Source organism: Sceloporus occidentalis, unplaced genomic scaffold, assembly GCF_023333645.1.
Source record: "Sceloporus occidentalis isolate IW3139 unplaced genomic scaffold, rSceOcc1.0.p SCAF_1, whole genome shotgun sequence".
Classification (NCBI taxonomy): Eukaryota; Metazoa; Chordata; class Lepidosauria; order Squamata; family Phrynosomatidae; genus Sceloporus; species Sceloporus occidentalis.
The window spans coordinates 115,173,360-115,245,448 of NW_028316981.1; the positions used below are offsets into that span (position 1 = coordinate 115,173,360).

A 72,089-nucleotide genomic window follows, 5' to 3' on the forward strand; every position below is an offset into this window, starting at 1 on the left:
GGGAGGACATCAATGGCTGCGGGGCGGGGGGGACCATAAATTAGTGCACTACTTGACATCAACCCTAGTGATGCCACTGGGTTAGAAAATTGGGCCCCAAACCAAATTAAGATGCTGAGTGATCTATTACATGAAGGAGTCAGTAGGAGATTTTATCCATTCCAGAAGCTGTAAAGAGACAGCCATTAGAGGGAAGTCATGGGACAGCCATTTTCTGTACTCATACATTCCAAATGTTTGTGGACCTGTCATGGCCAGCCAAGAGCAGGACTCAGAGGATGAGAAGGAGGCCGTGGCTCCTCAAGTGCAAGAGGAGATGGAGGCTATACCAGGTCCTAATCCTGCCTTGCCAGACCTCAGCCCTGATCTCCCAGCCCCAGGGGTTGAAGCTCAGCCAGGTCCTAGCTCTGTTGGGATCCCTCCTGAGGCTCAGCAGACTAGTGGTGACTCTAGGGAAGAACCAAGCCTGGAGGTCCCTTCTTTTAGGCAGAGAAGAGCTGAGAATTCTTGTGTGTGTCAATCCAGGAGGCTTGCAGAGAGACAAGCTGCTGATAAGCCACAGCTGGCACAAGGGACGGTGTCTCTCATTTAAGCAGCTGGGGAACACCAACCCTTTGCCAGCAATTATTGCAGAATTGTCCTTGGTGATTGCTGTAAGCACTGGTTTCTTGTTTCCTGAACCTTTGTTTGTCTTGGACCTACGACTTTGGAACGAACTGGACTCTTGCTACCTTCTGGTTGCCCTGACCTTGGACCGAACTGACTTCCGTGAACTCTGATATCCTGACTTTGGCTTTGTTTGTGGCTTGCTTCTCTCGCACTAACAGGAAGGTCTGTAGACTGTCTCCCAGCTCCTTTCTTGCTGAGCCATCACTATAAGCATTAGTTTGTGTGTGTGCTGGCCGCAGTCCAGGACAGGACCTTACATATGCTGTAGAATGGAATTATATAACCCTGGGATAGTAGAATGGACTACTTCAGGCAATAGAATAGGATGTAATTTTTGAAACCTCTCCTGCTTTTTATTTAAATTCAGATAGAAAAAAGGTATGACAGAAAATTGGATTAGAACACTTACAGCTACTTTTCTCCTCACAATGAAGGTGATTTTTTAATTTAACATGAGGAATTCCCACAATCAGCATATAGCGGTCCACTCTGTGCCTTACAGTTCTATATTATTCTGTAGTCTCCAACATGGATTCAGGAGAGTACAGGGAACAATTTCATGGAGGTTTCTTTACTATTATTCTTATTTCATGAGGTTTCTTTCATGCCTCCAATACACTGTAAGACATATCTCTTTTAGTAACGAATAACTAGATATTAGCCCAGTCCAACTAGGTATGCCTCTTTGTCACTTCTATAATCTGATAATATTTTTGCCAGCCAGGGATGATCAGGTGATATAGCAAGAAAAATCAGCAAATCTTATGATTTCTGCCTCTCCCTGAATTTGATTGTCTTGTATCTATTTTTGTTGCAACTAAGGCAGATGAGTGTATACTTCTTTCTTTCAATAACATTGAAAGTAATCATTTCTCAACATTGTGGTTTGGAATGATCCATAAAGGAAAGGAAAGGATCAAACCTTTTCTGTGACCCACCTCGGTTGAGTGTTCAAGATTTTTGACAGAGCTTTTCCAGTGCAATTGCCAATCCAATTATAATGTAGCACCTTTGTTTCACTACACTTTATCTGACTGAATAGATATGACTTGTTTGCAAGACAGTCCATTTTTACCAACAGTTTTCACAGTTTAAAACAGAACTGGCAAGGTTACCTTTAAAACAAAACAAAAATATCTCTACCTCCAATCTGTTTTTTTAAAGTCAAGCTATTATTTATGAAGGCCTTCTCCTTGTTTAAGGTCAGCTCACATCTCCTCACCCATTTGGGGTTAAAAATAATAATATTAAATCTTTATTTAATTCCTGGTGTTCTTTGTTTCTACTTTTATAATCAAAACCCACATTTCAGGATACAAATCCTTCTAAGGAGACTCATAACACAAAATATAATCTGTATTAGACCTTGAAATATAAAGATAACATCAAGTTAAAATGCATAAAACATGCAGAAATTATGCATAAAATTTCATGCAAAAATGGGGGGAGGAGTTTTGAATACTCTTTTGAAAATAAAAGAGGAGGGACAGTACAACACTGAATGGAGCTCTGTGACCATGACTATGCTATGACTGAGGAAAGAAATACATCCTGAGTATTGCCAAGATCCTGTTGTTAGTACCAACTAGAATAATAATTAAATAAATGGAATTTACCTGCTGTATATACTCATGTATAAGTATAGAAATTATAGTCAAAAATTGACCCTCAAAATCTGTGTTGACTTATCCATGGGTCAGTGTAAGTACTGTACTTTAACACTTATTTTAAAAAGGAGCCATCCCCTGGTGAAAGGTAAGAGCACAATGTATCCTGGAAGCACTGACACCCCCCCCCCCACACACACACACTATTTTCTCATCCATCCAGCCTTTAGTATGAGCATCTGCTGGAATTTTTTATGTTCTATGACGTTATTTTCCTTTGCTTCATCCTTTACATCCTTTGTTACATGCCTCTAAGTTTTGCTCTCGACTTATCCATGGGTCATATCAAAATCCCTAATTTAGGCTCACAAACCTGCCCTCAATTTATACATGAGGTCGACTTATAGTTGAGTATATACGGTATATGTTGACTCCCCATTCAACAATTGATTTAGTGGGTTAAAAATGGGTCTACTCTAGTTGGGACTAACCAACAGCATTTTTGCCTACAGTGATGTAACCTCAACTGGACTGACCCAAACTCAAATCAGACTCAAGTGACTTGACTTGAGACTTGATGCACATCTTGCATATTTGTAATGACTGACTTGTTGGACCAAATTCAACCAAAAATGTTATGGCACTGAAAACTGTTTCTCTTTTTTGAACCCTTCCATCTCATTGCTGTTTGCCTACTGATCATATGACAGAAATGATACTTGATATTTGACAGAGCTCATGTTTGCTGCCCCACTTCCATTGCTTAACATGTTTGCTGTTCTCCTCCAAAAAACATAGCCTGTGCTATGGGGCTAAGTCTTGCCTGCTCCTCCTAGGAAAAGATTAAGAAGGCTCTTCTGATGTGCAGGAGTGACAGGCTCCTGAGAAGACCTCATGTTTCTAAAATACAATCTTGATAAATGGCCTATGATAATTTAAATTTGTTAACCTTACTATATGCACATCTTTTTGATTTCCTGGTATTGAAACTCCACCCTATCAAACACACACACTCCACCACCACCTCATTTTTTTCTGTTAAAGTTGGCTCCCCGACTTGATACTTGACTTGATACTTGAGACTAGACTTGAGACTATGGCCCAAAGCAGCTGGGTCAAAAAGTGGGGCTTCTGGCCACTTTGGGGGCAGGGCGTGCAGACGCCGCACACCCCTGGAGTGGCTAGGAGCTGCTCTGAGGCCACCGGAAAAAGAAGTCCTGTAAAAGTGCTCATTGGTGGTGGCCCATTTGGGACTGTGGGACTGAGAGTGGGCCCTGCAGTCACTATGGTCCCAGGCCGCTCAAGACATTTTAGATAAATAAGATGCAACCTAAAAATCATTTTATTAGACCACTGAGGAAAACTGATCTAAGTAGAAATACATTTCTTTGTCATTTTATGCTTCTTTGATTAAGAATTGCTATGAAGGTGCTTGCATTTCCTTTGGGTTTTATAAAATGTATGTCAATTTTTATCTGTGGAATTTATTTGTCCCTGCACATCCTCCCAACTACATCCTGAAATCCTCTTCAGATACCCTTCTCCAGGTACCTCCAACCAGTGAAAGGAGGTGGGGCTGTTAGGGAGAGACCTTTTGGTGGTGGCACCTTCCCTGTGTGATGCCATTCCTGCAGATACTCCTTTGCAACCTTCATTGTGGAGATTTGAATGTCAAGCAACATATTCTGTCTGGACATTTAAAAATGTGGATTTCATTCCACCAGATGCCATCCCATTGGATAGCCACCCCTCTGATTGGCCACACAGTTGCACATGTGATGTGCCCTGTTCAGGGCATTGTTGCATCAGTGTGTGAGCAATACATTGGCAAAAATTGTGGAGGCTCCCCCTATGCCCCCTTCATATACTGCTTTGTATATATTATAATTACATCCATTGGAGTTGGTGCACATTCATTTCTTTGCTTTGCTACAGCCCCATGCTTGCATCAGGCCATTAATATGCAGGGTGAAAATGCACGTCTTCTATGCTAAGCCAAACAATCCTGGGTTCTGTTTGCTCTAGTTTTTAGCCCTGGAGCATGGCTTCAGTCCAGTTTCGACCCACTTTGGAGGCATGTGGCATCTAAATGTCCTACCTTCAAAGCTGTTGCAAAGAGCTTTATTTGGCCCGAGATTTGTGTAACAGTTTCTTCCTTTCTACATAATTTTTGTTTAAAAAGTGCACCAAAATGGCATTATTTTTAGCATTTTTCAGACAAACAAATGTATGTATGCATTTGCATTTTTATACTGTGGTTTCTTTTCCTTTCCTTCCTTCTATCCTTTCTTTGTTTCTTTCTTTTTTATAACCAAGAAATATATCAAAAAATTCAGAAAAGTAAGCAGTACAGTACTTGGACTATGGGTTATTCCAAGACATTGGAATTAATCACAAAACCAAAAAAACAAACGAAAAATAAAATCCTAGGACATCTCTATTTTTAATTCACTGCTTTGCTTATATCTTCAGGTTGAATATCCATCTATGATGTTATGATTCACATAAAAGTCACTGGATTTATTAAGATATATACAGCAAGGTTATTACAACGTAGTTGTACAATCATGATGTATTTCTACAAAGCATTTAATAACCAAAATAAGTCTTCTTTTATTACTATGAAAACAAACATTTAAAATTCTTTCCCTTACTTGAGAAGATCCAAGGCATCCATGCAGAAACTGGACCATCAGTAAAGGGCTAACAGTGCATGAGCCATTAAATAATGCCATGTGTAAAATGTATTTTGGATGTAGGCCATCACTGTTACATGATAAAGCAGATCAACTGTAGTGCTGTAATACAGGCTTGTTCACAAAAGTGAAGAGGTCTAACTTTATATTTTAAGTACATTCCAAAATAAGATTTACCATTTTTCTGTTCAGTCTTATAGTACTGCTGCATCTTTCAATATTCTTCTACTTTGTTATCATCACACCAAAATAATACAGAAATAAATAGTTCAAATACATTCAAACTCGTATAGCAGGGGCTTTTCCCTGCCCCAAAAGATTAATACTTTCAACGTTATATTTTATTGTAACAAGCTATATCAAGTGATGTTAAAACTATGTTTGCATAATTACAAATGTACATGTAAAATATGTTATTTATTTAAAGAAAAAATGTAATTGCACATAGCCATTAACTAATCCAACTCTTTTTTCTCTGGACTAATTAATTTCTAAAGGAGTAAAATCAAAATATAAGGGGTTATTCCACTACCACCCCACTTCCCCAGTAAGGTACATTAGTGCAACATGTATACCTCCTCACAGAGAGATGCTTGAAATACTTTCTTTTTCTGAAACCCAATACATCTCCCTGTAAGGGAGATAAGAGAGATCCCAAAGCCTTTGCAGCTGGTGCTGTGAACAGAGGGAGTAAGAGTTATAGGAATTCTTCTTCTCCTGTTTCCTGAATTGTATCAAGGAAGCTTCAGCCACCCAGTGCTTTGAGTAGAATGCTCAGTACATTGTGTGTCCCTTTCGTGCTACAGACTCCCAATCCAGTATTCACTAGAAGGAAAATGGGTTGAGGAACAAAGTGCACTCTCATTACATCCATGCTCAGATAGCCTAAGTTCATTTTTTTAAAAAAAGTACAGCAAAAATATGTGCCATAAAAATGTAGAACTGAACAGAACGCCTCCAGAAGAGATCTGAAACCAAAGAGCTGCTGAATTTGTTGGCAATATTTCCCACAAGGATATTCTATAAAGGTACATAAGAAATAAAAGAGGAACTGATCAGAGAATGCCAACAGTTAATCTTTCAACTTCCTTTAAGCAATTTGCATATCTCAATTCTAGGATTTTTTTTTAAGAAGTAGATTGAAATGCACTGTATTTTTCCTTTTTAGTATTTCAGATGCTATGCTGAAAATTAGCTTAGCATTACAAGAATGAGTGTAGCCTCTCCTTGATATGCCCTCCTCACTGAGTCCTCCTCTGCAAATATAAGGAAGAGATTGGAAGCTTCCATTTCCATATGCTTTCCTATATCACCAGAGAAACTGTGATTAATTATATCTATGGTTTATTTTAAATGAATCAACTTCATGGATTATAAAAGTGGTTTGTTTAAAAGAATAACAGTTGAGATCAACTCCAATTCAGTACATGGAAGATCTGATGGCTGCTGTGAACAGGATTTTTTCCCACTTCTGGCCTGTACACCAGTTCCACCTAGGGTTGCCATAATTCTCTACTAAAAACCAGAACAAAATGTAGGACAAAGTTTAGACCAAAATATAGGAGAATTGTAGGATAAACTTTAGCCCAAAATGTAGGACATTTAAGAAAAATGGAGGGCCTTAAATGTCCTACATTTTGGGCTAAATTTTATCCTACAATTGTCCTATATTTTGGTCTAAATTTTGTCCCAGTTTTTAGTAGAGAATTATGGCAACCCTAGTTCCACCTCATTTCTGGAGAACGCAGAACTAGCCACCATCCTAGGTCCACTGCAATGTCCCTCTCTATGGTATTGCACTGAAGAGTGTTTGGAAGCTACCCAGAGCAAAACATGCAGTGACAAGATTGCTCTCTCGCATTATGTTTTGTTGATTATATCACACTACTCTTCCATCATCTCCTGTGGCTTATTTGTTTCTTGATGCAGTGCAAAGTGTTGTTTTTGAAAGACCAGAATACTTTGTCCGGGGGGGAGGGGGCAGGCATGATATCTTATATCTTCTGCTTTTGTGAATCTGCCCATAGAATCAGCCGGGGGTCAGCTAGTGAATCCACTGCCACAAAGGCACTGAATCTACCCCCAGTTTTACACTAGTTCTCCTGCAACTGCTCCATGATATTGCTTCAGAAGCTACCCAGGTGCTGGACTCCTGACAGAGGTTGAGAAGAATACAACCTCCTATACAACCTGCAATATCTATAGCAGGAACAACTACAAAGTCAAGAGTGGAGTCACCTCCCTGCACAGGCTGTCCCTGGAATCAGCAACTACAGGAGGTATCCTTTGCTAGTACTATTTGTTAGTACTATATTCTTGCTGTCCTAACAAATTTCAAGATCAGGACCATGGTTCTGCCTATTTAATTTCTAGTTCTGCCTGAAGTTGCATATCAACAGGCAGTTACTTCAGAACAGGACAGAGAACATTGTGGTATGTGGTACCCCAAGGCTCTTTCTGTGGTCCTCAAAGCAACAACAGAAAAGATCTACCCCACCCCCCTGTCCAAATTTGTTAGGGCTTCTTGCCCCCTCATAAACCAAGGGAATGACACCTCTAAGGGGAGTGAAGATAAGGGTTTTCACTTTGACATGTTGTCAGGTTGTGTCCAACTGTAGGGTGTAGTGCTCATCTCCGTTTCTAAACCAAGGGAGCCAGCGTTATCAAAGATGACTGTGTGATTATGTTGCCAGCATGATTGCATGGAATGCAGTTACTTTCCCACCAAAGTGGTATCTATTTATCTACTTGCAAATTTATATGCTTTCAAATGGCTTGGTTGGCAGAAGCTGGGAATAGTGATGGGAGCTCACTCCAGCAAGTGGTACTTGGGCCTTGAACTGCCAACCTGCAGATCTTGCAGTAGTCAGAGTCAGTGTCTTAACTGCAGAGCCACCACATCCCCTAAGTAATAGGGCTACTACATCTCTACTCCTCTAAGAGGCAGATATCACTACTCTTTAGAGGAGGACCATTCTAGATTAGCCCATCTCCAAAACAGTGATACTCATGGTCTCTGAGCCATTGGTTGTGGGCCCCTGAAATGTTTTCAAGAAAGTTAAAAAAAAGAAAAGAATGGTAGCCAGGCACATTGGGGGGGGGGGGACTGCCCGTCCTCCACATCAGACAGCTTGTGAGGCACTGCTATAAAGCATGGCACCCCCCCCCCCAAAAAAAAACATGTTTTAGCAGTAACAAGAAGATCCCATTAAAATCATTTGGAGGTGGCTCGAGAGGACTGAAGTTTAAACACAATGATGCCTGAATATCGCCGACTCCTCCTTTAGAATAGTATTACAGTATTCAATTATTGGAGTTCTAAACACATGACCATCATCCAGATCTAATGTCTTAAACTGATACTCCTCATTTCTCTGTTCAGGACACAGTTCTATACCTACTTAGCAGGTAGTAAAAGCCCTGCTAAATATACTGGAACTTATTTTGTAGTATGTATGCACAAGAATATACTGTTAGTAACCAGTGTGGAGTAGCTTCCTAGTTATGCATGAAATAAAGCTAGGGCAAGGCCACACTTTTCCCACCTTAATTGTGAGTAAGTTTGGGTGGGTGAAAGATGTTAAGGGGTTATGAAGAGTCTGTTTTACTGGATAAAGGCTTCATTACAAAGTGCACTAGTCCCTAGAATATTTCCATACAACGCTCACTCTACAAAAAGTTGCCTTTGTCCTACCTAGATTAATGAGACCAAGGCTGCAGTCCCATACAGAATAACCAAGGAGTAAGCCCCAATGAATTCACTAGATTTGCCTCTGAGTAAGAATTCATAAAATCAAGTTGCATATCACTTAAATGCAGGTGTCCTGGTAATGTAAAGTGTATAAGTAGCAGGCTTTAATCCTGATGCTGGTGCGTAATACTTGTGCTACAAAACTGTGCAATTTGCTAAGGGAAATTATTTTGTAGAGAACATTTCTACCATTTAAAAAAAACCCTGAACAATTATCCTGAAGCCTTAGCCCTGAGCTATTTAGTGAAGTGGCCAGAACAAGAGGTGAATCAACAGAAGAACTTGTTCTTACAGTCACTTTCCATAGATGCATACATTGTGTCTTTCACTGCCAAACCTTATGTCCTCAGGTAGCATCTTCAAAACACTGAAGCATTTTACATTCAGTGTGACTAGAGTTTCATAATTGTCCTTTGACCTTGCCACTTAATTCAGCAAGTCTTTCAGTTCTGTGTCAAACCTGAGTTGGTACTCATCAGTTGGCTTGATGGTCATTTCGAAGATGCATTGCCGTAGGTTCAAAAAACTGGAAAGAAAATTCAAAAGAAAATTTAGTAAAGTACTCCCTAAAGGGCAGTCAATCAGCAACACAGCTACTATTGATTTTCATTTGTCTCAGAAAGTCTAAATCAGCAAGATATTGTATGGGGAAATCATAGCTGGCTTGACTCCATAAGGCCCAATAGTAAGTGTGCACGGCAGACTTTCTCTCTTTCTGTGACTGTTTCTTTTATAGACATTCCCCTTCTTCAGCAACAGAAATGCACGTTGATAAGGATTCATAGTCTCTCGTGCTGATTAATTAAAAGTAATTCACATTAGAAGTGATGCAATGTTAACTTTCAAAATAATAAAACAGTTTTTATTAATAACTTTTCTCTTTTTCGTAACCAAAGCAATAATACTAATATATTCCATTTTCAATAAAAATTGAAAGCATTCAGAAAATCAGAGGATATATTATATGAAGCTGCAAGTGACAAAATCATAATCAAGAAATCCCCATTATACTTACTCTTACAGTTGTGATAAAGCACAATTCTTCAAATCCCCTTAAAGAGGCCACGCTGAGTGTAATTTCTAATTGGTTTATTATTTATTCATTTAATTTATATACTGCTCAATTGGAAAATGCCCTCAGACAATCATAAAAGCACAAAAAAACCAATAAAGTAAGTGTGAATGGTCTTCCATTATCAAGAAGTCTAAAAGTGTAATGAGTATTATAAGCAATGGGTTACTTATAACAGTGGGTTATACATAATGTGTTACCAATTTCATTATTAACATACTAGATAATAATATTACTATAACTGTTTACAAAATAAGCATTTCAAACACTCTGGCCTTGAGTATGATCTCCCTTTTAAACTGAAATCTTCATAATTAAGATAAAGAAGCTGTATTTCCAAAAGAACCTCTAGGATCCTTTGATTTGAGAAGAGACATCCTCACCACCACCAGTTTTTGTCAAACCACAAAAGTAATTGCGTGCCTAAATTGATTCCATTTTACTGTAATCACAGTGTTTCCAGCCTACAGTTGTTAAACTTAAATTACACACTTCAGCAGCTGACCTGTCTACAGTTTTCTCTAGCCTCTTGTTTGTGCTTCATATCTTGCCAATTCAACTGGATTTGATGGAAACATGGGCCCAGGCAGATATAATGCCATCACTTCTTGGGCTATTGCCAGTACCACAGTGCCTTAGAAAAATGATACTCCATGTGGAAGTGTGCCTCCCCTATTTTTATGAACTATTCAGAAACATCAGATGTTTGGCTCTAGCACAGAGCACAGTTATAAATATATAGTTATATATATATAGTTACTCGTAATAATTCCTCTCCACCATAAGATTACTGTGCCGCAACTATAACTTCATGAGGGATAACTGTATGCCTTTTGCAATGTAACTCTACCATTTAGTTATTTTTACACAAACTAAAAGTAACTTCTGTACATATAAAGTTGTAAAAGTAACCAAAAGTTACAGATATGCCACAAAAAGCACAATATTTTGTAAACCTGAGGACAGGGAACAATTAAATTATGTAGCAGTCTGTGAACCACTCTGGGAGCCTTTGTGGCTGAACAGCAAATATAAATAATTAGAGTCTAAATAATAAACAAACAAACTTTTGGTTACTTTTTAAAGTTCACATTTACTTACTTAAAGGCAGTGAGTTCTCACTCATTAAGTTATATTCATAATACATTGATACCTTATTAAATGGGGAATTTAAAGGCTGAATGAATAATGCACTTATACATAGTTGCACTCACTCTCCCCTACCTAACATACTAAAGTCCCCATTATGGCAAGTCTGACAATTGCTCCACAGCCCCCATAAGTGCTTGTGAAATTGTGTGTCTCTCAGTGTTCCTAATGGGTGAGAGAGCAGGTGCCCACTGCCAAACAGCAAGCAAAGCAGAGTAAAAAAAGAAAAGAAAAATAAGATTGAAGGCTCACTGTGTGTTTGTGTGTGTGAAAGAGAGAGAGAGGAGCGACAGACAGACAGACAGAGGTGGCACAAATGGATCAGACATGGTCAGGATTGCCCTACCATGAACTGAACTATTCTCTCATGTTTAGGGGAACCGTTCAGTTTCCTTACCCCCAGTCCCCAAGCCAATTGGGAGAATTCACTGCACCATTAGAAGTGACACAATGTTTACTGCTATTTCCTCCAATGCTGTCTTTGAACAAATTAGGGCCCACAGAGAGGACACCTTCAGAAGTGCACATCATCATCATACAAAAATGTTATGATATTTAGTATGGATAGTGTTCATCCTCACAGCAGCTATTTCCATGTACTGCTCAGACTACCATGACACTGAGAAACAGTCCTGCACTACATTTCCTATGTGTTGGCATACATGTGTTAACCCGAAACAGGTATTGCTGCACATATGCTCCAATTTGTAAAAATTTACAGCAACATAGGAAGCTTCCTTATGCTAAGTCAAGCCTTAGATCCACCTAGCCCAGTACTGTCAACTGGTTGGTCTCTGGGAATTCAAGTAGGATTCTCCAAGAAGCCCTACCTGGAGATCCTTCAATTCCTGGTGATCTCACATTTGATTACTAATCAAGTTTAATCTTGCATAATTTCCAACATCGGAGGAGATCACATATGCTTAGAATGCTGTACTAGTATCCAATACAGGGAGAGGCAGGATACAAATAAATATTATTATTAGTAGTAGTACACACAGCTTTCATGTTGTCAATATGAATAAGGATAATGTATGCCTATTAAAGAGAGCCAGTATTGTGTAGTGTATATCACAAACAATCCACATTCCTAGACTGTGGAATGACCTGCTGGAAGAGATTCAACAGCCAAATATGCTGTCCACATTTAAAACAGCATTAATGACCAGTTTCTTCCAGCAGGCTTAATCAGATTATTTTTAAATTGTGATTTTTAAATGATGAATTTTAAATATGGACTGTTTTAATATGTGTACATCTTGTTTGTACTTTTAAACTGATGTGTGTTTTAACTTATGTCTTTCTAATTGATATTGTTTTCTGTTAATTGTTGTTGTTCCCCACCTCAATCTGTGTGGAAAGGCAGGTAATAATAATAATAATAATAATAATAATAATAATAATAATTAGTGGTGGTGGTTTGAATGTTGGACTATGACTCCGGAGACCAGGGTACAATTACCCACTCAGCCATGAAACCCACTGAATGATCTTGGGCAAGTCATACTCTTTCAACCTCAGAGAAAGGCCATGGCAAACCTCCTCTGAACAGATCCTGCCAAGAAAACCTTATGATGGGGTCACCTTAGGGTCATCATAGGTTGGAAACTACTTGAAGGCACACAATAACAGCTGATGGTAAGCTGCATTATTCAACTGAGACATGGATGATTTAAGTTACGCCAGGATGCAGATGTCAAGTTTATGCTTGCCTGAGGATTAAGATCTGCTGAGAGGTCCTCCTCTGTTTCCCACCGACGAGGTTGATACACTGTGTTGGGACAGTAGAGGGCCTTCTCAGCTGTGGCACCTCAACTGTGTAATACCCTCTCTTCGAGGTTCAGTTCACACAAACACTCATTTCATTTAGGTTCCAAGTTAAAAGTTGGCTGTTCATCAAGAATCTTGGATATAGGATGGGGCATAAATATTTTGAGAGCCAGCTTGGTGTAGTGGTTTGAGTGTTTGACTAGGACTCTGGAGACCGGGGTTCAAATTCCCATTTAGTCATGGGAACTCTTGGGCAAGTCTCACTCCCTCAACCCCAGAGGATGGCAATGGCAAACCCTCTCTGAAGACATTTGCCAACAACCTTGTGATAGGGTGGCCATAAGTAAAAAATGGCTTGAAGGCACACAACAACAACAACAACAACAATTTGAATGAATAAAATAAATAAACTTACAGGAGGTGGAGACAGTCAGAAGACATGATTCCTCCAAAGTTAAGCACATTTAAATCCTACTAATTTTAATGGGCAAATTAAAGATATCCTTTTATATCCTACAATCAAATGTGTATAATCCTCATTGGTTTATGTACACTAATGCAATATTTTGGACATCTTTCCACTTTTTTGGGGGGGTTGAATTCTTGTCTAATTTTTACAATCATATTCTTAAATTATATTGCATCAACCATCAAGTTCAGGATCAGTCATAATATCACATGTTAAATCACACTCTTTGTGAAGTAAATTTGATTTTAAAAGATATACTTTTTAGTAGAAATTGCTATCTAATTGTTCCCTACAGACATTCTGTTAAATAATCTCACTCTATGTTGCCCAATCTGAATAAGAAACTATTTGATTAAGGGCCCAAAGGTATTTTAAAGACAAAGGTAGAATATTATTTGTCACTATTTTAATCCAAATTGAATTTAGGGGCAGTTATAATTGAGTGCACAATGAGGGACAGTTAAAGTCCCCTATGTTCCCAATCAGACTCACCATTCTTGCCATTCTGGAAGGGTGAGAAACATGTGTCCCTCCAGATGTTGTTGGACCTCAATTGCCAGCCTTTTTCACCATGAGCTATGGTGGTTTGGGATGCTAGAGGTTGCAGTCCAACAAAATCTGGAAAGCTGCAAGATCTTTGGCAACTGAAGAAGACAGAAGTTGAAAGGCTTTGCTTTTGCTATATAATGTTCTGTTTGTTAATTGCTTATCTCTCTCAATGTAATACACACATCCAGTAAACAATTTATGGTAGAAAATCTACTTGAAGGAGAATCCGTTTGTTTTGTTACCAGAATTAATGTTCTTTTGTCCTTAACTCTGTATTCACAGATGCAATTTCTTTAAAAGAAAGGAAAGGAGGGGGATTTCCTTTCTCCATCCATCTCTGTCTGCCTTGTGTCTGTCTGTGCTAATTTGCAAAGTGGTAAATCCCACTGTGATTATCAGAAGAGTGTGTTTGTGTTAGATAAAATATGAAATATGTGGCATTGGTCCAGTTTTATGTACGCATGATAGTGAGGCCACACACTGATATATTCCATCTAAATTAATTACAAATTGATCTTATGTGGAAGAGGATGTCCGTTCTCTCACAACAATGATTTTAATACTTTGATTTTGCAATTTATAAATATCACTATGCATGCTTCTCCAATTAAACATCTGTCAGCTTTTTAGTAACAGACCCACATTCCCCAGGATTCATCACATGACCAACACTGCCAGAAATTACTGTGTTCAAATATGACAATGGCTGAATCTGCACTGCACAAATAATGCAATTTGGCACCGCTTTAACTGCCATGGCTCAATGCTATGGAATCCTGGGCTTTGTAGTTTGTTGTGGCATCAGAGGTTTCTGACAGAGAAGACTAAATATTTAACAAAAGTACAAATCCCAGAATTCAACAGCATTGAGCTATAGCAATTGAGTTTCTGCAAGGCAGGAGGTTGGACTAGATGGCCCTTGAGCTCTCTTCCAACACTATGATTCTATGATTCAATTAAAATGGTGCCAAGCTGCATTTTTTCTGCAGTACAGATATAACCTATGTAGTATTTCACAGCAGACAACATATTTTGAACCTGTACCTATGCCCAGATAAATTATACCACAGGTAAAATGTAAATGGAATTCTCAGTAATGCAGCAATCTAGCAAACCCCAAATACAATTCTGCTACTGTATCTGAAGAACCAAGCTACCACCATACCATTAGGAAGTATCCCATTTTTCAGAAGTCGGCCTTCCTATTTGGTGACAGGCCCCACAGAAGCCTCTTATAGGGATTTAATATAAATACCTTTACTAAATCCAATATTTTACCAATGCTACCATGCCAGCATGATGGAATGTTTCTTCCTCCCCTCCATGCTGCAGCCCTCAGTGTCATCTGAAAATGGGTTCAGGAGAGTTTCTCAGCCTGAAGAGTCAGGTTTTTCTTGTTTGTAGGACTGGGTGCATTGCAATTCCCCCTCCCAATTCGTTCTGTCAGCAAATGGTCCCCATTGGATGCTGCCCACTGAAAGGTGATTTCCAGATTTAAAATTTATATCCCATTTCAGCCACCTATGTAAGAACAATTTTTCATTGCCAGGTTTTTCTGTTTCACATGATTTGAGATACAGTAAAGCCAAGACTAGTACAAAGAAGGAGATGCTTACAAATATATCTGGAATGCTCTGGAATGATAATATTGTCAAATATGGGTTCAGGATTATGCCATACAACACCATACCAACCAAAACATACCTGCTTGTTTCTGATTTTCAAAGCTAAGCAAGGTTAATATTTTGATGGGAAACCCAGGGAACAACCAAGATTTCTACCCAGGGCTAGGAAAGACTCCTCTTTGAAATCCCAGAGAGTCAGAGGATCAGAGTTCACAGGACACAGCTAGTGAACCAAAAGTCAATCTTGGTATCAATAAGACAGCTCCCATCAGCATATCATAGTGATAGAAGTTCACACAAGAGTTCATGACAGTTAACATTCATTCAGTCTCGCAGTCAGCAATCTACATACTGTAGGTGGTGGTATATTTCCCCATAACTTCTCTGCATCCTGATCCTAAACATGCTGGCTTGAATCATAAAGTAAGTTCACATTTAAAAAGGGAAGAGGAGTTTCCCATCCCATCCCTTCACTCCACACTGGAGAAAGCTGTGCACAATGAACAGTGTCCCTGGATAATCAGTGGGTGAGCCATGGCAGTCTGCTGAAATGACAATATTTGACCCAAATTGGGGTAAACCTATGTAAAATCATGCAAGCAAGTTTTCTTGCACTATTCTCCCCATTCAGCCCCCTGCTCTTGCATGAACCCATTTGTCAAATCACTTCAATGCAGGAGGCAGATCATGCACACATGACTTTTCATACATGGTTTCCTTCACTCTCCCCCCCCCCCAAACCAGTAAATCTCATACTGTAAGTTTGCTTGTTGACACCAACTGTATATTTTCATTAAAAAGGTTTCTCAACAATTTCTCTATCAGCAAATTATATACCAGATTAAACAAATGTAGGGTGCTGCCAGACAAATCCCAATTATGGCATCTTTCGTTTGTAACCCTCCTGTATCCTCCCATCAACTCTTCAATCTGCTTTCTTCCCACAGAAAGATAAAATAATTGGACAAGACATTCTGACTGGCAGTGCTAAGAGCTGTCCATCTGGAAGCACCCTCAGATGTCATCTTGCCACGGAATATTGTTACTCACTTCCATAGTGTCTTTCGAAAGGTAAACCACCCAGTATACTAGGTTGAATCCTGCAAACGCCACTGGAAAGAGGATCCTGGAGTACTGATCTATTTTACTTGTGCCTCCAATTGGTGGCACTGAAGATGGCAGTGGTGGTGAAGGAATAGATGCTGGTTGACCTTGAGATGCACTATTGGATAATATACTTGTTTCAGGGGACTGATCTGTTTGAGATGTCATTGAGTTCATTCGCTTCTTCAGATTGCAGTTGGAATCAGAGTGCTGCGAAGAAGAACATAATATTACTGCACAATTTCCTGGAAATGTGGTTCTGAGATTTTATTCCCTGTTGTGTCAGAATATTTTCATTTTCCTGTCCTTCCACTTTCTTATAATTTTTCTCACTTATCATCTGCAGCACAGTCTAAAATGTACATGAAACAAACAAGCCCAGAATGACTCATTCACTCTCATCAAATGTATGTATGCATGCATTATGTCATTCTGATCTTCATTGGGTTGTTTTTTTTTTGGTTTTTTTTTTTTTTTACAGTTGTATTTGGTGGAATGCCTTGACATGAACTGATATGAGAACTCACAATTTATTTAAGAAGGAAAAGCACATATATATATATTTTTCTTTAAAAGTCAGATTGAAAAACAAAGTGAGCCAGTAGACAAAAATGAAGCAGTGTCACACGGCAAATAGATAATATCTTCAATTTTGTCTTCCTTAGCGTTCTTCATTTTCCTCTAATAAACTATAATTTTCCAGGACAAATACTAACCTTGGATATTTCAAAGACTTAAAAATGGAACGATGTGAAATTGCTTCCATCTCTTTCCCTCTCCTATTATCTACTAGAAATCTCACCCTTTTGCATCTGAAGAATGCTTTGCTCTTCTCAGTTTCAACCTGTAGTTCATGTAGGCAATCACCCTGTTTATGACTTTGACTTTACTCACATCTAGAAATAGCAGCTAGCCTGCCAGTGTAACAATACATTTACACATAAACATATAAGAAGTATTTTTGATGTGTATTTCCCAGTGGCTGCATGATTATGAATTAATAAATGGAAGTGGTGAATAAAGAAAAAAGATGTGTGAGTAGAACAAATATGGCCAGAATTGCAAGTAAGAATTTAGCCCTCTTCAGGCCTTTTGAAACAGAACACACAGAAAGATGGCAGATGGGAATACATACAATTGGCTGCTCCTCCCTCCAGCATTTCCATATTGACAGGGATCCTCTGTGGCAAAGCTGTGACTACAATGAGTTACATCCATTTATGGTCCTTCGCCAGACTGAAAACCCAGAGTTTACACAGAGGACTGTTACCTGCACCACTCAGTGAAAAGTAAATAAAGATAGGAAAGTATCTCTCTTTTTTTCCCCCTCACCTCTCTCCTCTCTAAGATGGAAGACATCTGAAGGTCAATCTGAATGAACAACCTATTAGACAGTGGAACTTGCTTCTTCCAGCAGGCCTATCCAGTTGATTTTTAACTATGAATTTTAAATAGGGATATTTTAATTTTATGCTGGATGGTTTTAGTGTGCCCTGTATTTATGTGTTTTAAGTAAATGTGTTTAAGTGGTTTTATGTATTTTAATCCATGTTTTATACCCCATCTTGAGCCTTGGGGAGAGGCAGGTAAGAAGCTATTGTTGTTGTTGTTGTTGCTGCTGCTGCTGTTGTTGAGGAATTAATATTCTGATACTAGTTTCAGCTACTTCTCTGATGGTTAAAGAAGTTTGCCACCTAGTGAGTGAAGATGGTACTGAAAGCTACCAAAAGAATTAAATTTACTTAATTAACCCATTTTAACATCAAAATAATTTACAATCTCCCAGGAACTCCTAATTTTCATTATCAGGTTTCAAATGCCTAGATTCCACATTTTGGAGTTATCCAGGAGACAGCCATTTTGTTTTGTTTTGTTTTGGTTAATAATGGTGTCAGGCTTCAAATTATGATACCAGATCAAAACCATGTAAGTGATGGCTCTAATTGCTTTCCATTGACAGAAATGATCATTCAATTAAATGGACTCTACACCATGAACATTTGTTCCATAGTAAATGCCTTCATTTTTAAGGCATTAAAAGTCTGTTACTTTTAGTCAGAATGGAGAAATAGATTAATCTGTAGTCTCATTCATTAACATCTGAATATTAATTCAGATTCTCAGTAAGATTAAAGCATCCAATTTTTATATACTCCATGCACCATAATGCATGTATAGATTTGGATAAAATCAGCGAACCTCTGAAGGGTTTAATAAAAAGTTGCGCTTACATTTTCTATCAGCATGATACCAGAGTTGCTGCCAATTAGGCCTACCAGGGAAGGACATTGCACAGAACAGGGAAAAAATAGCCCAAGTCCTCCTATGGTGCATTGTACCCCTAGAGAAGAGGATTCTTCCTGCAAATGTCAGTCCTCATGCAGTATACACAGGGTGTCAAGATCCCAAGCCATTTAAGGCTTTGAATAACATTGCCAACACCTTAAATTCAGACCAGGAGCATACTGGCAGCCAGTACATCTCCTTTAAGACCAAGATGATATGGTTCCTAAATTATGTTCCAGCAACAAACTAGCTGCCATTTGTACTAACTGCAGTTCCCAAATCAACTTCAAGGGCAGTCTTGCATACAGTGCATTACAGTAGTCTAATTGGGAAGATACTAGTGAATGGGGTTATTTTGGCTAGGGTATTGCTGTCTAGGAAAAGCCATAACTGGATGACTAATCAAAGCTTGCCTCTACACTCTGAGCTATGGACTTCATTTGAGCTGTCAATTGCAGAAATGGATCTAGGGTTACCCAATGCAGAATAGGCTGCTTACCCGAATCCCTGACCTGAGAATCTTCAATCCAGAGCTTCCATTTTACTGGACTTTATTGGTCCCTGGATTCTGACCTACAGGCCTTTGTTTAGCATCTGCACAGCCCATGCTCTCTCTCTCGTGCGCGCTCTCTCTCTCTCACACACACACACAAACACACACACAAACAAACGCATATGCACACCCATCCATCACAGTTTTGAAAATATGAACGGAACTTCTGACTGTTGAGACTAGCCCTTCCCAGTACATGTTCTCTCTGCGCTGAACAGTTCTAAATGTCGCAAGAGTTTTCCCACAGACCACAATTATAAATCACAAGAAAAAGTGGAGGTTTATGAAACTCTAGCAACCAACTAAAATACACACACAACAGTTTGGAAAGTGTTCCTTTTTTCACAGCAACTGGCAGCACCTCTTTCACAGTTAGTCAAAAAGCACTATTATTTAGGTACATAGCCAAGATACCTCTCAGCAGGGTTTTTGTATAAAATTTTCTCTCAAATTTGGTATTTTTTGTAATAAAATGAAGATCTGATGACCTACATTTCCATAGGCCTGACTAACTCATCTGCTCCCCATCCCCGCCTCTCTCTCCATTCTAAAATGTCTGTTTCTTGATTCCTCATCTTACCGACACTCACATTAACCCAAATAACTGACAGGGAAATACTCTGCAGATGGTTTGAAAGGCCCTACATACAGATGATGGGACTCTGCCTATCAGGAACACAGATGTCTGATTTTCTAATTTTCCTCTCACATAGCAAGCTGAAGACAGATTTAAAAGGGAGATCAGCCACAGATGTGTCACAGAAGCAGAAAGAGGGTTATCCATGTCCACTTGCACTAATCATCATAATAATCCTCCTCTATAAACAGACAGTCTTTGAGCCACGGCTTTTGCTCACAGTCATTATCAGATTTTGCTGGGGTGTCTTACTTTTCAAAAGGAATGAAAATGCCATGGCCTGCCTTTAATACTTTAACCATTCTATTGTTAGGATCCTTGCCCCATTCAGGATATTATGAACAGAGTTATCCCGTGTGCAGATCTTTACATTACAGTGTCACCAGAAAGCCCAAGATTCCAACACAGTTTCAGCTTTTTGTGCATTTCCTCTGACACATTTGAGGTTTTTAAAATGGCAAGATCAACAGGGAAGCTTGGGCATCAGTCAAAAACAAATAACATCACTGTTATTGAACAGACATACTGATAATGGGAAGTGTAGTCCAAAATCCATTTAGAAGGACATATGCTCCCCACTTCTGATGTATGACATGTTGAATTCACTTTCTTTCCTTTTAAATGGTGAATAGCTGTTTATCCAAGAAAAGAGTGGCAGCCACATATGCTTTCAAACAAAACAATCCTATGTATGTCGACTCAGAACTAAGATTTATTGAGTTCAATGGGATTTATGGTTAATAACTGTATGAAATACAGTAAATTATATGGTAGTTGTAACCAGATTCCACAGTCTGAGAGTGAAAGAAACACCAAAGCCTGGCCCAAAAAGTTAAATTATTTTACAAATGTATGATATAGAATATTTGAATATGCTTTGAATTTGAACCAATATAGTCATGCTGAAGCCAATGGAAATGGATGTGTTACAATCTATGTTTCAATTCATTTTAATTCATTCCCAGGAAGTAATGCTACAATAAAGATGATAATATTACCTTAAAAATATGAGTGTGTAGAAATCTCTTATTTTGTCATAGGAAATCAGCTAATAGCAACACTTCAAGAAATATTTAGAATGGTGCTAGGGGATTTAGAATAAAAGTTTTGTTATTATATGTCAAAAGGGGCAGGGCAATCAGTTTGAAAATGTATTCCATTGTACTGTATGTTGTATTCATTGGTTTATGAACTGGCTATTAGACCTTAATTTTCTTTCTTTCTTTTTTATTTCATAAAGGTTCATTTGCAAGTAGAGTGTGTGTGTGTGTGTGTGTGCGTGCGCGCGTGCGCGCACATGCGCCCCTTCATGTTGCCTTGTTGACATATGGTGGCCCCATGGATTCTTTAGGGTTTTCTTAGGCAAGGAATATACAGAGGTGGTTTTGCCAGTTCTTTCCTCTGTACAGTACTTAGCAATAGCAAAACCAAGTTTCTATACTACTTATCAATTCACTTAAGCACTGGTTTATAATGTGTAAACTAATATTTGGTATTCCTTGGCAATCTCCTGTTCAAGTACTAACTGGAGCCGACCCTGTTTAGATTCCACGATCAAACAAGATCTGGTGCCTTTAGGGTATTTAGGTTGTACTTGCAAATAAAACTTAATTCAAAATTAAAACTTTTTTTTGTAAATACTGCAAATGATACTTCCCCAAAAAAGTTTCAATTATCAGTTAAATTCATTGGCTTTAATTTGAATTTATTTAAATATTTGGTGAATTAAAAATAATACTTTTAGCCCCATTGTATCACTTCTGAGACTAATAATGGAAAAACTGGATTCAGAAATAAAGCTGGAGGGGAAAATTTTTTAGTTTGAAGACTTCTTGAAATATATCAGTGTAAGATCATATTCAGAAATAAAAAGGACATTAATGTGAATTGTGTTTTTCCCAAATGGTTTCAACTTGTTTCCAGTTCTGATCACATATCACTACATATCTTAAATTTAATCAACAGCAAGAGATATGAAGCAGATTGAAAAGACTAATAGTGAGACATAAAAAATAGGTATTAGTTAAACTCCATAAATTACTTTTTTAAAATATGAAACATTATATGGTAAAGGGAGTACAAAGTATTGGAAAGAATATTCCAGTGGAAAAACAGTGAAGCTTGAAAAGTAAATAATAATTAATAATAATAATTAAACATGTCAAGCAGAGAAGACTATGAGGTAATGTATCAGGAAAGAAGGAATAACATTAATTGCTGCAAATGTCAGAAACAAAAGGGGATTTTATCATTTATAATGGAAATAGCCTTTAATCTTTTCAAAAAATTACTGAAGAATGATTAATGTAACTATAGAAAAAAATTGGGTTATCCAATTGCTTTGCTTCATCTTCTGAATTTTCTGGGGAAATTTGTTAGTCAACAATGTATGGAATTAAAAGCTTATGAATTGGTTGCAGCAAGAATATTGTATGAAAAAGACAGAGAGTGCAAAACAGCACCTTCTATGGATAAATTATATGAAAAAATGGGATTTTACTATTGTGGAAAAATCACAGCAGAACAGCAAGTGGGGAAGCAAAGAGGTGGCAAATATACAGAATTAATATGTTTTATTAATTTCTAAATATGTAAAATAGTACATACAATATTTAATTTTGTTTTTCAGCACCCTAATCTAGCTATTTATAAAATGTATGGATGTATATATAGAAAAGAAAAAAAACAGGATACGGGTAACTGTTTGGGGCTTACATGAAGATAAAAATGCCTTATTCTAGTAAATGTCTCATTCTGTCTGTTTACTTAAATAAATATAGAGAAGTGGCATCTGATTGTTTACTATGCTGCATTGATTAGCTGTATACTGAAATATATATTGCATTTATTTGCATAGCAAGTTGCAGAGGGCCCTTGTTATCTATTGGGGTTTGGTTCCAGGAACCCCCTACCACCATCATGGATTCAAAAATCAATAGATGCTCAAGTCCTATTAAATACAATGCCATAGAAAAATGGTGTGTCTTAAATAAAATGGTAAAATCGATGTTTGGTTTTTGGAATTTATGTATTTTTAAAATATTTGCATGCAGTGGATGGTTGAATCCATGAAAAATAATCTGTGGATATGGAATATCTACTTTCTTTCTTTCTTTCTTTCTTTCTTTGTTTTTTTCAGAAGTGCATTACAACAGTGAAACAGTGTAATAGTGAAAATTAATTGGAAAACATTACTGATGGCAGCAATGAAGCAACTTAATTTCCATTTCCCTTTGGAGACAACAATATATCCACTCATTTCTGTAATTTATTTTCATCAGTGTCAATTAGGATTGTTTTTTAAAGACGGGATGAAGTAGACAGAGGGTTGGGCAGTCAGTATTGCTTTCATCTGTTAACTGTACTCTCTTTTCTATGGATTTTATATTTGTTTTTATATTTTATATTTCTGTGGAATTATATATCTGCATTTATACTTGAGTGCACTATAAATGTAAATAGAGTCCTTGACTTGTAGGAGTGCAATACTGTATGTGCTTGAGCATTTAAAATTCTGCTACTTTTCCTTACTGCACTACATTTTGCTGACATTCATGGCTATTTTATTTTATTTGTATTATTTATTCACACTGTACTTCAAAGAGGCAGTTTATACCTACCATCTTATATTTGCATGGAATATTTTCAAGGAACATCCATATTAAAATATCTCCATATCATCTCGGCTCTGTGCTATATGGATAATGGATTTTGCTAACAGAATGGATTGTAGCAGGCAGTAACACAAAAGTAAATGCTTTTTTAGATTTTTAGATACCATTTAAATGCTGAAATCAACAAATACCTGTATTTATTGTCCCTCCTGCCATTCTTAAGCCCCCTGGAATTATCAACCCTTATGATAAATACAGTTAAGTTTTTAAAGAAAAAAAATCAATTACACTAGCATCAAATTGACATTCTGGGCATGGGCCTTTCTCTCATTTCCTTTGTAATCTGTTCAATTCAGGAAGTGGATGTTTGATGATATAATGCTATTGCTGGGAAAATCAGATTGTTGCCTGAGCTCAATAAGTGTACAAGAAATTAAACAAGCAGAAATATCACTCAATAAGACTTTAGGCATAATTGCCATAGGTTGCCAATAGAGTTCTTATTAGGATTCCTGCTGTGGCTTTTAAAAGAATGATATATTTAAAAACATGATGGGGCTGCCACTTCTTAATCCATTTTGATAATGCAGCAACAGAACCCTTGCCCCCACAGAAGTGAGGAAAAGCTGCCAGCATAGCTACACCCAGCTGGCTAGAGCATACTGATGAAAAGCCAATTCTTCATTTGAAATATAAATTTATTTGCACTTATCACATGCATTTACAGATGACCTGGTCACCCACTACAATTTTGTCACTTAGAATCCTATTTTGCTAGAAGAGAGTGGTAATTTATACTACAGTAGATACAGTAGATACTGATGTTTAACAACAGTGAGAATGGAATGGTGCCCCCTCCTCCATAAAAGAAAGAAAGAAAAGAAAAGAAAAAGACTGCTAAAACATAGAAAATGTAGAAGAAACGCAGAGATGGATTTGTGTGTTCAAGAACCATACGTTCTGTTCTGGTGCAAAAAACAAATTCCTGAGCATATATTGAGAATCACCTTGTCTGGGTCCTCACATACACATATGCATGTATACACATACACAAACGTACAGCTAGCTTTGTATTTGGTGAGCCTCAGGGGGCCAGTGAAATAACAATAACTTGACTTAGCAAGTCTGCTCACCCCTATTATAAATGAAACAATACATTGTATCCTTTGATTTATGTGGCTGTTCAAATCAGTTTCACAATTTTAAAAATGCATCTGCCAGGATGATTGCTTAATGTTAAATGGAGTTCCTGACAGGAAGCCTAAAGTCTCTTTCCATTGTCTTACCTACTGTGTTAGTCAAGCATTGTAACAAAGGAGGCTCACAAGAGAAGGCACAGAAGGGAACATTATTCCGAAATCAGCATGTAATTTTGAAGCACAAATAAAGTGTTATAACTGAATCCAAGGGTGACCAGTTTCCTTGGGTATTCTGTTTCATTTGGAGGCCAGAACCCACTGATAAAGCAGGGTGAGAGGAGGCACAATTCCTTTATTAAAAGGGGGGTATTAATGGGGAAATTGTGACTTGGTTTAAAGCCGAATTATATTTCTGGGAAGCTTCCAAAAACAAGATTATGATTTAAGACAAGGAGTGAGCTCCCAGTGTTCCTTGCTTTTAAAGAGAAAAAACAGATTTTTCTGTCATTGCAATGCTGTCAAAATTTAGTGGCATTACCGTAATCAGTGTAATCAAGTAGAGGAACATGTGCTGCCTATGCATTGCATGTAGCCCAACCTTGATCTGTATCTATTGTGCCTTGCAAGTGTCTTTGGGATTCCAATCAAAATGAACAGCACAGCCAGAGTCAGGAAATTTGAGAGGGGAAGTCTCCTAGACTGTCACCTAATCAGGGTTCTCACAGGCCACCTACCCTCTACCATACGTTCTTGGTTGTCTGCAGCATTTGGTCATAGTTATTCATGGGGGACTCTGTCTCCTGTGGTCATGACCAATAATCATTAAAAGATGATTTTGCATAACATCCTTTTGAAGTGGAGAAGGGCAGAGTGCAGCCCATAAACCACATGCTTGGGACCCTTAAGTGCAGCCCACAGGACCTCCCTAGAAGTCCCTCAAACCCATCATTGCCACCCAGCCCAGAACTTATTTTAAATTTTGGGGCCCCAAACCAACCCAGATCTCCTAAAATCACACTAAATAAAAACACTTTTGCTCTACTACCCACAGACCCTCCAAACCTCCCCAAAACAGAAAAAAATAAAAATGCCCCCAAATCAGCCAAAATGGCAGCTTGCAGACACACTGCTGTGGCCCACTGGATCCAGGAAAGAAAAATAGCCTTGTGTGCACTTGTCTAGCCCTCTTATAAAGTAAGCCATGCCAATGACAATCACAATGTCTTGAGGAAATCCCTCCCCTTTCTGTCTCAAGCACATTGTCTACCAATTGCAATAAATGCCCTGAGTGCTAGTGTTTTGAAGAGAAAGACTATCTTCATAAAGCTAACGTTTAAAAGGAACTTCATGTGTTAAGCCACATGAAAGACTACAAAATCCTGCTTCTGATGGGGAGGGATTCTAAAGCCTCCCAACAGGTAGATCAGCCCCATGATAAATTTCTCTGTCAGCACTAATCCATACCAACAATAAATCAAAATAGCATAAGGAAACTGTTCAATAATTAGGGCCCAGCTACATGGGTAACCATGTTGGAGTGGTTTACCATAGAGAAAAACAGTTCCTAGCATCTGATGACACAAAAGCTACACTTCAGCAAGCAGGTTGTGTCATCCTACACTAGGAATTATTCTTCTGACAGTTTAACTCCTTCAGTGCTAAGTAAAGCAGCCTGATCTGACTTCAACTAATACACTTTGCCTGTTTCATAGGCTGTACAGACTGGTGTTATATGCAGAGTGCAGGCATGACATCCTCCTGACACATGCCCTTATACATGCCCTGATGCTACCGTCACTCCATGTGCCTGACCGCATGGAAGGTGGCATCACAGCATTCCTTTGGCACTGCATCAAGATGACACAGCACCAAAAGGAGCACCAGATGGTGCCGCCGCAGCAGCAAAGGCGCCTTTTCTGCAGCACAAAAAGGAGCTACTTTTTGCAGCTCCTTTTTGTACAGCAGAAATGCCAGATCAGGGCCGCAGCATGTAGTTAGCGTGGCCCTGATTTGGAGCTGAAAGGGGTGGAAGCAGGGCACTGCAAAGGCCCCACAATGGCTAAACTGGTATTTAGACCTGAGAAATTAGTGGCTCTTCCATCAGTGAACAGAAGCCTCATACTGGAGAGAGGCAAATACAGTTCTCAAAGGGAATTGCTTTGTAAACTCAAGTAGGGAAACCATAATTTATTGTTTCTGTTTTACTGACTTTTTAGGGGACGCGGTGGCCCAGCTGTTAAAATGCTGACTCTGACAATTGTAAGATCAGTAGGTCAGCAGTTTGAGGCCCAAGCACTGCATGACCGAGTGAGTTCCCCTCACTAGTCCCAGCTTCTGCCAACCAAGCAGTTCAAAAGTGCAACTAGATAAATAGACACCACTTCTGTGGGAAGGTAACAGTGTTCTGTACAGTCATACTGGCCACATGACCACAGAGTCATCTTTGACAACACTGACTCTTTGGCCTTCATAACAGAGATGAGCACCACCCTCTATAGTCAGACACGACTTGACAACCTTATCAAAGGGGAAAGCTATACCTTTTACCTTTACTGTCTTTGCTCCCACTCTTCCTACAGCCAAGATTGTGGGGAGGTCACTTTTCATCTATACACACTTTCTAAAACATCTGTACATAAAATGCAGCTAACTCCCAACACAACATGGTCACTTTCTTTACTTGGCACACTCTTTTACCATCTCTGCCTGATGAAGAAGTCTGTGAAGTTTCAAAAACTAGTGTGCTTCATTTTGCACCACTGTAGAGGTAATATCACAGAATAATTTTGGCTCTTTTAAAATGGCCAACTTAACTACCCTGCAATGTTTCTCTTCTTTTACCTCTATTCTCCTTCCTTTCTGGAAATGGAGCAGAGCCAATTAATAGGCTGAAGAGGCAGAGTCACTCTTTCACTATTATCAGCTCCTCTCTCCTATTGATCCTTTCACTTCTTTTCCTCTCTGTAAGTACAGATGTTTTCTCCAGCCTCTTTCCTTGTTCAACCCAGCATTATCCTCTTTCAAGAATTTTACAGCAACACTGAATGGACCTTTGAAACCCTGGCTTCCACTCCTCATCTTGAAAATGTATTTCTTCCAAATATCAACAAGCTCATTTGCTAATTCATCCCAACTGCAGGTAGTTTTTAAAAAAAAAAAACAAGGAATTTTGGCTTAATAAACTGATGAACTAGCTAAATGGGAGAAGGTAGAGGCCCTGGCTTTTTTAAAAAAAATTGGTCAACATGAGGTTAACTAAGGCACAGTACATACCACCCCGAAAGGGCAGTCTGGAGGCATTTTAACTCTGGAGGGACTCTGCAGCAGGAAAACCGTGCGACATCGCTCTGAAGTAAAAAGAACACGGAAAAACCAGGTTCTTTTTAAGGCGCCAGGGGCACATCATAGGTACACCAGGGTGAAATAAGCAACACAACTTCTGTACGCTGCACTTCGCTTACATCATCATGGCGGCACCCATGTGGACGGGACACTGCCATGATGCCACCACCATTACATGCTAGTGTTCGGGAACATGCAGTTACTGTGTGCTCCTGAACCCTAATATCGGCAGCAGCACACCACTTTTGGCCCATCTGTCCTGGACCTAAGATAAAGAACTAAACAAAAATAAAAGACTGGAATGTGGATTCTCTTGGTGAGCCACCTTGGGATCTACGTGGGGAGAAAGGCAGCATATGAATTAAACAAATAAGCACTAACTAGTTCACCAAGGAGCTTTTAACTCTGGTGTAGAAAATATATGTCTGCTCTGGGTTTTGCTACAGAAATAGAGGCAATGTTTAATTTTCTTTAAAAGAAAAAAACCTACAAAGGACTCGGCCTTATGGAAAACAATTCCATCTGTTCTATAAGCCATTCTTAATTCTGTGGATTTTTCAGGCAGCTACCTGTGGAATGGAAAGGAAAAGGTACTTTGCATGCATTCAACTGTACTTTTACTAATTTTCCTAGCTAACAGAATTAATTTTAGTTATTAAACCCAGACTTAATTTGTATCCCTGCCATACCTAGCCCCAAGATACCTTTTTCTAATCAGAATTGTAGCTGGATTCTAAATATTAGTATTTCTTTGATTTCCCAGTTATTATGAGATCACACAAAACTTGTCTCACTATATCACATATATCTACTGACAACTAGCTGACAAGATGATTTGACCCACCACACGTTAATTTTGTAAGCTTCCAACACAGTTTAAGTTAAATGTCAGAAAACCCTATGAAAGAAGACATCCTTCTCCATTAGACCATTAGTAACTCAAGTCTTATGAGATACTAACATTTCACTGAGTTGTAAAATAAATTAACCCCCCCTTTTTTAAAAAACTTTTCCCCCATGCCTATTAGAGAACTCTAATATCCACTTTTAATATATTAAACAAAAGCCTTCATTTGTTCTGTTACGTATTATGTGCATCTACATTTAGAAAAGGAAGTATGTGCACTTGGGTCTCTTGGTTCTAGTAATGTCAGAAATGCTAGTAGAAGGAAACATGGATGATATACAGGAACCTGGCAGGTAAAAAGCTTTTCTATGCTTATTTTAAAAATGTATTACCTTTATTTGTCATTGCATTCTATGAAAGTAACATATCTAAAGTTTGCACAGACAATATCCAAACTCATACATCATTTGGCTTAGTTTCCCTATGTTTGTTGCTTACTATTCGATTCAATATCTAGAATCAGATTTTATTTCATTTTAACTCTGATATAAATATAAGCATAGTATATACTGTTTGTGACCAATGTCACTCCAGAATTTGAATTATTATTCTAAAATGACAGATGATATTCTCTCAATGTGATTTATAATCATAGTTGTTCTATCTTAATATAGTCTATATTAAGCACATAGCTACTGTATACCACATAATTTAGAATGAAATCAGATTGTAACTGGAAATACCTATGGCACAATACTGTGCTAATGCCAAAAATTATGGACTTCAGCCCAGAAGTACCAGAGCACATAGGCAATAGTTAGAGATTCTGTATCTACAGTCGGCCCTTCTTATACACGGATTTTTTATACACGGATTCAAGCATACACGGTTTGAAAATGTTCAGAAAAAGTATACATTTACCTTGATTTTCCATTTTTTATAAGGGGCACCATTTTGCTATGTCATTATATTTAATGGGACTTGAGCATACACGGATTTTGTTATACACGGGAGATCTTGGAACCAAACCCCAGCGTATAACAAGGGTCCACTGTACAATCCAGCAACACCTGGGGATGTAACGCTGGACATCAAGGATACTACCCTCTTGCTGGAATAATAAAAGCAATGTGACAGTGGAAGTTTTGATAAACACTATTCAGACTGATGTAATTGCCTAAGGTAGTTAAAGTGGTTTCCTCATGTGTTGGGTGTCACAAAAGGGCAAAAAGCTGTTTGCTATTTACTTTGTTATTATTTTATTTTTACAACCAGGGAAGAAGTGCTGTGTGATTTTCTAAATCATATGCCAGAATAATTTGACATTCCTCAACTGACAACACTATACATCAAAGAGATTGGCATTAGAAAGGCACACTGACAATTGTCACTAGCATATTCATCAGCCAAATCGGCTATATTGAAGGACATGGATTTGAGATTAATTGGTCTCCTTGATTTGAAGACTAAGTCGATTTAACTACAAGTATTATAGCTTAACAGAGTTAAGAACTGGAGTAATGTGATGATAAAATCATTGACTCCTATCAACAATGGCATCATTCTGCCTGTTATTAACATACACATTCCAGCAGTGCAAAGAGAGTACCAGATTAATATAGACATATGCCTTGCTTTTATTTTTGATCTCAGACACCAAAGTTAACAGGCCTAAGACGATTAAGAAGAATGAGGTTCCCCAAATAATTAACTCCCATCTTGCAATGAAAGAGTTTGTGACACTAGATACAGCATAGAGGGGAGGGGAGAGTAAATGCTGTACTGGCTGCAGCTTGAAGGAGTATTATGCAGGCATATGCATTCTGTGGATTCTAACTCTACGATGCCTTGCAGCTCCATAGGATCCTAAAAAAGATCAGACAAGTGAAATATGGACAACCCATGGCCTCCAAGGATAAGTCTTCAAGCTTTACCACATATACACTGTTTTGCTGTTCAAGCAGTGAAGGAATGGAGAGAAAATTCCCTTTACCCAAGATCCAAAGGACAAGCTGAACTACAACATTTTAACTGAAATTAAAGACAATGCTAGTGAAAAACATATTGCCACCTAAGGCAGGAAACAAAACAGCATTGTTAGTCATTCTGCACACAAAGACCAGCTAGACTGATAAATTTATCACACGTGATTTCCAGGCCATTCTGGGCACAGGATGGGATAGACACAGAATGGGTGATAACAGATATTACTGCACAGGAGAATGCCACTGATGCCACCGGAAGTCCCCAAGCTGTTCCCCTTCTATGCTATGACAGCCAATTTTGAAGAAGGGTTCAAAATTGTTCTTCAAAATTGGCTGCCATAGCATGCATGGGGAATGGCTTAGGGACTCCCAGCAGCATCGGCAGCTCCTATGCAGTAACACCCATTCTCACCATTCCATGCCAATCCCATCCCGTGCCCAGAATGGTTTTGAAATGGCATGTAATAAACTTATGACAGATGAGTCTTGTTTGAACATTGGCAGTAGCTGTAACACACCTGAGGGCAGCCTGCAGGGCACCACTTTGTCCTCTGACACTTTGCTACCATGCCCAGATTTGGTAATAGCAGACACCTCATTCCACTTATTAGTAGTGCCAATCTTGATTGAGGGAAAGGACAGGTCTTCTCAAGAACAAGACTGTTTTGGTTCAGAGTTGTGTGTTAGCATTTGTACACCTACCATTGGAGAGTAACTTCTTTTGTTTTTAATGGAATGCAGTTTTAAGCAGATAGGGTTAATTTTGAGTAACTGCCATTAAGAATTAAGGCTACAAGCCAAAATATGTTTACTAAGACCAAGTTCAACATAGGTTGCTAGTTCCAGTGGATTCCATGTTGACTTCTAAGGCTAGACTACATAACTTTGTTACATACAAAAACTGCATTTAAGATTCATTTCATGTTTACACTCAGGTAAGCACATACAGTCCTACTTTCCAAACCTTTCTATTTATCGGTAACTCTTATTGCTTTTATAACCTTATTTTGCTGTAACAACATATAACTAATAGGTAATATGAAATGAACAAATCAATGATATTTCACTTGTCTCTACCAAGCCCTTCTCAAATGTCATGACATTTTTTAAAATCCGTATAACATTTTCTGAACATTAACAAGTATATTATGTGTGCTTAGTCTTAGATGTTTCTATAAAGTGTTGGAAACAAAACAAAAAAATGAATAATAAGGTGCTGCCTCTGCTTCTAGGCATCTTAACAAGCTATAGTGTGAGAGCCAGGTGTAGCCAGGTTTCAGAAAGGTAATAGTCTGGCTCTCTGAAATTATTTCACTGAAAATTGAACTTGGGAATGGACAGTGGGGCAAATGCATTTTTAAAATGTTACCAAGCTTGTCTATAAACATGTCCATAGCTATATTTAAAAAACGATAAAATAATGTATATGCATATGCAATAGCAAAACATCAACTGTATCTATTCTGTGGTCACTTTCAAAGGCAATGTTAGGTGATGACATAAATATCTCCAAAGTTCACTTAAATGGAATGAAATTTTCTCCTCCCTTTTTCTCTTATCCCCCTCCATGTATTTTTCTTAGTGCCTACAAACCTAGTGCACTCCAAATGTATAGTACAGACCAAGAAAAAGTTTTATAACTTGATTCTAATGCATGGCACAAGTCTGACTATGGGAAATGCAGTTGTAAGTGTCGTGGCCACAAATCATACTCAGGTTGCCACTTCTTTTTTTAATGGACAAGTCATGTCTTAGGAAAGGAATCTACATGTTTCCCTTAAGGATGGCAACAGGTCTGGGTAAGCAGTTGCTAGATTTTATATTTGCAGAAATGCGGTACCAGCCATTAGTAGCTTCTTCAACCCAGCAGTCCATGGCAAAACTGCAGCATGAGCAAGCTCAATCCCTATTGGAGCATTAGGTCTCTACACAATCAAAGAAGATGTGGAGAGGAAATGGGGTACCACATGACAGTTCCTGCTCCCCAACAATGTCTTTGTCCCTGCCCCTTTGTTCCCAACATGTATGAGTTTAGCCAGAGGGAAAGGAGATTCTAAGCACAATTAATAGAATGCATGTGCAGTCTTCTCCACAGCCATGCTTTGGAAAGTTATTTCTAAAAAGTATAAGCCATCTGTAACTGAAAGTTAGTAGGGTGATGCTTGGTAATTTATGGATGACGTCTGTATGGCATCAGATTCACTTTCAAAAGTAACTTTCAGAGTTCTATGATTCAGTGCAGAACTGGCCAGAGATATTCTTCCTCCTGAGGCAGAACAGCAAATTGTACTTTCCCCTTCCCCACACACCCAAACTCGTACATTGCCAATCTAAGTACACAGTATAGCCTGGTCAAGTTATTTTGGCACCTGAAGCAAGAATATCTTACAAACAATTTTCCCAAGCAGTAAAAATGCAGCATTAATAAATAAAATAACTAGCAATTTGCTTCCCTTTCATAACATCCAGTATCAGCTGCCTGAGGCAAACACAGAGCCTTTGTCCAATAATAAAAAAAGAAAATAAAAAGAGATTGCAACCTTCAGTGAAAACCTCAAGAACAGAAGGCAAAATCTAAATCTCTTTTCCACAGCAGGCAGATATGACTAAACAACAATATCAGATTTTGTAAAACCTACACAGCTTGATCATCAAACACATGGCTGACCTCCTACACTTCAGCAGCCTATATACTGAGTAATTTGGGCACAGGATGAACAGCAGGAGCAAAAGTATAAATAAAGATGGAAAGAGATTGTGCTGGAGAATATATCCGATTCTGTATACTAAAAAGATTTTTCCCCACACCATCACCCACTAACAATAACTTTAACAAGACCAAACCTGTATATCCTAAACAGAACCAAGGAATTGCAGGGGGTAGGATTTTATTTGCGAGGGAACCATCCTTCACCTAACCTGCTGCTATGCATGTGGATCTCAATCAAAGTTTTTTCTCAGTTCTTGAGCAAACTCAAATGAGATAATATGCTTCATGAAGAGCAATCAGACAACTTGTACTCACTATCAAAACTAACAAGCATCCTCAAAGCACCATGTCCTAGAGTGAGAGTACTGCACATCTGGGTACATCTGGGGGGGGGGGGTGTCACATGCTATCCACACAAAGCATCCAGAATTCAGAGTCATCAAGGCAGACTATGAATATAGAGAAGTGTTTACAGGGAGGGCAAAAATAACTCATTTACACTGAGTACTCTTGCAAGTGTGTCTTAGGAAACACTGACATTGCATAAGATTAGACTGGATGGTAGGTTAATTAGTTATAAAAAGATCACTTCTGCCTTAAAAATCACAAATGTAGAAGGGGATCATTGTAACACCTGCACGTGTGTGTGTGTGTGTGTGCGTGCATGTGCACAAATATTCATGCTTGCACAAGTGTGCACATACACACATATTTATAAGGTGCCAAAACCTGATATATCATGACTCTGTAACTCCAGGTCTCTGCTTAGACCAGGGGGCGGGGGGGGCGCAGAACCTTTCACTTTGCAGATGTTTTGGATTCCAATTCCACCAGTTTGTTACTACTGACCATGCTTATGTGAGTTATAAACCAAGAGATCTCAAAGACCAGAGTTACTCCACCCCAGCTTTAGACTTTCCCAGAAATAATATCCCTTTCAAGCCTGTAATCATGCTTATACATTTCAGCAGTGAATTCCTTAATTTTTTTCTTCAAAAATATTTCTGATTTATCTGTCTTGAAACTGCTAGTGATCTATCTCTTTGAGTGATCGTGAGGAATAACTCTGTTGACATTCTCCAAATTATGTAGATTTTCAGAAACCTCCAACAAGATCTTCTTTAAAACAGATTTTTTTAAAAATTTTAAACTTCAACTTTATTGCCTGCTCACAGGAAGGTTGACACTCTGTTAGTAAACTATGCATGTTTATGTCCCTTTTTGGACAGGGCAACATTTCCCAACTTTGATCCTCCAGGTTGGAACTCCCAAAAGCACTACTCAGTTTAGTCAACAATCAGGAATTCTGAGAGCTGAAGTCCAAAACATCCGAAGGACCAAAGTTTGGGAAACACTGGGATAGGGCATAAAAAGCCATGTACATATGCATACAAAAATACACTATTAGAAAAATAAAATGGCCAAGGGTATAGATATGTTTAATCTGCGGCAGCAACAAAGAGACTTGTGGCACTTTTAATACTAGGTAGTTTTCTTTGTCATGATGTTTTGTGAACTCCAAAACACCCTATCAGATGGATCTAATGAGGTGGGCCAGAATCCATAAAAAATAAGTGTAACCCAAGATGGAACTGGTATGGGACTAGAATGTCAGTGTGGCTCTAAAAAACACAACAAGAACAAAATGACAGATTTTCACATCCCTAGTAGAGAGGAAAATGTGGCACAGAGGGGTTTAATTTAGTGCTGCAGCTGCTAAGCCATTCTTCAATCATATTTCTATTATGAGGGGGGCACACTGTGCTCGGCATCATCTGTGTAGGATCTTTTTTTCTTTCCTGAAATAAAGCACTTCAGTATCTCACACGAGTCAGGCACAGGGAGCTTCCCGTTTCATGCCTTTTGCTGGGCTTCCTCCAACATAGCCAAGCTTATGTGAAGATGCCAAGCCTATGTAAAGTCTAATTTCCTTTCACCGCACCCATGACCCACTTACAGAATGCCTGTTACAAACTGATCCAAAAATGTGTGGCCGGTGCATATCCACTTGAACAGGATCCTGCACTGCTTGCAGGACTATGTCACTGATAGCACAGCTCAGGAATATGCCTGCAAAACTATCTAAGGCAATTTGCAGTGTTCTCTTATGCAGAAGGTGGAGAAACTGTATTGTAATAAAACAGATGCAGAACAAGATCTCTTCCAATTATCTTTTTAGAAAATAATTATATAAACCCCCACGCTTTCACTAAGACAACAACTTATTTGATTCCTGAACTGATGAAGCTCTTTGTATTATGTAAGCTCTCACAGACTAAGATCACTGTAATATTGTTCAATTGTTTGGCATTCACTACTTTGCCTGTCTCTTCCTATATGATGCTTATTATCAGAAATGTGAGCAATTACCGAGACTATCTCATCCTCCGCCGGTACAGTAGCTGCTGAGAGGGCGGCTGCTAGTGCGGCTGCCCTGGCTGCCTTCCTCATTGCTCTCTGAGTCTGAAGATTGGTAAAGTAGTTGACAGCTGCAAACTCGATAAGTGCAGAGAAGACAAAGGCAAAGCACACAGCAATGAACCAATCCATGGCAGTAGCATAAGACACCTTGGGCAAAGAGTGGCGGGCACTGATGCTCAGTGTAGTCATGGTGAGGACAGTAGTGATCCCTGGAAATGAAGAATGGAAAGAAAGAAATGAGGACTCCATGAATATAATATTTTCAAACTTAGTGAATTAAACTCCCTTTGCACTAGTGTCATATGTCATTTCAACCAAATAACCAATTTATAGACCATGGCCCGAAACAGAATGACCAAAAGGGATGCCATCAGGTTGCATTGGGCGCATGTTTAGACGATGCACACCCCGAATGCAGCCAGAAGCTGCCCCAATGCCTCTCTAAATGAAAAGAACCAGCCTGAAAAGGAGTAGGAAATAACCAATTCTTTTTCAGAGGCTGATTTGAAACAGCAGCTGTCAGTCAGATTGGGGCGACGCATGTCGCTGATGCAGCACTGGAATAAGTGGCGCCAGGACACCCTGGATCCACCCTTGGGTGGTCTTTTTCGCCCCTAAGTTGCAAGCCATTTATGATCAGAAGGAAACCCTGTTATTTTTCAATAGGTATCTCTGCAGAAGTATAGGCAGAGCACAAGTTTGCAGAATTCAAACCCACTGGGTACAAGGACATTTCCTATCTGGTGAGTTTCCACAGATCTGCAGGCTTGTGATCTGATGCTAAGCCAGTTTATTTAAAACAACAAGAACAACAAAAAGCCCTGCACTGTGATATTCCTCAGCAAGTAGAAAAGCCGGCTCATGATTAATCAGAAGCCGAGACAGATGAATCTTATCATTTTTTATTTTTCAATTTTTTCCAATCATTGAGAATTCACTGTCTTTTAAGTATATATTAAAACGCATGTTCATTTTTGTGCACAATTCTCCTAAATTTCATTTCTGTATGCAATTTTCCTTAATGCATATAATGTAAGCAAATTGACTGAATACAGTGCATAGTATTCCCCTAATAACTGCATTCTTGTGCCCACTTCTGCTCAATACATATATTTGTGTACACATTTTTAACTGGAGAACACCAATGCAATATTCAGGAAAGGGCAAATTTTGCAGATTATTTTATTCAACATAAAATTTGAAAATTTGAAATTAGATTTGTTTAAACTAAAATGCAAACTGAACAAATTTGCTCCTAGTCTTAGTTAAAAGTACGACTCATTGATTCAATGGGACATATTCGCAGTAAAACATCACTGTCTTAATTCCTTTGTTACTGTCTTTCTAAAGGAAAAGAAAGGATAGGAAAGGAAAACTCTAATCCTAATGCTAACTTCCACCACAGAACAGCATAAGACACAAAACAATGCAAGAACGAACACATTAATGAACGAAGATCATGAGGGTAAAAAAAGCATGAATACCAGCCACAGTTCTTGCTGGAACAGATTCCTTGTTGATCCAAAACACAACTTGAGAGAGGATTACAGTCATAGTGCATGGAATGTATGTCTGAATGAGATAATAGCCTATTTTCCTTTGTAGATGAAAATAGAGCACCTGAAGTGAATATTCACCTAAATGAAACATATAAGCAATGAAAAATGGTTGAAATGGAATGGAACAGAGTGGTTTGGTGCTGAGATCATAACCTTCATACCAAAAACTGTTCTAGCTGGAACAGACTCCTTATTAATCCAGAAAGACACCTGAGAAAGGATGACTGTCATGATGCAGGGAGTATATATCTGTATCATGAAGTAGCCCATCTTCCTTTGTAAGTGGAAATAAACAGTCATTATTACGTATTCACCTGTTAGGAAACAAGTATATCAGCATTACCTTTGTCCATGTATTATCTTGGGACATTTCAAATAAGCAGGCAGGCAGAGCTGATGTACTCAATATTAAAAAAAAAACGTGAATAAGCAGGCTTTACAGACCTGAACTGGATCAGATAAAACAAATAAATTTGCAAATGTTTACCCTTTTGACATCCCCCCCTGCATAGTTCATTCTAGTTTTTCTAGTCCTTAGGGAGGAACAATGAGCTACAGAGTACACTAACCTTGCAAGTAAGTGAAAAAATAACCTTGCAAGTAAGCGTCTTTATTCAATTGGTTTTCTAGGCAATCTTAGAGAAAAATTTAGAGGCAAAAGTTGGGCTCATTGTGCCCATGACACATAGTCTCTTGATTCTGCATCCTATCTCTGCTTAAAGTTGCCTGCTGTGTGACAGGAAAGAAAGTGTTGCCTGGCATTGTGGGGAGCAATCCTGGCAACAATCTTACCATTTTCACTTGGTAACTGGAGCACTGTCAGAAGGACAGGACATGCTATGGACATGTTAAAGCACCATGTTGAACATAAGTCTCTGAGAGGAAGTCAGTAGACTTTCCAACCAATTGAGCCAATTTCACTAAATATGCTCAGAAACTAAACAAGCTTGCTAATGTTGCCACTCCACATGGAATCATGAGCTTACCTGTATTAGACTTTATTGTTTCACTAGAGACTGTTTGCCCTATCAGATCATACTGGAGAAGACTGGAGGATTCTTGTGGTATTTCCACTGAATATAATGGTCCTTTTTTCCAAGTATAAATAATCTCACTTTTAGGATAGGCATCTGAGTCAAGAAGGGAGAAAGAAGAAAAACTATGATATCCATAAACTTTCAATATCAAAATATGCAGGAAAATCTGTATTCTGCTAAATTCTGTGGCCTCCATGGAGTGTACGATCTGTGCTCTGTGTACTGTTCCACTCACAAATTTCCTGCTCCATTTGCTGTGGTTCTGAATGGTTGCTGAACTCCAGTTCCCATCAGCCCTAGCTACCCTCACCAGTAAGGAGGCATGGCAGAGCCAGTTCTTCGCCAGCACCAGATGTTTCCCCACCTCTGGTCAGAACATATGGGAAAATGAACAATTCATATCAAGCTGAATGAATAAAACCTTGCCAATGCATTTTCCCTTTGTGAAGTTAAATACATACACAGACACGCACACACAGACACGCACACACGCACACGCACACACACACAGAATATGTTCAAAAGGATCAGCTGATTGATAAAAATAAAATGAACAACTCATCTAAATGCAGAAGGTAACACATCATATTTTCCAATTACGCACATTTTACAAAAATGTGCAGAAGAAGCAATGAAATGAGCAAAATCTCTCCAACAACATGCAACAAATCTTGCCATGTCACGGGGAGAAGGAACAAAATTGCAATTTCTCTTTTAGTGCACAATGATGGATAAATCTGGGATTTACATTCATACCTGTATTCCAATTTGCTAAAGTGAAAACTAATGATGCTAACATTTTGCTTTTCTCTAGCATAAACCTGAAACATGAATTTACACTGAATGTACGATTTGTATGTAATTTTAAAACTGGTGGAAAATGTAGGCAAATATCTATAATATGAAAAAGATACAATCAGGATGGCTTTCCCAAAAGTCAAAACTCCCTATGTGGAAAGGAAATCTGTGGGACTTAAAGATACTTAATCATGATGTAGGTGCTGTTGGCTAATTTATTCTACATCCAATCTATACCTATTTTAAAATAAATATGGTCATAGAGTACTTTGGCTTCTAGAATTAAAGGTGCTATGTGATGTTGGTTTTGCTGCGGACAAGTGATGCAGCCACTGCTCTGCAAGTTTCAAAACAGGTTAAATTTAGGAATGATTATAACACAATTCCAAAATGATTCATCCATTTTCCTGAGTTGACCTTTATTTCTGGTTATTTCAGTAATGATGATAGTAAAAATGTACTTATTATGACATCACTTATCCAGTCCCCCTCTCACCAACAATCTATGACTGACAACAGGGAGAAGAGCCAGTGAATTTCTCAAACATATAGAGACATTATTTGACATCCAGAGAGTTTTTGAGACCCATTTTATATACTCCTCCTTGTTGCATTCCAGCAAGCAAGGAAGATTTTTTTTCACATCCTTCAATCTTATCAAAGGCATGATTATCAGTGACAGATAAACTACTTCAACCTAGTCTACCTCGGTCACTTTCTCTGTCATAACACTGGGTAAGAAGACATGCAGAGGCTGGAAAGATAACTTTTATTCAAAACTAGAGATGTGCAATTAAAAATTCAGTTCCATCAGGATCCTTTATGTTCCATTCAGCTTGGGCAAGATACCCTGGAGCAAGTCTCAAGACAAACTTATTTTAACACTCTAACACAAATTCCATGAGACAAATATTCTAAACTTGAGTCCTGAACCATGATATCATGCATCCCTTACTGGCAATTTCAGGATTTAATGCAAAGCACCTTCGGTAACTTGGGGTATGTACAGGCTTGGCAAATATCTGTCTCAGTATTAACATACTCTTGAACAAGACATTCTTAAGTTTGGCTAGAAAACAAGAAAGGGAAGAAAGTGTGGTCACATCTTTCCCCTACAGTGAACTACACAAGTCCTTCTCTCAGAAAAAGTCTACTGACTCAAACAAACACTGTTCCTGAGAACAGCTTGATCAGTGATTTTATCCCAAACATAGGCTATCACCATATGAATTTCCATCACTGGCTGCAATTTCAGTGGGGATAACTGTTTTCTTCCTTTCTTAGAAAAATAATGTTGTAAAAGCATGGCTGTACATATTGTATCTAATTAAGGTGAGACAAACAGAACAGACAGAACAGTGCTTCCATGGATCTATCATCCTAAAGGCCATCTTAAAAAAAAACGAAACATCTTGTTCCACCTTACTTGGCCTTAATCTGGCTTCCTTTCCCTTACATACATGGCTGTAGATCTAAATCAGAAGAGCATCTTTAACCTAGCAGGGATCTAATACCTAAATGAATATCATATTAATATTTCCATAATATTTAATTGTTTTTTATGAGTTAAGAATTCTTTCAATTACTCGCATTGTTTAAATGACAATTTCATCACTGAAGAACTCTTTTAGCAACATGTGATATGTATAGAAAGAGATTAGCTCCCCTAGCATCTTCTGCTGCCATTTGTGTATTTTAACATTTGACAAAATCATGTCTTTGATATGTATAATTAAATATTTTCAGATAATGAAGTAAACTTCATTTACTTGTGTGCAAACTACACCTCACTGTGATATATCTGTTCTACTGATATACCAAAACAAAAGATTTAACACAGAGAAAAAATTACTAGTAATCTAATTTGAACCACTAGCCTCTAAAAAAAAGTTAGCTAAAATGCATAACATTCTAAATGACAATGAAACAATCTCTATTTTAAATTATACCCTTAAACAGAATCAGTATCTAAATAATGCAAGTTCAAGTCAGTGGTTTAATTTGTTTAAGATTGCTACTCAGTTTTCACTTAATTTTAAAGAATATGCTTTCAAGGTTACCTTGCAATTATATATATGGCTTCAAGGGAAATGTGTAAGATAATTATGACATGGGATAAATAATAATAAAGAATCAAAACTGATTTTATGCATATATTACCATATGTGCATAAGTGGCTAAGTAACAAAGTGATGCTGGAAGATGTTAATACACATCATGTAATTTACAAGTCATACCTGTTCCATTCCTATGTTTGCTAAACTATTTAAAAGCTATCTCTGTCATGAAGTCACATGAACCACTTATGTATACATCAACCTCAGTTAGATGAATATATGAAAAAAATGGAAAATTAAATAAAACCTGATCTCAAGCAGAAAAAATAAAGTAGTAGAGAACTATTTTGTCAATTCTTTGTCAACTAACCCAACAGAATGTTTTTGATCTTGTGAATTTAATTCAGATTTGATAAAAAAAATTAAATGTGATTTTTTAAAAAAAAATCTTAGCCAGCAATGTCTGTTCTTTTTACTTCTAACACTTCTTTCCAAAGAAACTCACTGCATACTTCTATAATGCCCTGCAGTATTACTTCAAAAATGACAGTAAGTCAGATGAACCTATATTATGCTTTTTAAAACTTTGCTTATATTGGAAGAGATGAAGTTTTTGCGGACTTACAGCTCCCAAACTTCAATGGACAAGCATGTCCATCCATAGGAAAGTTTACCAGACGCATTGGGCAGTCAGCGTTAATCGTAAGTCTAAAAAGGAGGAGAGCACAACTGAAATTAATCACCACAAAAGCCACTCCCCTCCCTCATGTAAGAGGGCTATGAAACAGAAAAAAACTAGTTATTCTTACCTCATTGTATAGAGAATGGTGCCATTTTGCATTATCCTGAAAAGTTTATTAGGAGTTGTCATATTGTGAGCTATTGACTTCTTCCCATTTCTAAAGAAGGTGTCTGGTGTCCATATTTTACTGACCATTAAATTGTTCAACCTCAGAATTTCTGTGGGCCCACCAAATTTCAGCCTCTCATCAATCCATGTTTGGCGAAAGAAAACATCCATTGTATATTCCTATAGCAAAACAAATCAACTAAATAACTACTGAAGACGGAATTAGTAGAGGAAACATTTTTTTCCCTGTTGGGGTTACCTGTCAAAGGACATATACTGGAAGTCTGCACGATCAAAACCTGTTTCCTTTCTTTTAGTTGTTAGCCTCTATCTCTATCCCCAGCCCCTTTCCTTCTGGCATGCTTTTCTCTACCCCATCTTAGGTGTGTGTGTGGGGGGGGGGAGGTGCCCAGAAAAAGAAAGATATCTCTCTCGTCAGAGGTATGAGGTCACCACTTGCAGAGAGCTTCTGAAATTAGGTAGAGGGCTACATAAAATTAGGTCAAGGACCAGATGTGGCACTAGGGCTGCAGGTTGCCCACCTTGACATTCAAGTAACAATATGTGGTTTCTTGGTAGGAGAGCTTACATGGACAAGTCAGCCCCATTCCATCTGCTTCTTAATCACTTTAATCCTATTATTCTTAAATAGTTACTAAAAAGGAGCCAGCCTGTGAAGGAAAGAAAAATATCCCTTTCTTAAAGGGTTTCATATCAGTAAGCAAAAACGGAGTGCATAATTTGCAATCACATAATAAACACAAACCTTACGTGAATTCATAAAACAAAATGTAATTCCCTATATTAATGTCTTAAAATGAATATGCAATATTGGTTTTGGAGAAGATAAAAGTAGCTTTTTAGCAGAGACTTGGATTTAACAGTGCTGTGGTAGAATAAAAGCTTTCCTAGAGTGAGAACCATAGGATTGGTGGGAATAAAATGAGTGATTTGGTAAAGATTCATTTCGAAATAATAAGCAAATAGAAGAGAAAATGAGAATAAGTCATGAAAAGAGTAAGCAGACAATAAGAAAAGGAAGATTCCTAAGGATTGATCTGTAAAAGCCAGAAGGGCAAAGTTAAAATGCTTGAAATAAAGGTTCTGGTGTCTAATGGTAAGGCCATCCATTTAAAAAGACTTGTTATATTTAAGTGTCTTGTTTTTTCATAATTGCTCTTTATATTGTGTGTTGACAGCATAGTTATTTAAAATCTTATGGAACATGCAGAAGTGTCTGCAGTGCAGCAGTACCTGGTGCACTTTTCCGCTATTTAAGCTGAATATTGTCTACATTCCTGAACGATTTTTAGTTTTTTGTACTAGAAAATGCAGACTGTGTTTTCACAAAGTAAATATACAGTGATTTGAAATACAACAACTGAGAGCAATGCATGGCCTTCCAATAAAGATATTTGAAAACAGAAAGGAAAAAAAAAGTCTTGTTGTCCTAAGATACTAGCTTTTGATTTTAGCTGGCCTGCCTCCAACAAGGGGTCAACTGGAACAATCCTGAAAATGGGAAACCTGTTAGATAGGGATGAGATTACCTTTTATCTTTCTAAATTTTGACAAGGTCCCCATTATAATTAAAAATCAAAAGTTTCAGGATAACACATCATCCTAACTACCACTACCACCACATTATATTCCAAATTTCATTCCCTAGGGATCTAAGATCACTACACTATAAAATCCTACCTACACAAGCTAGATCAGCCAATGCTAGTTTTTGTGGTGCTTTCATTCATTTCAAGTGAGGATTACAGAAAACTCAGTTCTTAATGAATGCTGTTGTGTTAAGTGGCTCAGAGAATTTGTTTAGACACGAAGTACCCATAGTGTTCCAACATGAATGAGGATTTTGGCTGACTTTCTTCCTTCATATTTCTGACACAGTTTGGTCTGAAAACAAACTCGTAGTCTTAGTACTTTATCACACAGGGGGCAAGGACCCACATCCTGTGAATAAATGGCCATTAAATCTGTGAATATCCCACAAGAGCAGGATTATTTTCATACGACATCAGCATTATCCCAGTGGTGCAATTCTGCTTCTTTATTCGTGGGATAATGCTAGGATAATGGCGACGTTGTGTAACATTGTTCAAAAACAATCCGGCTCTTGCAGGATATTCACGGGAAATGACCCTTTATTCATGGGATGCGGGCGCTTGCCTCCTGTGTAATAAAGTCCTTAATCATGGCTGGAAAGTTTCAGTGGGTTTGGTTCCAGGACACATACACCACCACCCCATGGATACCAAAATTCATGGATGCTCAAATCCCATTAAATACAGTGGCATTTGTAAAATGTTGTCACTTATACAAAATGCCAAAATCAAGATTTGCCTTTTGGAATTTATATACATTTAAAATGTTTTCACACCATGGGTGGCTGAATCCAAGGATAAGAAATCTGTGAATACGGAGTGCCGACTGTACTTTCAAAAGTAATGTATTCTGTTACTCATTACAGTGTTTAAAAAGTAGCCTGTTACTGTTTGCTCATAACTTGTTATGTTACTTGTTGCACTGATTTCACTCTACCATTACTTTCCATTACTTTCTGTCACATCTGTGAGGAGAAAACACTTTAGGATTCATCAGAGAATTGAATAAGGATTGCCAAATTCGTGCTAAATAACTGCTTGAAATGCCCTTTACAGTAACTTTTTTTAAAAAAATACCAATAAACAAATTCATTGGCTAAAGTAACTTCAGATGTATTAATTATAATTTTTTAAAAATGTAATTTGGTTACATAATTTGGTTACACTCTTGTTACCACCCCCACCCCACCCAAAAAGAAAATGGCCATCCATGAAAGATCCCAAACTCATGACTCTTTTGCATAAAGTATAATGTCATGGGCAAATGAACTAAGTATTCCATTTTACAGGGCAAGCAATAGGCTATTTCAGCAGTCCCCTGTCCCCTCCAAATGTCTTCATGAAGTATATGACCCCTTATTAAAAGTAGGGGAGGGAAACAGATGTCTTTCAGATATGCGAGATTATGTTCCATCTTTCAAATCCTTTTCTGAGAGCATTACTGTGAATTTTGCAAGAACTTCACAGAATCAGCCTATGTGAGCAGGCAAACAGAAACAACAGCCAGAACACTTGAGAACACCAATCCAACTCTGAGCATAAACATGACAGAAAGCACTCAAGTCTATATAAATCTACTCAGAAGTAAGTCTATACAGTCAGCCCTCCATCTCCATAGATTCTGCATCCTCAGATTCAACCCTCCACGGCTTGAAAATGTTTTAAAAATCATAATTCTCAAACACAAACCTTGATTGTGCCATTTTATATAAAGGGCACCATCTGACTACAGTGGTACCCCGGGTTACGAATTTAATTCGTTCCGCCGCCGCGTTCGTAACCCGGAAACTTTCGCTAGCCGAAAAAGCCATAGGCGCTAATAGCGAAAGCCGCGATTTCGTGCGAAAAAGCGCCGAAAAGCACCAAAAATTTTTTCGTAACCCGAAATAACCTTCGTAACCCGGAAATGTTTTTTTCAATTGATTTTTTTCGTAACCCGGAAATTTCGTAAGGCGGCGCATTCGTATCCCGGGGTACCACTGTACCCCATTACTGTATATACAATGGTACTTGACCATCCACAGGTTTTGTTATCCATGGCATTTCCTGGAACCAGACCCCAGCACATACCAAGGGCCCACTGTAAAATGGCAGCTGAAGTCTCATTCGTTTCAGGAGGAAGTGTAAGCACCATTGGGGCATTCTGAGGTGACCAATAACCAATTTGCAAGGGCAAGGTAAAGGGGGACAGGGAGGGAACCTAATTCAAAACTGAATCCAGCATCCAGAAGTGCTCCTAATAACACTGGGCCGTGGGTGACCAAGGTTACACTTTCTGAGTGAAATACACACAGGTATCACGTTGGTCCCCCAACTAAGAGCCCCCTGCCATCTGCTCTTCCCCTGAGCAAAGGAGGGCCACTCTCTGTTTTGTCTGATGTGAGCTTGGCTAAATTTTTCTGGCCCAGCTCTGTGCTCTGCCTTGTAATTCCTGGTATCATCCTGGCCTCAATCTTCTTATCCAGGGTGGGTGCCTTCCCCAACAAGTCCAGTCCAGCCTGTCCAGGGGGGCGGGCAAGCAGGAATGGCCCACATTGGCCTGGTGGGCCAAGCATTCCTTTGGGAAGGCTGCTCAAGCCCCTCTTCTTTTTCCTGCAGATCCCAGAGCACCACCGAAGACTAATAAAGTTAAAAACCCTCTCCTCCCCTTGTTGTGCCAAGCAGCTTCTGGGCTGCCCCAACAGGAAAGGCCAGGCAGAGATTGTGGAGGGGATTAAAAGGCCTAATCTGCTCTAATGACAGTCCCCTCAGAGGCTGCCAGGATGGCGCCTGGGAAATAGGGCCAGGGCCTGGGGAGGGGCTGTCAAAGGAGGCGCGGGGGGGGGGGGAGAGACGAGAAATGGGGGTGCCCCTAAATTGGGGGAGGGGGCCATCAGGGCCTCTGGGAGCTCTTACCATTTCCACATCTGACACTGGGCCAAAACTGGTGACGTAGATGTCTGTCTTGACTTCTGTCACGGCTCCTGGGAGGGAAAAGGGGGGGAAGCCACCCAAGAAGAATGGAGAGGGTTAGAACTCGATTGAGGGGCTAAAGTATGCTGATTCTTCTGATTATTCTGATTTCCAACTTATGGCCACCCTAAACTGATCCCATCCCGGGTTTTATTTCTCTTGGCAAGTTTTCTCTGGGGCTGAGAGAGTGTGACTTGCCCGAGGTGCCCCGGGGGTCTGTCTTGGCCCAGAGAGCCCTCCTAGCCCGACCCTCCTCCTCCTCCTGCTGCTGCTGCTCCTTCTTCCCGGGGCCTTTCCCGCCGGCGCCCTCCCCGTCCAAGAGAGAAAGGCCGCCACCAGGCCAGAAACTTCCCTCTGCTGCGCTCCAGAGCATGCCTTGGCTGCCCCCTTCCCCCTCCCCCTCCCCCGGGAGGGAGGGAGCAGCACTCCTCCCAGGGCGGTGCGGGGTCCCAGCTTCAGAGGAGGGCGACCCTCCTCCCGGCTCCTCGGCCCGGCTCCCAGGTTGCTCCGCCTTGGCGGGAGGCCTCTCTCCCGGGAAGCGCCCTCGAGGCTCTTCTTCAGCCTTCTCCCTCGCTCGCTCGCTCGCTCTCCCCGAGGGTCCGGGGCTGGAGGGGCCAGGGAGGAGCGGGAGCCCCACCTGGGCTGCCTCTGCCGCCAAAGCCGGGCCGGAGCCGGTTGTCGTAGCCGTCGAGCAGCTTGTCCAGGATCCGGGAGATGTTCTCGGCGTAGAGGTCGCCTTCGTCGGCGCTGGACTCCTCCGCCAGCAGCACCCCGTCGAGGCTGCGGAGGCAAAGCCACAAACCCCCGACACAAGAGACAAGAAGAAGAGACAAGAGCAGAGGGTCAGAGGCCGCTCCCCAAAGAGTCCCAGGAGAAAGTGGCTGCTCTTTCCCCGCAAGAAGAGCCAGAAAGTCAGGCACAGTTCCCCTACCTGAGCAGCAGCAGCAGGGAGCTCCAGCAGAGCCCCAGGCCCCCCAAGGCCGCCATCCTCCAGAGCTGGTCAAGTGGAGCCCCTCTGGGAAGCAGAGCCCATCGCCCTGGGGCTCTTGTGGCTGTCTGCTCCCTGGCTGCTCCTGGGACTGGAGGAGGCGAGCTGCCTTCTAGTGGCTCCGAGGGAGGCTGGCAGCCAGGACAGATGGCCCTGGCCTCCGGCCCCCTCGCCTTCCCGCCTCGCTTGCTTCCTTCCCTTCGGAGAGGCGGCTGGCTGCTTCCCTCTGGGCCGGGGAGGCTGGGGCTGGGGCTGGGTCGGAGGGAGAGCAGGGACACAATCATCGAATAAGGCATTAGGGGATTAACCAGGAAGAAAGCCACTGCTAGTTTGGGCAGGGAATTAGCAGGGACCCGGCAGGGGATCCGGGAAAGCGCCGGCATCTTGCTGCGAGGCGGATTATGGGCTCGGAATGCCTCCGCCTTTTTAGCCTTAGTCTTATTTTATGGCCCACGGAGAGATGGTTCTTCTTCTTCTTCTTACTATTCTTATTCTTAAGCAGCACCAGAACCTCTCCTTTCTTTTCGGGAACTTTCCTTTGTCAGGTTTTGCTGTGGCCTCTCCTTTGAGGGCTGAGTAGGCCTTACGACCTGGGCTGCATCCGCACTGGAGAAATAACCCGGCTTGGCCCACAACTAACTCCCAGAATTCCATAGCCTTCAGTCAGGGCAGTTATCCAGTTAAAGCGGTGGGGGGTTATTTCTCCAGTATGGATGGACATTTAGTAAGCGGTGCAGCTGATACTTTGGATGTTTTGCCTTGTTTTAACAAAACAGCAAACTTAATTTTCTCATTATTTGACCTCCATCGGGGCTCCTGACATATTGCCAGGCCTCAGATTGTACTTTGCACTTTGCAAAATGGTAAGAATCATTGGCGGCCACATCCATAGCCTGGTGCAAGTGGAGTTTTTTCCTCCGGTGGGAGTGAAACACTTCACATCCCATGAACTATATCACTTAACCTGGGCCTTAAAAAGGCCACCGTTTCTTATCTTTCGGGAAAATATCACGGGCTTAACTGACTGGTGGCAAGTAAGGGCACTGTGCTGCTATTGCTACAGTCTTCTGCAGACTCACGAAAGAAATCCCCTTAAATTCACTGGGGATTACTTCTGAGTAAGTGTGTTTAGGATTAGGATGTAAGTCTTCTGCATGGAGTGTGTGGTCCTTCAAGTGTTGGGCTGCAGCTTTGGTCAGCCCTAGCTAGCACAGCTAGTGATGAGGGATGATGGGAGTTGTAGTCCAACAACATCTGGAGCTCCAGTTATTCCCCTGTCTTGCTTTGTCTTAGTAGTGTGTATATTTATTTTTAATCATCCTTCACAAAAATAAAACAATAACAATATAATAAAATGGTAACAATAATAATAACAACAATAAGACGAATGAGCTTTGCAGATACTGTTGGTAACCCAGAGTGGTTATTTAGAAAAAGCTGGTTTAGCTACAAACATTTAGTGTGATTACATCCAAGTTAGATTATTACAGAGACTGCCCTTGAAGATGGTTTTGAACTACATACAACACTACAGAATATGGCAGCTAGAATAATTACAAGAGTCATTCACGTAAGCATTAGAAGTATATTATTTTGTATCCATTATACTGACTGTTTAGCTACAATTCCAGTGCTGTTTTAGCCTTCAGTGTCCAGTTTGAAGGAACACTTGTGTAAGCTGGCCCAGATATTAAGAACATCTTAGGCTTGCACTTGGTTGGGATATGGCTTTCTCAGTGGTGTCCCCAGTCCTTTGCACATCCTCCCTGAGACCTATGTATGGCTTTCCCCCCCTATACTTAGAAAACATTCAAAATATACATTTATTCCAGTCTGCTTTTGAAGGATTATGCTGTGCCAATACAACAGTAAATCTCTAGCTGCTTTTCTGTATGTGGCTTAAAGCACTGAAACCATAAATGGTTTTTTTATTGAATCATAAGCCCTTATCAGATGAGTCTGGAACTGGGGGTCTTCAGCACTGGGCGGTTCGAATTCACGTTATTTCGCACAATACCATCATGCCTGGGAGCCCCTCCGAATTGGCATGATTCATAGAATTGGAAGAGACCGCAAGGGCCATCCAATCCAACCCCCTGCCATGCAGGAAATCACAATCAAAGCATCCCCAACAGATGGCCATCCAGCCTCAGTTTCAAGACCTCTAAAGAAGAAGACTCCATTACACTCCAAGGAAAGAGTTTGTTCCACTGTCAAACAGCCCTTACTGTCAGGAAGTTCCTCCTAATGTTCAGGTGGAATCTCTTTTCCTGGAGCTTGCATCCATTGCTCCAGGTCCTGTTCTCTGGAGCACCAGAAAACAAGCTTGCTCCCTCCTCAATATGACATCCCTTCAAATATTTAAACAGGGCTATCATATCACCTCTTAACCTTCTCTTCTCCAGGCTAAACAACCCCGGCTCCCTAACTTCTTCTCGAGTCTTGCAAACTGCCTTATGAAAATTGTGAATCCTGAAAGGTGGATTTAAAATAAATTTGGGAGAGAGAGAAAGAGAGAGAGAGATTCCTAAGGAAAGAATCAGCAAATAAAACCACAGAACCACTTTAGAAGCTTTAATTATGGACCAGAGCAGACAGGCAAGAAGGGTTGGCCCAAGGCTGCTCCAACCACAAACAGGCTGGGCGCATGGCGACCACACAGCCCTCTCCCACATTGGGCCACCACTGCAAGACCCAAGCCACACTGCCTGGAACTGGATTATCGCATGTAAATCATGTAAATGCCATGCTCCCAAAGTGGCCGGAAGCTGCTTCATTTGGCCCACCTGTTCCACACCTCCATTAAAAATATTCAGATAATCAGAATGTTTTAAGTGGGCATGTAAAGGCTTGTAAAGTTGGTACCAGGAAAAGCTAGGAAAAGTTACTTTTTGGACTATTTTTTGGAATCTGGAAGTTGTAGTCCAAATAAGCTACTTGTCTAAGCTTTGAAAAATAGATCGCAGGGAGAGCATTCCAAAACCAGTTCTCCATTACTGGAGAGGAGGGAGCCCTTTCCTTTGTAGTGCTATAATGCACTTCTGAAATGAAGAAAAAAACAAAGAAGGTAGGTCTTCCACATCAATGGATTCATTATGCATGGATTCAAGTATCCATGGCTTGAAAATATTCAAAAAATATATACATTCCAAAAAACAAACTTTAAGGGACATTTTACTATGCCATTATATTATTTAATGGAACATGAGCACCCATGGATTTTGTTATGGGGGGGGGGGGGAGATTCCTGGAGCCAAACCCCAGTGGATACCAAGGGACCACTGTGGTTGCAGCATGTTTATAGTGAAATCTCTCTGTATCTGCTAGGATAAACTTTCTGATAGATATGTTCATGATGACAACCTTCTGTCACCACAGCTCCCATGACTAACTTATATGGGCTAACTTATAACCTTTGTGTTGAGGCAGTTTTAAACACACTTGACTGTACACCGTAGAGCAGTTCTGAAAAATGCAAAATATGAAATTCTGCCACATTGTGAGAGAACATGTTGAGTGTCAATGGAAAAGCTATGGCACATTTCTCAATTTTAAGCAACCCATTTACAATCTGTTAGAGATCAGAGCATCATGTTGGTACTACTTTGGTCTCACAGCAGGAGAGAGAGATAAAAAAACACTGTTATCTTTCAGTGGGCCGGTTTTGCCATCCTATATTACAGCATAAGGAAGAAGCCATTAGAGTCAGATATTATACCCACACATACACACCCTTGATCTGTGCCTCTCATTCTACGTGGTCCATAATGTACTCTTGCACTAACCTAGCAGCGATAGTATAAATTCAATCAGGCAAAGAAAAGAAAATCTCCCTTTTCCTCACATGTACCACACATATGTTTATCTCTTTCTCTCAGCTATGTTATTTACCCAGGAGAAAATGTTAACTTATTGTATATTTATTTTTATTTGTTAATCATGTTCTTCCATATCAGCCTATCCATGTGCTTGAGTCTTCTGCAAACTATGATGGCTTTAGTCCAGAAAGTAACTTTCCTGGCCTCTGATGAGTCCCTGATCCAGCCACAATTGTCAGATGCAAATAGAGAGCAAAGTAGGAGGCAACCTTTAGAGATCTGTGTTATCCTTTCCCATTTCCACTGCTTTCTTTTAGCTACCAGAAAGAAAAGAAAGCTATTCAATTTATGAAATATTTATAATCTGTTGTCTTATTTAAAGTATTTTTATGTATCCTTTAAATTTAGAAACCATTCTGGAATCACTTTAGATGACGGGTGGTGTTGTCTTTAAAAAAAACAACAACACACACACACACTATAAAAACTAATGTAATTGACAGCAGCAAATACATATGCAACAGAAAACAAGAATTATTAATCAAATAAACCCCCCTAAAATAATGTGACAATTGGCCTATAGTAGGTTTCCAAAGGGATCCATGGGAAGCCAGAGGAATAGTTACATTACCTATACAGCTGTATAGACATATACAGACGATTTAGATACACATGCATATATATATATATATATATATATATATGTATGTGTGTGTGTGTATATATATACACATACACATATACACACAGACATCAATTCAAAAATGTTATAAAAGGTGGTCACATTTCATAGAAGGAATCAATGGTTTGGAGTATCTCTTCTGCTGTGTTAATTTTTCCATTATTGTAAGACTCCAGAGTATACAAAGTAGAAGCCACAGATGCTGGTGAAATATCAGGAATAAACTCTTCTAGAACATGGCCACATAGCCCAAAAAACCCACAAAAAACTCCAGAGTATTTTTCTCCATTGATAAATTTCCTAGCTTTAGGTTGCTTATAGCCAGTTTGATTTCATCTAAATTTATGGGTTTCATCTAAAAGTATGGGAATACAATTCAGTGAGGTTGCAATCCCGCCTTGATCCATCTGGGAGAGGTGGGAAAATTTAAATATTTTTTATTATTTTTATTATTTATTATATTAATCAATTCCATATCTTGTGAAATAAAACAATGTATAAATTAGACAAACAATAAGTATGTGAAAAGGCAGGTGTAAAAGCAAGGTTGTATAAGCTCAAAGGGGAAAACTAGAATCAGATGCTTGAACAATCAGGTTTGTCTTCTGAGCTGTAGTTGGGTAAAGGTTCCTGTAAACTAAGGATCATAAACCTTTTTGGTTTAAACTTGATATAGTTATGTGGAAACAGATTATGCCTTACTTGTTTGTTTGTTTGTTTGTTTATTGCCATCACTGTACATTCTGCTTTGCAAGAAAAAGAACAAAGGAAAAAACAATTTCCTATCCTCAGGCTTACAATCTAAAGATAGGACACACAAGGAAAGGGGATACCAGTGGGTGAGGGCATCAAGTCCAGCAGGTATCTTACGTTCTTCCCTCTCTCCAAGACGCCAGCAGTGGCAGATGAGATAGAGGGTGCTTTGGGGCATAGACATGATGGAGCCCTGCTTCTGGGCGTAGACATGATGTAGTGACTTCTTTTTCTTCTCTTCCTCTGAGGCCAGAACAGTGGCAGTTGGGATGGAGGGAGAGCCTTTCATCTGCAAACAATCAAATGCCATGATCAAAAGACATCTCTGAGGACCTCAGGAAAGCAATTGTTGGTGCTCATCAGTCTAGAAAGGGTTACAAAACCATTTCTAATTATTTGGGACTCCATCAGTCAACTATCCAAAAAAGAATCTACAAATAGAGGTGCAAGACCATAATCATTCTATCCAGGAGTGGCTGCCTTGCCAAAATCTACCAGAAGAAACTGGCACATCATTCAGGAAATCACAGAGAATAACATTCAGAGTAACATTCAAGAATCTGCAGGCTACTGTCATATTTTCAAATGTTCTTGCCTTATTATCAGCAATGACTAGATAAGAATGGTGTTCATGGGAGGAAATCATTGCTCTCTGGAAAGAACTGATCACAATATTCTTTGGAGAGTCAAGAAAAAGGCAGAATTTTTGGTTGCAATAAGAAATGTTATATTAGTCAAAGAACCAACAATACGTTCAGCTAGAAAAAAACTCATCCCAAGAATAGTGAAAATATGGTAGTTTGGACTTGCTTTGATGCCTCAGGAAATGGAGGGCTTGTCATCATTAATGCAACCATGAGTTCTACAGTATATCAGGAAATCCTAGATGAGAATCTCAGACTCTCCATGAAAGAACTGAAGCTGAGCAAAAAGTAGGTCATACAACATGATAATGATCCTTAAAATTCAAACAGATCTATTGAAGAATGGCTGTGGAAGAAATTTCATGTTTAAGAATAGTGAAGAAAGTGGACAAGAAAATAAATTCATTTGAGATGTGCTAGAGAAGAATGTTGAGGATACTGTGGACAGAGAAAAAGACAAACAAATGGGTCCTTAAACAGATTAAGCCTGAAATCTCCCTGGAGGTTGATCAAACTGGGGCTGTTTTACTTTGGCCACTTCACGAGAAGGCATGAATCATTAGAAAAGACAATAATGCTAGGAAAAGCGGCTGGTTCAATGCTAGGAAATTCTGGGAACTAGTTTTGTGAGACATTTAGCTTGCTCTGTCAGAGAGCAATAGCAATAGCAGCTTCATTCTGCTTCATTTATATTCTGCAATTTCTAAGCAGTTTACAACTGTAAGCTACAGTAGTTGCCCCCAACAAGCTGGTACTCATTTAGCAACCTTGGAAGGATACTAAGCTAAGTCAACCCTCAGCCCCTGGCTGGAATCGAACTCACAACCTTGTGGTTTGTGAATGAGTGGCTGCACTACTGGCATTTTACCATTACACCACTAGGCTCTAGTGCCACAATAAACTTTAGTTAAACTTATTTAACTAGTTAGTTGTTAAAAATACATAATACTAATTTTAAAAAACAATATATAACCTGATGAAAATAATGCACATAGTTTTATGAGTTTATCTATTTTTTTAAAACTAGGATTATGGTTAAGATCTAAGGACATTTAAATTTGAAATGTGTGACAGTTCTAAAGATTCCACAAACATTTTGCTCTGCTTACATATTTGTAAATGAATGAATGAATGCAAATGTTGAAAAATGTCTATAAATCTCTGGAGATCTGATTCCAAAGGAAAGCAAGCCCAGCACTACACACAGCTGAAAATTTTCACCGCTCAGAGATTTGGGTACGCATATAACGATGTAATATAACTTAGGCAAAACAGTAAACCCAAGGGAACCTGCCTTAGTCCAAATCATCAGAAGGGCACCGCACTGGAAAGAACAAAAGAATTGGACACTGAATGCTACATGCAGCCTCCCATGTGCCTAAAGCCTAATTCTTTACACAATAGACATGGTTAAAAATAATGGTGGATGAATGAATGAGAATAGTCATTACATAGTAATATATATTTTATATTTGAAGAAAATAACACGCATAACTTAGAATTGATCTGGTTTTGGTTCAATGTATCATATAGTACTGCTGTATATTGCACAGTTCAGCCCCACTCTCCATATTGTCCATAGTCTTTTGTGAGAAAACTTTCCAAATTCTTCAGCAACAAAGATATTTTCCCTGTGCTTTCTTTTACATATCCCTGCCTTTTCTTTTATGTATGGTGTTGTTTACCCCAAGCCATTAAAGATATAGGTGACAGATTTTTCAGTCGTTGACAATGCAAATTGTAGGGGGTTACAGATTCAAAATTTCTCTTTTAGTAAGTTTTGTAGTTCTTATAAGCCAATTAAAACTGCAGCATCCATGCTTTTCACACCTGTCACTGTCTGTAGCAATAATCTAAGAAGTCAAACCAGTTTCTTTTATAATAAAATCCTGATTTTTTTTTTTACCAAATTCAAACAAACATCAAGCCTTCACCAAATATAATGATGGCACTATTGGCAGGTGGCTGTCAATGTAGTCTTGTGCCCATAGAAGTGGCATTTGTCATTACAATATGCTCATAACCCAAGACTGGGTTTGCCTAGATTCTTCTTTCCATACATGGGAGTGTTATTTTAAAGAAAAATTGCAGCAATAACAGAAGCTAAAGGGTGTCCCTGAATTTATTGTGAGGCTTGTTGAAAGAGCCAGCTGCAAGATTTTTAATAAGATTCTCTTCAGAAATATTTTTTAAAACTAGTTCAAAGGTTTTTTTTCATTGTTCTAAACATATTATAGATCAGAGTAGTGATGTAACCATCCTTCCGTGCAGTTTGGTAAACATACGGATTTTTGTTTTGTCACCCCTTTACATTTTAATTAATGACCCAAGAAATTTGCCACTTCCTTGGGCTATGCATGAGAATCTTCAGATGGTTCATTTGCAAATGACCTGACAGACAATGAATGTCCATTTGAAATTAGTTCTGAATCGTTTTATGGCCTTAGTACTAAATTGAGCACTTAAGCTGTGGAGTATGCAGTTTACACTCTCTCCTTTGTTGTTGTTGTGTGCTTTCAAGTCCTTTATGACTCGTGGCACCACTAAGGCAAACCTATCATAGAGTTTTCTTGGCAAGATTTGTTCAGAAGGGGTTTGTCGCTGCCTTCCACTGAGGCTGAGAGAGCATGACCTGACCAAGGTCACCCAGTAGGTTTCTGACCCAGTGGTCTAAGCTTGCCTGATTATTAATTTTTTAGAGCCATCTTAGATCATAAACTCCAGGGACTGCAGAGATTGTGCCTTCAAGTAGCACAGTTTCCATGATTCAAATGTTGCTGACTGCAGCTCCCATGGTTTCTCAGCATTGGCTACACCATCTAGGGGATGCTGGGACTTGTAGTCCAACAATAGTTGGAGGGCCATATGTTATGGTAAAATAACACAGCGGTCCAAAAGTAGCTTTAAAAAAGGAAAAGCTGCAGAAATAAATGGAACATCTGTATTCTCTGTTGAGTTCAGAGGGGAATACATGGGCTTGGATTACGTCCAATGATCTTGTAAGGTAGGCCTTAAACTCTGACAGTGACTGTCATAAAGCCACAATGTAAATTTAAGTTGTATCAAGGATGGGGACCCAGACATTTCCACTTTAAAGTCCAACATGCTGAACACCACACTGGGCTGTATTTTCTCTGTGTTAGGTGATCCAAATAAGTTGGGCATTACAGTATGCACTAGAGAAAAGGGATGGTGAGGGAGAATTAGGACTTGGAAAAGTTTTGATCAACAGCTCCTATAAATCCTCACCCAGCTATGGGCTCTGAAATCCAAAAAAGGCAATGTTTCCAAGCTTTGACAAATAAGAAACGATACAACTGAATGAATATTTGTAGTCTCTTCAGGGAAATGTCTCTGAAGAGTATATGTGTTTGGTGTGTGTGTGTGTGTTTCCTGAGCTACACAGAGTGCTTCTTCAATAAATTGCTTTGGTTGGAATGCAACACAGAAGGGGCTGAAATGGAAAACTGATCCCAGCTTGTCTACCTTTCTCCAGGGACTAGAAGAATTTTGACAGTAATGACCTTTTCCCCACTAACAACAATAACTCACCTTTAAGTGTGTGTGTGTGTGTGTATTGTTACAGGAGTGTTGTCTCACTTAATGGTGGAAGAAGAATATTGGCTAAAGTGCTGGGTTGTGTTGTTGCCCTGTGCTATGTTTTATATATTGGTTGATTCCCCCCCCCCCCAAAAAAAAAAAAAAAACCTTTCAACATTATCAGCAGCATCTTTGTTTGTATCCTGCTTCTCTCTTAACTGGAAATCAAGGCAGTTTACAACTTAAAATGAATACAATATAGTTAAAAACAGACAAAGTTAAACGAAATAAAATTATTAATAAAATTAAAACAATTTAAAACATACACTTACAAAAATCATTAAAAAGCAGTTAAAGTCAGTATAATTAAATGGTACAGCAGCCTTTTGAAAGTGCTTTCCTTACAAATCATCAGTTCTAAAAAAAAATTCAGAGGTTTGCCTGCCAATGGCAAGAAAGGGGCCATTCTAGTTAGTCTGAGGAAGGAATTCCAGAGGCCAACTCAGCAAACTATCAATGCCCAATCTGTAATTGTGCCGCTATTGCACTTTCATATTTTGGCAGGGCTTTTTATATTCACAGCTTCCCAGAACTGTCCATGACTTGATTAATATTACTGAAAGAAAATAAACATTTCCTCTTAACTAATGCAAAATCTATAATTTAAGGTTTCCTCAGCCCTCTTCAAAATGAGGTTTTCCTTGTATATTGTAAGTATGGAATAGTTTTACCACTGAAGATAACAGGGGGCTGTAGGCTACTCTTTGCAAATACCACGGGCTGGAATACTCCGGGAGCAGTCAGTCACATGGCTGGGTGCCTTGTTCTGATTTCAGGGTGAGAGACTTGCCATAGCAGTGGCCACCCAAGACTGGTGAACAGCCATTCAGCATCACAACAGAGGGCTCCAGATCTTCCATGAAGATTCAGAGCAAATAGTGAGTTATTTCAAACTTTTTAAAGGGGGTATTCCGCAGGTTTGGTGCTGAACTGGCCGTATGTTGTCCAGACTGTTTGCACCAGAGCTGAGTATTGGACCCTGCATCAGCCAGACTCCTCATCAAGAGGACATGGGAAGGATGTTTTATTTGGCCTGTGCAGACAACCCCTAAAGGCAACAGACTAGATAACTGCACTACACTCTTAAAGCATTGCTATTCCACTTTAACTGCTCTGGCTGCCTCCTGTTGCATTCTGGGATTTGCAGTTTAGAGAGGGGCATTTAGAATATCCAGCCAGAGAGGTCTTAAAACTGCAAGCTCCAGAAAAAAATGCAACAGAAGGCAGCCAGAGCAGTTAAAGTTGAATAGCAATGGTGTAAGAGTGTAGTGTGTTAATTAGAAAAAGTCACACCACTCAAGTTTGTCTCACTATTGAAGCATTAGCATATAGAACTATATTGTGCTTTCAATTCAGGTTGGCCACAACTTCACTGAAAATCGCACACCACTATCTTTGTTTATTGTGTTTCTTTTAGAAGGCCAGTTTGGTGAGTAAGTCTCACCAAACTCACCAAAAGTCTTATTGCATATTTCAACATATGGCAGATAAAAATAAAATAAAAAATCAACCAGATGTGTGGAAAATACACTGCAGCTGGAATTAAAGAACTATTGCCTATTTCCACATACCCAAGAAGTTTAGAGCTTTGCTGTTAGCAGCTTTTACATGCCTGTATTCATTAACTAGGGATATGGTGGCTCAGTGTCTAAGGCCTGTTACAGACTGCCAAAATAAAGCTGCTTCGGGTCTCTTTGGAGGTATGCTATTTAAATGATGCATGGGTCCTAAGAGTCCGGAGGTCGCACCAAAGCCACACTCCATTCCTAAGCACTGGAGTGCAGGTTTGGTGCAGCTTCCAGATTCTTAGGGTGCATGCATCATTTAAACAGCATACCTCCAAAGAGACCCGAAGCAGCTTTATTTTGGCAGTCTGTAACAGGCCTAAGATACTGACTCTGAGGATTGCAAGGTCAGCAAGCCAGCAGTTTGAGGCCCAAGTGTCATATGATGGCACTTCCCAGCTTCTGCCAACTTAGCAGTTTGAAAGCATGTAAAAGTGCAAGTAGCTAAACAGGTACCACTTTGGTGGGAAGGTAACAGTGTTCTGTGCAATCATGCTGGCCACATGACAACTGGAGTCGTCTTCGAACAACTCTGACTCTTTGGCTTAGTAATGGAGACAACAGTCAGACACACCTTGTCAAAGAGGAAATCTTTACCTTTATTCATTAACTGCTAGTTTAAATGTTGCTTTATGATAATTACTGCTGTTGCTGTTGTTGTTGTATGCCTTCACGTCATTTCCAACTTATGGTAACCTTAAGATGAACATATCATTGGGTTTTCTGTGGCTGAATGTGTGACTCGTCCAAGGCCACCCAATGGTTTTTCATGACTGAGTGGGGAATCAGACCACAGTCTCCCGAGTCCAAGTCCTACATTCAAATCACTACATCCCTATGGGTTTTATGGGAATTATACAGTACATATTTATAGTGACTTCCTGTTTGTTAGGGGTTTTCCCATACCATCTCTTTTCCTACATCACCCTAACCTGCAGCTACTTTCTCTTCCTCTATTCCATTATACTTTCTCTATTCCATTATACTATTTATTTGATTATATAGAAATTTTAGTAAGTAAAGCTACTTTCTTCTACAATAAGATTACCGTAAGTATTTTTCCTCTGCTATAGCCTGTATGTAAGAGGATGGAGGGAAAAACAGTTATTGTTCAGCTTCTGCTATGCCAATTTGATTACTTTAAAAAAAAACATTTATTTAATTAATTAATTTCTGTGCTGTCTTTCTCCCAGTAATGGGCAAAACAGACAGCCCAAATGGGCCATCCCAGGATCGCACAGGGCCCGTTCACATCAGGGCTGTGACAGCTGCATGCACCTGGCCCTGATTTGGGCTGCCACCATGGTCCCCAACCAGCCCACTGAAAAGTAACAGATTTTTTTTCTCTCCTTTTCAGTCCAGTTTTTGGGCCAGCTCTTTCAAACAGAGCCACACCTGGGGTAGCTTCCAGCCACATTTGGGGCATGTGTCATGTGCATGCCCCACCCCGAACACAGCCCAATCGCAGCCTTTTGGGGCCATCTGTCTAAGGTCAAAGTGACCCAAGACATCTCACAAATAAAACCTCTTTAAAAAACTACTACAATAAAACAATTAAAACATCACATCGCATCACATGTTTGAGAGATCCAACACTGTCTCTCATATTTCCCAATACTAGTTCCTTAGACACACAGCACACTTCTGGAGTGTTTTCCTTCTCTCTTCAAAGATAATTTGTTATGTGGCATAGATTCTGCTGTTCAAAGGAAAGCAAGAGTCAGCATTCCTACTGAACATAGCCAAGCCAGGACAAGGGGTGTGTGGGAAACTGCACCAGGTCCATGGTCCACTTTTATACTCTGGTATCCTCTGGAAGTCATAGGAATTACCAAGAAATAAAACTTTCCCCCCAAAATGACCAGAGGTTCTCAAAAATGTGTGTGTAGTTACACAGATAGATGATAGATATTAAACAGTACAGGGAGGCCCTGTCACCTATTTAAAAGGTTAAGTGTTCTACCTGGGGGCTTCCAGGTGCTGCAATTCACCCTCTATTTTGGCCAGAAAAAGGCAGGTGGCTTCTGCTTACCTCTAAAAGTGGCTTCACCAAAATGGCTAAAATTAATGGTTGGATAGGTAATGCAATAACTGGGTTTCCCTTGTTCTCTTACCTTCCATAAATCAGGACAAATTGCTGCCTAAGGCCACCATTTGGTTCCTCAAAGTGGCTTTTGTGATTCTCAGCATCTCCAGACACCTTGGGTCACCCTTTTTTTCTGGCCAAGAAAGAGATGAATTTGCTATCCAGAAAGCCTCCAGCAGTGGTAATCCATCTTGACACATGTAACAGGACAAAAACAAAAACCTAAAATCAAATATAGGAGATTATTACATACAGCTTTTAAACTGCAATTAGATCTGGACGTAAGCAGCTTTGACAGCACTTATCACAGGATGCTGCCTCCCACCCATAGCTGCTGTGTCTCACAAATATGGTTAGGGCATCCCTTTTCACTGATGGGGAAAACATGTCAATGACCTCCCAATTACATTAGTCTTCAGGTGCAAGATGTTGCTGCCCCAGACAATTGTGATACTGGCAATCATGTGGTGTCATTGTCTCCTCCTTTTCCCCTGTCCCCCTCCCCCTTCCATTTCTAAGAAGGCTGGTTCCCTTTATTATTATTTTTTCCTATTTATTTATTTTTTAAAAAAACTTCAGTTGCAGTAGCAGAGCTCCAAAATTGCATGAAAAGATTAACATAAATTAAATGAGAATGAGAATGAGAATGGAAACCCAAAAGGCATGCTGGGTAGGGCGGTGGGGTTAAGGGAGAGTCAGGGGAGTGATGGCAACAGCCCCATTCATGCAATTATGAAGACATGAATAATATAAGGCTATAATATAAACAGGTATAATTCCATTTTTGTTGACAGTTGCAGAGTGGATGTGGCTTGTGAGGTAATGTCCACAAACTGATGGGACATAAACTGTCACAGATTATCCAGGAGAAAGGTTTGGGGTTTAATGGCAAATAAACAGGGCCAGTCCTACCATTAAACAGAGTGAGACAGTGTTATCACGCAGGAGATGCCATGAGATGGCATCAAAGATTTGGAGGAGAAAGCTGTGCAGCATCCTCCAGTGTATTACACAGACCCAACACCACCATTGCTGAAAGATTCAGCTCCTGGTCCCAGTGACTTTAGGGGGGAGAATGGGAGTGAGTACCACCATTTTGTTTTTCTTTTTTGGCCCAAGCAGCCAAAGGTCTTGGTACTGCCCTGTGGGTAGGCAGATGAATGTATTTTTTTTTTAAATTTGCCTTTTAATGGGTCAGCACTCCCTGTGCTGTGTAACTTGTGGGAAAATCTTTTTCTTTTTCAAAACCAGAATTAGTCATTTGTCTACTCGTGGATTTGTTTGTTTATTTATTTGTTGGTTGGCAATTTTGGTAGTACATTCAGTCACTGGGGTGTCCTAGGGCCCCCTTCAACTGACCCCCTACAGTTGCCTATTTCTGTTCAAGATGTTCCCTTTAAATGATACAGCTAATCTCATTTTTTAAAAATTCCTAAATCCAGCATGATGGTCAAAATTAATGGGCCATGCTATATTTTCACAATTCTGAGAGTTAGCTGTCATAGCTGCCATACCTTCTAGACTTGTTTATTTCCTTTTGCAGGTAAACATTTGTGTAAGAGCTATCGAGTGCATGTGTCTTTTTTGGACTAACAATTTCATACCCTCCAACTTTTCACAGATGAAAAGTGGGATATGTGCAGCTGAGCAACATTATTATTATTATTATTATTATTATTATTATTATTATTACTATTACTATTACTATTGATAACATCAGAATGTGGTCACAATGGCAAAAGTTATTAGTGTAATGTAAAAAAACAGACAAGCTTGGAGAGGCTGTAGCAGTTTGCTTTTTCCTGAGTTAACAGGGAAAAGCAAGTGTCCATCCCATTTTCTCTACTCCTCCCTCCCCAGATGAATTAAATAAGTGTAGTGGCATAGTGGTTAAGATACCAATTCTGACTATCAGAAGATCGGAAGGTTGGCAGTTCGAGGCCCGAGTGCTGCCTGAAGGAGTGAGCTCCCATCACTAGTCCCAGCTTCTGCCAATCTAGCAGTTCGAAAGTCTGCAAATGCAAGTAGATCAATAGGTACCACTTTGGTGGGAAGATAACAGTGTTTGGTGTAGTCATGATGGCCACATGACCACCAGAGTAGTTCTCGGACAACCCTGACTCTTCAGCTTAGTAATGGAGATGAGCACCACCCCCTTCAGTTGGTTACGACTAGACATTCATGTCAAGATATTACCTTTACCTTTCCTTTTTAAACTACTTTTACATGTTGAACTCAGCTTGCAGAAGTCTAAATAAGCAGAAGGAGGAGAGATAACCTGGTTCATTTTGAAAGTAGCTGAAAAAGTAGGACCATAGGGAGTTAATAGGGACAGTTGAAGAGTATTGCAATTGTATGTAGTCCTATTCTTTTCAGAATTATGAGCACTGTAGAAGTTACAAATAACTTGTGTGGCATACTGAAGAAACTGCAGGTTTCTAAGATCCAATCTGAATGTATTAACTAGCTCACCTTTTCAGATGGAATTTTAGAATCCCATTGTTAATTCTACACATTTATTTCTGATTTTTAGTTTTATAGAACATTTTAAATAATGATTTGGGTACAAAAAGAAAGCCTTCAGAGTATCCAATTCAGAATCTACAGTTTATTTAAACAACTAAGGTTTTTTTCTTACTGAAAAATGATGTGTTAATTGCATGCTTTTAGTTCCTTTTCTGAATAAATCAATAAAATGGTAGCCAAGCAGTGCTTGATTTCAGAAATTAAAAGTACTGCTTTCGTGAATAATGAATATATTTACACATAACAGTAAGTTATGTTCAAATATATTGTGCATTTAAATTTTATGAAGTGAGCTGCTTGGATAATTGGTATGTTAATTTGGTTTAATAAAACTGAGGGATCTCAGCATTAAAATGTGAAAATTCTTGGAAACATGGAACATTTCTCATTTACTAGAAAAGTGCATTGGTGGTTCATTGAAGAAATGTTTTAGGGATGGTAAAGGACTGATTCTACTCTCACACCTTCTGTTGGATGGATGTGACAGTTTCTATCTCACTTCTCACCTTTTTAAATCAGCAGGCTGGAGGAATCAGCAGTCTCAGTCTGACTCTTTTTAGGAAAAAAAAATATAGGACAGGGGAAAAGCAAATACATTTCATGGAATCCAAAAATGACCTATCTAAATCTGACTAATGTGCAACATGACTAAGTTTCATGTAAGTAAAGGGAGACTGACACATTTACTGGGACAAAAAATAAATCCTAAATTCGTATATTTTGTGCATGTGTTTTAAACTGTCACTGATCAGCTGGGAGACCAGTTTTGTGTTTCATGCTGTAAAAACCAGGTAAACAGGCCTTAACATATGTGTTTAGCTGTATGTCTATCCAGACACTCAGCTTACATTCAAATACTGATGTAAATGAAAACTGAACTTTATCATGGAACAATAAATTAAATTGTCAGCCCTTTTGAGTCCCAATTTTGGGGTAAAAGCAGGAAATAAATAAATAAATAAATAAATAAATAAACAAACAAACAAATATTTACTGCATTTATACCCTGTTCTTCAGCCAGAAAGGCTCTCACAGCAGCTTACAGATAGTTAATTACACCTTTCCCTGTCCTCAGGCTTACAATATAGAAAGACATGACACAAAAGGAAAGAGAATGGCAATGGGGAAGGGGAAGGGGTATAAGTCCAGCAGTTCTTCTCTCCCTCTGAGGCCAAATGATGGCAAAGAGAGAGGGCTCGTCTTCTTACTTTAGGCAAGGCCTGATGGAACTGGCTGGACTTTCTCTCCCTCTGAGGCCTGATGGTGTCAGATTATATATTGGTATATACAATAACAACATAATAACAGTAACAAAAATGGAAGATAAAAAATAGAAGGAGAAATGGCAGGAGTAGAGGAGTGACAAGCTCAGGCAAAAAAAAAAAAAAACGATGCATGGAAAACAGACAGCAGAAAATAGCAAAATGTGGAGGAGAACAAAGCCTGGGGGAGGAGATATAATAAGAGACAACCACCCAGTCACAGATGCAAGGAATCAGGCCTGATCAGTTGACAGATCTATATAGACCACAATTATAATTACATTGCACAGTGGTATAATTACAATTACACTTAGGGCAGCATATCATAATAGAAATTCTCTGTTGGGCCAGGACACCACAGCTGGTAGTACCATTGTGAGATATTAGTCTCAGAAAGCAAATGCCAAAAAGTTACATTAAAGTTTTGGAAGAGGGAGCTGGGAGACACACAGCTTACTGAACTGTACTATATGGAGCCAACATCACCATCTTTAAAGGAATCTGTCAGTGTGGCTTTTGTGTACAGAATGTGAATGGGTACCACCTTTGTTTTAGCCTCAGGTAACCATATGTTTCGATTCAGCTTTACTGATAGGTAGATGAATGTATCACCTCAATGTGTAACAGCAGTGAAAGAGGCAAACTCTATGCTTGGCATTGTTAGGAAAGCTTTTGAAAAGAAAACCATGGGTATCTGGAGTTTCCAAGAAAGACCTCCCATGCTAGGTTCATTGGTGCAATCTTCAAATGGGGCAAGAGCTTTAGAAGCATCTGTATTTTCCTTTAGCTTACATAGGCCAGATCAACATTTAAGCCAGGCTTCCCTTCCTTAGTCCCAGTCATCCCTTGACATCTTCAAAATGTCCTTTGTTCCTCCATTACAATCCCCCTTCTCTTTTTTTGCCAAAATGGTTGTGGCACACATAGGCCTGAATTCAACATCCCATCAGCATAGCTGAGCCATACACCACTTCCTAGACTTATTTCAAAGCCAGTACACATAGGAAGCTATTTCACTGTCCTTTTCTGTCCTTCCCTCCTGACCTTGGTGCAGCATGAAAACCTTTAAAGATGGATTGTATCACACGCCTCTGCGCCCAGGCCAGAGGAATCCCATACCAGAATATGGCATTCCATACCCAATCTGGACTTCTCAGGAACTTTTTGAAAGAATGTGACTTTCCCATTGTATGCAAAGTATGGGAAATCAGGTATGGCAGTAGCATCACTGGGGAGTGCAGGTCACACCAGGTGACACCCCAGAAGGGGGTGACACCTGAGAAGGGGGGGGGTGACAACAGGCTGGCTTTCCACCCCTGCGTGGGGCCTTTTCAGGTGGCCTAGATGCCATGTAGGGCCTTTTTTAGCCATCTAGACCCTGCACAGGGCCTTTTCAGACTGCCTAGGCCGCACACAGAGGAACCCCAGGTGTGGTGGCTTCTGCCTGGGGGCGAGCAAGGCTGAAATCCTGCTCCCCATCCCACCCCAGGTGCAGTGGCTGCTCCCTGGGGGCACATGGTGCCACTCCAGCTGTGCACACACATTCCTGCATGTGTCAGGAGTGTGCCAAAGTTGTATGCTGGACATCCCATTCCCCATAAATCCCCCCCCCCCCCATGAATGACCACACCAAGTGACACCAATGCTAGGGACACCACTGGTTATGAGATGCCATGATCATGTACAGGCTGCCTCCTGCCTGGGCACGGAGGCGTGAGATACAATCTGTCCTTAAAAGTTTTCATCCTGTGCCAAGGTCAGGAGGGAAGGATGGAAAAGGGCAATCTCCATGTCCATTCCATGCTTCTTTGAGAACAAGTGTCTGGCTGGTCCCTCTCCCTCCACCCCCAAAGCCAGACAAACAAGAATAACAGAAGCACTGAGATCTCTGAGGATCTTCCAGGAATTTCAGTATTTCTACAGTGGACCCTTGTTATACGCTGGGGTTTGGTTCCAAGATCCCCCGTGTATAACAAAATCCGTGGATGCTCAAGTCCCATTAAATATAATGACATAGCAAAATGGTGTCTCCTATAAAAAATGGAAAATCAAGGTTTGATATTTGAAATTTATACTTTTTTGAACATTTTCAAACCGTGTATGCTTGAATCCGTGTATAAAAAAATCAGTGTATAAGAAGGGCCAACTGTATTGTCATCTGGCTATGGAAATATGAGAGAATTGCCTCTGATTCTTTCTGCTCACTGTGAAGCATGAAATAATCATCTGAGGCAGCATGTAGGCTTTAAAGTAAGTTGGCGGGGGAGGTCCTTTAGGGCACTGTGTAGAGGAGTGAATAGCAAACCCACACTGTCCCAAAAAGACCTCTACATATGTAAGAGACACTTATGTGTGCAGATGTCCGACCTGAATTCCAGCCAGAATGGAAAGAGATCTGTATCATCCTCATTCTCCCCATTACACTGGTGTGGGGCTGAGGCACAAGGTTTGAAGGCAGGTAAGAGATAAAGGTTAAAACCAACAGCAGTGGCATCATAGCTGACACTTGTTAGTATTCTGCAAGGAGAGGTCTGGTAAACCCCTTTGCAAACTTTCTACCACAGAAACCCTATGATGAGACAATCCATAAGGAAACAAGACAAATGTTAAGAAATACACAGAAAATCACTAGAGCAGTGCAGAGTTTAACTAGGAATAATGAGGGGGCAAATGACACACACGATATCAAGGCAAAGGGCAGAACAACTGTTGACATGCCTAGAATCAAAAAGAAATTCCAAAGCTACTCAAACCACATTATAGGAACATGGAATGTGAGAAGCATGAATGAAGGGAAACCTAGACATAGTGAAACAAGAAATGGAATGCATAAATATTGCAGCCAGGGATATTGTTAGAGAGGAAAGCAGAAGGACACTATATGGAGCCAAAAAGAAAGAAAAGCCTCAGTGGATGATAGACGAAACCCTACAATCAATCAAGAACAGAAAAAAGCAAAAAAGAATGGTGACAGAAATAGAACCAGAACCCTGAATGCAAATGTAAAAAGACTTGTGTGCAGGGATTAGGAAAACTACTATAATAATCAATGCAGTGAAAGTGGAACTAATAACTAACAACAAAAAAGAAAGACCAATAGATTTCTTTAGCAAGATCTGAAAAATTAAGGGAAAATTTAAGCTAGAGGTAGAGATAATACATGAACAGCAGGAAAGTATATTACATGATCAAGAAATAATAATAATAAACAATGGAAACAATACACAGTGGAGCTATGTAAAAGGGTCAAATTGATGACAGATTCCTTTAAAGAAGATATGAGGATGAATCTCAGAGTCTAAAAAGTCAAGTGAGAGCTACACTAAGAGCACTTGAGAATAATAAATTACCAAGAACTGATGGCATACCAATAGAGCTGTTCCAAGCTACAAAACCAGAATCTACTATCTAGTTTTAACTAAAATATGTCAATAATTTGGAAAACAAAAAACTGGCCCACAGACTGGAAACAGTATATATAATTTTTGTGGGGGTTTAAGGGCTATGAGACCATGTTCTAGAAGAGTTTATTCCTGACAGTTTTAATTAATTAATAATTTGTTTTATTTATATACCACTATTCCAAAGATCATAGCGGTGAACAGCAAGTAAGCTAATTAGCAAGTAAGCTAATTTGCCCCCAACAGTCTGGGTACTCATTTTAGCGACCTCGGAAGGATGCAAGCCTGAGTCAAGCTTGGGCCCTTTTGCTGGTCTTGAACTCGCAACCTTGTGGTTTTGAGTGAATGGCTGCAGTACAGGCATTTAACCACTGCGCCACCAGGGCTCCAGCAAATGTCAGGAATAAACTCTCTTAGAACACAGTCTCATAGCACGAAAAACCCACAAAAAACTATGGATGCTGGCCATGAAAGCCTTCAACTTCACTCAGTATATAATCTAATTCCCAGGAAATAAGACACAAAAACTACAGTAATCACATAACCATTGTATTAATTTCTCATACAAGCAAGATGATGCTTAATTTTGCAACAAAGACTCTTACCATATATGGAGTGAGAAATGCCAGATATCCAAGTGGGGTTCAAGAAAGGAAGAGGCACTAAGGATCAAACAGCAAACATACGCTGGATAATGGAACATAATAAGGAGTTTCAAAAGATCATTCCGTTCTTTATAGACTATAGGCATTTGATTGTATAGATCATGAGAAACTATGGCCCGGTACACACAGGTCAAAAGCAGTGTGGCGTCGCCAATACTAGGGTTCGGGAGCGCACAGCAACCACACACTCCTGAATCCTAGTATATATGGGTGGCACCATCTTGATGCAGCGCCATCCATACTGCGTGCATCCATGATGTGTCTTCTGTGACATGTCCAAGACACATCACTGCAACGTCCCAGGGTACAAATTTCGGAGCTCCTTTTTCCAGCAGATCGTTGTCATGGCCATGCAGTTGCCATAGCAATGATCTAGAGGAGAAGGGATGGCCTCTGGCCGCCCCTTTCTCCTAATCTGTGTCACAACTTTTGATAGTTCCCATGCATAATCTGTACTCAGGGCAAGAGCCTGCTGTAAGGACAGAATACAGATAAACAGAATGGTTTCCAATTAGAAAAAGAGTCAGGCAAGTCTGCATTCTATCAGTCTATCTATTTAATTTGTGTATTAAGAAGATACAAAAAGCAGGATTGGACTCAGAGGAGGGAGGTGTGAAAATTAGAGGAAGGACCATCAATAATCAAAGATATGCAGATGGCACCGTAGAATTAGCAGAATATACCAGAAATATGGAAAGAATTTGGAAGAAGGTCAAGACAGGAAGCACAAAGGCAGGCTTACAGTGGAACATCAAGAAAACAAAAATCATGACCACAGGTGATCTACACAATTTTAAAGTAGACAATAAAGAGACTGAAATAGTCCACAATTTTCAATACTTGGACTCAGTAATCAATCAGTGTGAAGACTGCAGGCAAGAAATGAGAACACTAGTACTTGGATGAGCAGTTATGAATGAACTATCCAACCCCCTAAAGTGTAAAGGTATATCATTAAATAGAAATGTTAGGATTGTCCATGTCATCATATTTCCTATTTCTATGTATGGATGTGAAAACTGTACAATGAAGAAAGCTGATAGGAAGAAAATCATCGCATTTGAGATGTGGTGCTGGAGAAGAGTTCTGAGAATACTGTGGACCACTAAAAAGACCAATGGATGGGTTCTAGAGCAGATAAGGCCTGAACTCTCCCTGCAATCAAGAACTAAGGTTGACGCATTTTCCCAATATCACAAGAAGGACTCACTAGAAAGGACTATAATGTTTGGTAGAGTGGAAGGTACTAGGAGAAGAAGACTGCATTTCAGATGGACTCAACTAGAGAAGCCACAGCCATGGACCTGCAAGAGCTAAGCAAGGTGGTTGAGGATAGGGTGACTTGGAGATCTCTCATATATAGGGTTGTCATAGGTCGGAGTTAACTTGAAGACAATTAACAACAGTGAAAAAGATGAAGGTTTACTGTACAGAAAACTTCATCAATTGGTTGTGTGAGTTTTACTCAATCCACCGATTACATTTTCATATATTATTTAACTTTGCATGTGCAGAAAATCAGCCTGGGCAGAAAGAACAACTTCTGGACCAATTATCCAGACATATGTCCCACTTACCCTGACTGAAATGTGCAGGTTCCTGACCTCACACCCTACTCAGAAGTGCTCCAAAAGGTAGCCTTGATGGCAGATAGAATACTTGGCCTTCCTGCTTGTCAAGCAAATGTCTGCAAGAGACATGGTCAGGAGAGCTGTGGTGTCAGCATACAAGAAAACTCTCAGTATACCAGCATTTAAGTCAAGGGTATGGAAATTCTACCCTGCAAGCCTGAGGATCTATGGGTTTTCCACATTTTGGCCCACAAGTTTCTTCTGCTGTTATCTTCAGTCTTTAAATATTCTGGATATAACCAAATTGGACTTTACAAATAGGAAATTTGTTCCAATAACTGCCATGGCTCAGTGCTATGGAATTCTAGTTCCATAGCACTGCATTTCCCAGAATTCCTTGGCAATAAGCCATAGCAGTTAAAGTAGTATCAAACTGTCTTATTTCTGCAGTGCTGAGGCAGCCTAAGCTGAGTTTTTGCAGCTAAGAAAGAGGTTATTTTTCTGTATGCTCAGTGGGATAATGTGCTAACTGGTAAGAATTACAGTTGGACCTGCCCTATTGACATTACCTCATCTGCTCTGCCCTTGGCGTTAGCTCTACCCATTGCTAGAATGCAACTGTACAGACCCTTTTGAAATTGGAATTTCCAAAACAATGTACCCACCCAGCTGTCTCAATCTGTTCCCTCATTCTTCTGGGACATTGGTTTGGGCTAGAAAAATATTTGGAAATCCAAAAGACAGCAGCTTGAAAACCTCCTTTAAAACTATGACTAGTTAACTTCAATGAATTGTCTGGATAAGCTGAATATTGTATTCCTAGTTATAAAACACATTGTTCAGAGCCAAGTCCATATAACAGGTTTTCTGGAATGTCTAATCCTCATTGTAAAAGAGCAGAACACAGATTTGCACAAGGAACATAAAAAGGGACCCAGACAACAATCAATAGTACACCACCATATATAAAGATACACTTTCTACAACCATTTTGGAAAAACCATGTAATCCCTCAAAGGACTATGCTCTTTTTTAATTTAGCAAAAGTATTTATGTATTCATTTTGTTACTTATTAAAGTGAACATGAGTCTGGGAGAGCAGACTAAAAGTTATGATAAATATCTTAAACCTTGATGCTATAGCAGGGTGGGCAACACTGCTAGCAATTTCCTCTAATAACCAAGAATAACAACAACATGGATTGCACCTTCCTGTCTGAGTCTACAAATACTTTTCCATTCTTTTGGATGTTTATCAGCCAAAATGATCATCATCAGGATCATATGAAGCCTCCTCCCAAAGGTATGGAGGGGGGAGTGGAGGATTCTGGAGCCATGGGAAGGTATTTTGGAGTGTTGTCTGTTTTTTCTTGGCATGCTTTTTAGGCAAAAATTGCCCTTTTTGAATGGGGAATTTGGGAGGCTTTGGGGGGCTGGTGGGGGAATCTGCTTCCTGCAAAAAGTGGGGTTTGGTAGTCTCAGTTTCCCACTCTGGTTCTGTAGCCAAGTTAAAGAAAATCTAACACACCCTACTTTGCATGGAAGCACATTTATTGTTGTAAAATTATTTACCATCTGGATTACATTTTGTATTATTGCTTATACTTTATGTCAAATTGCCACTTTCACTGGAACATATTTGTGCCATTACAGTCTATATTTCTCTC

General features: G+C 39.5%; 1 protein-coding gene across 1 annotated transcript; it reads right to left on the bottom strand.

The window, feature by feature from the left end:
* Positions 1 to 4,700: 4,700 nt before the first annotated feature.
* Positions 4,701 to 48,094, bottom strand: GABRA6 (gamma-aminobutyric acid type A receptor subunit alpha6). The gene is made up of 11 exons (XM_089532109.1): positions 47,793 to 48,094; positions 47,499 to 47,641; positions 46,805 to 46,872; positions 42,256 to 42,476; positions 42,072 to 42,154; positions 38,541 to 38,684; positions 37,716 to 37,868; positions 35,945 to 36,204; positions 16,408 to 16,671; positions 9,184 to 9,249; positions 4,701 to 5,992 (listed from the first exon to the last, which is right to left on the bottom strand). Exons 1-10 carry the CDS (start codon positions 47,846 to 47,848, stop codon positions 9,199 to 9,201), a joined length of 1,443 nt encoding a protein of 480 aa, XP_089388235.1. The 5' UTR covers positions 47,849 to 48,094; the 3' UTR covers positions 4,701 to 5,992; positions 9,184 to 9,198.
* Between the last annotated feature and the right edge of the window lie 23,995 nt (positions 48,095 to 72,089).

Excerpts from the sequence above, each read along its gene's own strand:
- GABRA6 (XM_089532109.1), bottom strand. The coding sequence starts at position 47,848 with ATGGCGGCCTTGGGGGGCCTGGGGCTCTGCTGGAGCTCCCTGCTGCTG. Across the intron at positions 38,685-42,071 it reads TCCATTGAAGTTTGGGAGCT|ATGCCTATCCTAAAAGTGAG; the intron begins GTAAGTCCGCAA and ends TTCTTGACTCAG. Across the intron at positions 37,869-38,540 it reads AACAATAAAGTCTAATACAG|GTGAATACGTAATAATGACT; the intron begins GTAAGCTCATGA and ends GTTTCCTAACAG.